The following is a 72,089-nucleotide window of genomic DNA, read 5'->3' on the forward strand; positions in this document are numbered from 1 at the left end:
TCTCAGTTTTAGGGCAAGTGAGGCGCTTCCCTCCATCTCTCAGCAGGTGAAGCTGTTGTGCAATAATTAAGTAAGCTGTAAACATGGCATCCGTAATGTAACAAAGTGTTAGTTGAGCAAATAATTTAGTCTTCATAATTGTTTTTTTTTTTCAATTTTTCATGATATTTTCTATGTAACTTCTTTCGAAAACTTCTCATACTCCAAAAATAAATACCTTTTTTTCTTTATGCCTGGTACTGCTAAGCTGTTTCCAGGTTGCTTGGGACAGACCCTCTCCATTGTGGTGTTCCAGGCATAGCTTTACTCAGGTATGAGTTTGTTCAGCATGAACATTTCAGTTCCACCTTGGGCTTTGAAGGCTAGAGGCACATATGTTATGTGTAGAATGCTTTAACACTTTTTCCACTGAACAAAAATTCAAAGTTATGAATGTTGATGTTGAGATATTTTTTAATCCTATCTTTTGGTGGTTGTACTGTATGTTGATAGGTCTTCATTTAGTGGTGAATTATTTATTCATTTATTTATTTTTTATGGCATCATTCAGCTGACATTGTATTATTACCAGTACAGGTAGCCTAGAACATTGTGATCTTGTATGCAGGTTCCCTCCCTTGCTCCCTCACACAAGGTTTACTGAAAGCTGTCTCCTCTTCCTGCTGCCATACCACACAGCTTGTTGCTACTCTGATCTACCATAGCTGCAGGACTTCCATACAGCTCTAATGACCTTGTCTCTGCTATGTCCCTTCCCTGCACATTCCACCTCACACTGCCCATTTGTGGTCCAAGGTAATACCAAACGTACTCACTTTCCCTAACTCCTTTACATTTCCAAGCCAGGATCCTTCCCAAGACTGCCACTTACTCGGGTCCCACCAGACAAAAATGCCAGTGACTAGAAGTGTATTATGCCAACGTCAAAAACTACATTTTTCTTTATTATAATTTCTCAATAATTCAATGCCTGGTAAGCCTCTCTTTTTAAGATTAAGATTCATACCATTACTGATCGCAAAAATCCCCAATTATGATGTAATGTGACATTCTTAAGCACTATAAATTAAGATTTGAGCAGGTCTGTTGCCTTTTTAAATTAACTCTGTTTCAGAAACTGTTGGTGTAATACTATCAAGAATCTGATTATCTTGAAATCCTCAGGATTTGTTACAGGCGTACATGAAACTTAAAGCTGGGTGCAGCCATTGCCAGTAACAGCAGGGTATTATATTAAATATGATTGTAAGCTGTGTTGATACATAGATTGCATTAAGGATTTGGGGTGGTAGAATAACACAGAGAATTGACAGAAATGTTTAGAGCTGTTATCTCTTATAGTCTCAGTGTGCTAAAATAAATATGCTAGACATAATCTGTGGAGCTTATTCTAAACCCACTCCATTGGTGAGCAGGCCTATTGAGTGACCTAATATCACTCGGCGGAGGACATCTGGTTTTCAGCATTCTGTACCCATACTGCACATGCTGAGCAGCCTAAATGCTTTTTGTGAAGAAGAAAGTGAGCCTTGGCCTCTCGACTTACTGTCTTGATGAAACAGATGCTCCTCTATGTATGCAGAGTGTTTTGAACAAAATTACTATCCTATTGATAGATTTTATCTTACAATTTAATTTTTTGACATTGGATATATGGCTATCAGCACTGCTACACATTCTGGAAATCCTGCAGCTGTGAAAAACCAGGATTAACAGCAGGCCCATTCTGAGTTCAAATGAGCTTGAATGTAGGCCTTGTTGCCTGGTGTGATAGTCAGTTTGCACTGGACAATCAGCTAAGACATATACAGTATCTGAGAAGAAGTGTCCCAGTGAGCAAAACGTCCTGTTGGCCAGTTTGTAATATGGCAGTCAAGGCAGAATTTAAGAACTGGCAAAGTACAGCATACATCTAATAGAAGAGAACTCCATTTTGTGGATGCTTCCCTCTCTCTAGGGCTTATCTTCACCACACAATGACTTCTAATACTGCCAGCATTCTGGAAAGAGTACAGGCTAGTTGAATCAGTAAATTCTATCATTAGTGAACATTTAAGGAGGCTACATATCAGCATGTGGTGGGTGCAGCAAGCTCCCAACATCACTCTCTCTACAAGCCCGTCAGTCTTTTAACAGTTTACTTGACTCCTAGTTCTCCTGTTTGGCAATGTACTTAGTGGATTTTCCAAAGCCATATCTGTAACCAATATGCTTTACATTTTCTTTTCCAAAAATCAACTCTACTCAATCAACAAGCAACATTACATTTGAACTCTCAAGAGCCCAACAATTCAGTTGCAGTGGTGTAGTTAGTGCTGATCCAGGGTCCTTCTTTTCCAAATCTATCCTTGTGTGTGGTTTGTATGTTGGCATATGTATGCCTTGTTAAAGTTGGTTGTGGTGTATTTGCAAGTGTTCCCTGTGGCACACTGGCCAGGTTCTTCTGGTGTATGTGTGAGTAGATCCACTTTCCTCCTACAAACCAACATTTGTAGGTGTGTTAGATGATTTGACAACTCTGTACTGACCCAGTATGGACTGGCACTCCATCAAGGGTGTGCTTCTTGTGCCCAGTAATGCCCTGAGTTGCATTAGGCTGGTTATCAATGGTGACTTCGCTGGTGGTGGCTCATAGATGGACAAAGCAGTCCAGCCAGGGGGTAGCTCAGTAAAGTAAGACAGTTTTAGCTCCTTTATACAGTATATATGCAAACTTCACTTATTCATTCACTTCTTAACTCACTCATTGACAAATACACTATTTCCTGTTTAGTTAAAAACCTGAAATTTGGAAGAATGCTAAATCTATTGCACTATGCATCTTCCAAGAAAAGACTTTTTGATATAACAATATTTAAAAGTAAACCCCACAACAGAAAAACTAAATACCCAAGATCTCAAAAACTCTTTTACAGATTTGATTAAAGTTTGGTGACATTATAGAAAATGGAATATTAGCCAAACAAGTTTTTGTTATTTGTTGATTATTTTTTTATTTATCAGTATTTATTAATATTATGCTAATGTACTGTACATGCACTGCTCTGACAGAGTTTTATGCAAGCAATGCATGACCAGTCATGCAAAAAACAGCACTAACCAATAGGGGTTAGGCTTAGGGCGGACAGACAACTGGAGACAGGCCGGTGCCTGGGACAGGAAAAAAGAGATGTTATCACATTGTGAAATTGAAAAAAGAAAGTTTGGTGAAGCCCAAGGAAAATGCAGAGCTCAATGCCTTGGTTAACCATTTTACTCTGTCGGCCTCCAGCCCTCGATCATGGCGCTGAAAACTATAAGGGGGGCTTAAATTATGCAATAGCCCAGCGTTGGTCTTAGATTGTGGCAGCGGCGGTGTGTAATGTCCCCCAAATATTTTAAAAACTCTACTCAAATTAATTAGGTAAGGTGAAATAATCAAGAAATAAATGTATTTGCACAACGTGCCTAGTGTCGGCGAATGTCAACATCCATTAAAAATTGGCTCCGACTTGTATTTGTTTAATCTCAGTGTGAATTGAAAAAAAAAAATCTGAGTACCTATACTTCCGGAATTAAGGATGCTGGTCAAATGAGAGTCTGCAAGACTTTGATCTTTTGGCAGGCAGGTGACCTGAGGCTTTCCCTTTAATTGGTTGCCTTCAAATTTTTCCGGGGATGCAGCTCTCTGCACCCCCCGCACACTCGCACATTTATTGGCAGCAAATTCGTTTTTTTTGTTTTAATCTGATGTGATTGGACAATCGTCAGCAAGCTATGTCATGTTGATGTCAATGGTTCACAGTTCAAACCTTCCCTTAACATTACGTAACTACAGATGAGTGAGCGTGACATTGATGGGGAACTTCAAGCAGAATTTCAGAAATTAAAGAAAATTTGTTTATTTTTTTAACGAAACACCCCTTCATGAATCATTCACTTGACGGAGAAATCGGGAGTGGTCTCCCTAGACTTTCTCGTACACTCAGATATGGGGATGGATTTTTGAGGAGTAAACCGCAAGTCAATGATTATATTATGTACATTAAAGAACCATCAACATCAAATCAAATTAATAAAATATTGAAAAATTATTATAAAAGTAAAGCTGAATAAAACCGACTCTGCAGCTGCATGAATAAAAGGTAAAATACCACTTCCAGTTAACGGAAATAGCTCAAAGGTTGATAGAAATCTAGATTTTGTACCTAATACTTGCATGCAAAATTTGTTTGGACTAAGTGAAAGCGTACTCAAGTTATCATGCAATTTCATATCACCTATATGCTGACGACTGCCAAATTTATTTCTCCCTCAAGCCAACTGACTCCACCAAACCTCTCCTCGACTGCCTATCTGACATTAAGGACTGGCTGGCTGTAAACTTCCTTCACCTGAACGATTCAAAAACCGAGGTCATTGTTTTTAGTCCCGACTGCAAACAGGCTCCACCCCTTGGCCTCGTTTCTCTTCCCATTCCAGTAACTTCGTCTGTCTCCAATCTTGGAATCAAAATGGATACGTTCCTGAAAATGGATGCTCAAGTCAACAGCACAGTAAAATGCTGCTTTTTCCATCTAAGGCGAATCGCCAAACTCAAGCCTATTCTGTCTAACCACCTCCTGGAATCAGTAATCCATGCATTCATTACGTCCCGGCTTGACTACTCTAATTCCTGCCTTTTTGGTATCAGTAAAGCCACTCTTTCTAGACTCCAACTGGCTCAAAATGCGGCTGCAAGGCTTCTAACTGGAAGTAGCAGAATCCAACACATTTCACCGATTTTGAAAACCCTACACTGGCTGCCGGTTAGATTCAGAATCGATTTTAAGATTCTCCTCCTAACCTATAAGGCATTAAACGGTCTAGTACCCGACTATTTGAGTGTCTTGCTCCATTGTCACAATCCCCCTCGTGTTCTTAGATCCGCAGATCAGCTGCTCCTAACCGTTCCCAAGGCACGTTTTAAAGCTCGTGGTGAAAGGGCTTTCTCCGTCTGTGCACCCAGGCTCTGGAACTCCCTGCCCTTAGTGGTTAGGCAAGCCGCCTCAGTCGCCACATTCAAATCTCCTAAAACGCACTTCTTCACATTGGCTTTTAATTCTTAACCTGTTTCATTTTCCACTTGCCTTTTGCTATTTTCTCTATTTTATTTGGTCCTTTGACCTGTTTTTAGTATCTCTGTTTTAATTCTCTCTTAATGTTTGTTTTTAATATTTTGCTTTTAGTCCTGCTTGTTGTAACTGTACAGCGCTTTGGTCAGTTGTAATGCTGTGTTTTTAAGCGCTCAACAAATAAATATGGTATGGTATGGTATGGTATGTTTATACACATACACAATTCCAAAAATGGTATTTTCAGACTTGGAGAGGTCTAAAAAACAGAGACTCATCAGAATCTCGACATCAAATTTTTGTACGAGTACAATACTTTCCCTATACTTTGTATACGAGAAAGTAAAAAGAAGATAAAGGAGCTTGGACTGGACAGACCTGACTTAAGAATTTGAGGATGAGCCTACACTCAGATTTTTTCCAGCTCTTGTTATGACAAATGGAGTTGGCTAACTGGATGTACTGTAGTGTAAGTAATGCCTTCTTTTCCTTTCCCTATTTGCTGTTTCAAAGTGTTGGTACCGAATCATTGTGGACGATGACGGGGGTACGAGATCTAAAACATCTTTCTGAAGAATGCAAGTGGCTTGAAAGTAGCTTCAGTCATCTAAGACAATATTTTTTTGGGCAGGCTTAGTATGGCTGAACAGCTAGATGAAGGCTACAGGATTGGCATTAGAAGGTACAAAAAAGAGGTGACCAAATATCGACACATCCTGTCCAGAATAATAGATGAGATATAGTGTGTTTGTGGCTAGTTGAATAGTGGTGTGCCTAGGGGTGATTTTGGTTACAAAAAGTGTGCCATTACAGAAAGAAAGTTTGGGAAACAGGCAGGCTTAGTGAAATGACTCAATTTAATCAGAAAGTAATTGAGAACTTTTCTGACCTGAAGGAAAGGAGGGCAAAATTTATGTTCAAGGAAATATGGACACCCTGATTGTAAAGGCAGAATAAGATTTAGGTTGGAGTTGTCCTGTGGGTGTAGTACAAGACAGATTGTGGGGTGAGTTATGTTTTAAGATGTGGGGGGTCTGTGGATCTTACAATATGAATTTGTGCCCAGGTGAGGTAAGCCTGGTAGACTTGCATAGGACTGAGCTGACTGGCAGCAAGTGTAGAATAAAATTAAGGTGGGTATCACCCGGGCAGCATGGTGGCACAGTGGTAGCGCTGCTGCCTCACAGTAAGGAGACCTGGGTTTGCTTCCCAGGTCTTCCCTGCGTGGAGTTTGCATGTTATCCCAGTGTCTGCGTGGGTTTCCTCCGGGTACTCCAGTTTCCTCCCACAGTCCAAAGACATGCAGGTTAGGTGGATTGGCGATGCTAAATTGTCCCTAGTATGTGTGTGTGTGCGCGCCCTGCGGTGGGCTGACACTCTGCCTGGGGTTTGTTTCCTGCCTTACACCTTGTGTTGGCTGGGATTGGCTCCAGCAGACCCCCCATGACCCTGTGGTTAGGATACAGCAGGTTGGATAATGGATGGATGAGTGGTATGACCCTGTGGGTGTGATAAATGATAAACTGGGATGCAAAACCTGAGGAAAATCGAAGGACTGCTGATGGTATGATGTGGATTTATGGAATACAGGACTGAGAACTCAGGATTTGGATTGGACTTATGCCATGGAATATTGATAGGACAGAAAGAAGTCCACGTTATTGGACGATTATGGAGGTGGGCGTGCAGACATGGTGTGGGTTTTTCGAAGAATGGAGAACTGGGCAAATTGGCAGCAGATTTGACAATTTAGACACAGGTGCAGTATAAAATTTGGGGAGCAGGAGCACCTGTTTCTTTCCACATCATTAGGGCACGTTATGAGAAGAAGAAGAAGGTGACTGTGGATGTCACAGAGTGGAGTTTTAGAGCACAGTAGAAATGAAAAAGCTGCCATCAGATTGGGTAGTATGGTGGAAAGGGTATAATACATTTTAGCCTGGATTTGTCCTATGGGTCTGGTACTGGACAGGCCAAGATGTGCATTGACACTATGATGAGGACCACGAGAGCATGTGGAATAACCAGATCAATATCAAAGGCACAATATTATAGATCAATAGATAGATACATAGATATGAAAGGTACTATATTACAGATAGATAGATAGATGGATGTAAAAGGCACTATATAATAGATAAGTGCTGCTTCAGTTTGTCTTCCCCAAAACCTGTGCCCCTACCCAATTTTTTTTCACCAGCCACCACTGGATCCTGGTGCTTGAATTTCTAGTGAAGAGCTACTGCTCTGTGCTCCTCGGTCTTCACATTAATAAATCAGTATACCAAATAGTGTATTCTGAGGTGGGCTGGCGCCCTGCCCAGGGTTTGTTTCCCGCCTTGTGCCCTTTGTTGGCTGGGATTGGCTCCAGCAGACCCCCGTGACCCTGTAGTTTGGATATAGCAGGACATAGTATATTGTATATCCACTTCAAGCACTGCTTTGTATATATATTCACATCAATTTAAGGGGGAAACTGCATTACAACTGATGAAAAACATGTAAAGAAATACTGCATTTGAGTGAATGACATAAACAAATGAAAATTGTAAACATATACAGTTGTGCTTGAAAGTTTGTAAACCCTTTAGAATTTTCTATATTTCTGCATAAATATAACCTAAAACATCATCAGATTTTCACTCAAGTCCTAAAAGTAGATAAAGAGAAACCAGTTAAACAAATGAGACAACAATATTATACTTGGTCATTTATTTATTAAGGAAAATGATCGAATATTACATATTTGTGAGTGGCAAAAGTATGTGAACCTCTAGGATTAGCAGTTAGTTTGAAGGTGAAATTAGAGTCAGGTGTTTTCAATCAATGGGATGACAATCAGGTGTGAGTGGGCACCCTGTGTTATTTAAAGAACAGGGATCTATCAAAGTCTGCTCTTCACAACACATGTTTGTGGAAGTGTATCATGGCACGAACAAAGGAGATTTCTGAGGACCTCAGAAAAAGAGTTGTTGATGCTCATCAGGCTGGAAAAGGTTATAAAACCATCTCTAAAGAGTTTGGACTCCACCAATCCACAGTCAGACAGATTGTGTACAAATGGAGGAAATTCAAGACCATTGTTACCCTCCCCAGGAGTGGTCGACCAACAAAGATCACTCCAAGAGCAAGGTGTGTAATAGTCAGTGAGGTCACAAAGGACCCCAGGGTAACTTCTAAGCAACTGAAGGCCTCTCTCACATTGGCTAATGTTCATGTTCATGAGTCCACCATCAGGAGAACACTGAACAACAATGGTGTGCATGGCAGGGTTGCAAGGAGAAAGCCATTGCTCTCCAAAAAACATTGCTGCTCGTCTGCAGTTTGCTAAAGATCATGTGGACAAACCAGAAGGCTATTGGAAGAATGTTTTGTGGACAGGATGAGACCAAAATAGAACTTTTGGTTTAAATGAAAAGCGTTATGTTTGGAGAAAGGAAAACACTGCATTCCAGCATAAGAACCTTATCCCGTCTTTGAAACATGGTTGTTGGTAGTATCATGGTTTGGGCCTGTTTTGCTGCATCTGAGCCAGAACGGCTTGCCTTCATTGATGGAACAATGAATTCTGAATTATATCAGAGAATTCTAAAGGAAAATGTCAGGACATCTGTCCATGAACTGAATCTCAAGAGAAGGTGGGTCATGCAGCAAGACAACGACCCTAAGCACACAAGTCGTTCTACCAAAGAATGGTTAAAAAGAATAAAGTTAATGTTTTGGAATGGCCAAGTCAAAGTCCTGACCTTAATCCAATCGAAATGTTGTGGAAGGATCTGAAGCGAACAGTTAATGTGAGGAAACCCACCAACATCCCAGAGTTGAAGCTGTTCTGTATGGAGGAATGGGCTAAAATTCCTCCAAGCCGGTGTGCAGGAATGATCAAAAGTTACGGAAACGTTTAGTTGCAGTTATTGCTACAAAGGGGGGTCACACCAGATACTGAAAGCAAAAGTTCACATACTTTTGCCACTCACAAATATGTAATATTCGATCAATTTCCTTAATAAATAAATGACCAAGTATAATATTGTTGTCTCATTTGTTTAACTGGTTTCTCTTTATCTACTTTTAGGACTTGAGTGAAAATCTGATGATGGTTTAGGTCATATTTATGCAGAAATACAGAAAATTCTAAAGGGTTCACAAACTTTCAAGCACAACTGTACATTTCATGGACAATTCTATATAGCTTGTTCAAGAGTAAGCAGCTCCATTGACCTAATAATTTTATTATCACTTATTATTTGACTGATGACTTTATCTAAGCAGCTGGCAGATACAACTAGTTAGGCCTACATTTCTTTGGCTTTTCCACTTGGGGCACAGGCAGGGGAAGTGACATGCTAATGGTCAAACAGCGTCAGTAGAAGGATTTGAACACACAGCCATAGGGTTTGAAGACCTAGGACCAAACACTTAACTGTGACAACACACTGCTTGCCAATAATATTAGAACTTGGCCAAAAAAATAAAAACTGCAAATATTTTATACAGAAAACTACGCAGTTATGTTGTACTTCTGATACATCTGATTGGCCAACAGCGCCATAACTGAGCCCCTTTGTTTTAGGACATTTCATGAGCAAAGTTAACACAGCCAGTAATCACTAATAAGGATTTCTCAAGTTCTCTTAGTGCTTTAAATTTTATTGCAAAGGACCTCATCAGTTGAAGAGTTAATAAAGAAGAAAGCAAGTGAGCTGCACTGATACAGCGATAACAGCAAGTAACCTTTTTTTGACATACTTTATTAATCCCTGAGGAGAAATTGTCTTTTTGCATGACCTTTTGGAGGTTAAAGATCTAACAGAGTAGGATCCCTCCTGGCAGTAACAGGATCTGAACTGGCAACCTTACAGATACAAATGCAAACCCTTAGCCACAGAACCACCACTCCACCATCTCATACTGACTTGTAGGAGTTGATAGCGCAGCAGAGTGGTGGGTAGCACTGCTACCTGTCAGGTCCATAATCCGGGGTCCAAATCCCATGCCTTGTCCCTGCCTGTATAGAATTTACACAATCTTCTCAATGGATGCAGTACTCATTATGTGTTCTATATGTAAATATTTTCAGGCCCTATCTTTGATCCCTGGAGATGAGGCCATAGGTCTCGAAAATACAGGGGTGACCACTGCCCCACACTGTTCTATCCTCTTCACAACTTCGTACAGTTTTAATTGTCATTTAAATTGACTTATGTTATTTAATCAGACATTTTTGTGTGTATTACTTGCCAGTACATATACTGAATCTACAAAAATATTCACCTTCTTGTAAGTTTTCACATTTTATTGTTATATAATACAGTGGATTTAATTTGTTTTGTTTTTTGACACTGAAAAAGACTATTTAATATCAAAGTGAAAAACGATCTCTGCAAAGTGATCAAAATTAATTACAAATATAAAACACAAAATAATTGATCACATAAGAATTGATTCACCTAAATCATCACTGGTGCAGCCAATTGGTTTTGGAAGTCACGTGATTGGTTAAATGGAGATCAGCTGTCTGGGGTTTTGAAGCTGATTGTAAGTGTAAGTGCACCTTATCTGAAAGGTTCAGTTTGTGAGGAGTCACTACTATGGCCTAACCTATACAATGAAGACAAAGGAACACTCCTGGCATCTCCATCTAAGTGTGATTGAAAAGCACAAGTTAGGGGATGGAGACAAGAAAATATTCAAGTCGCTGAAGGAGTCCAGTTAACTCCTGGAGGGCTGAATATTTTTTCCAGTTTTCTGAAAAGCACACAAAGCAGTGGTTTCACACACAAATCAATGTAAAATTTCTTTTGATGCATGTCGGGGCTGCTATCAGCACCCGTTTGGTGACTCTAACAGCAGCGGCTGCACAGGGGCAGCTCAATGACCAGCAGGAATACGCGATGGGCCGACTGCCTGGCAGTAGCAGTCACAGTGTGACGCAATCTGGTTTGTACCTCTTGTCATCGGTAAGAGGCAGTCCTCCCAGGTGAGGTGCGTAGGTACATTAGCTATACGGACATGTTCAGCACCACGATCAGCTGACGCAGGCACCTCACTTTCGTTTTCAATCTCCAGATCACTTACACCATCCGACAATTCGGAGTCTGACTCGGCAATATGATATGCAATATGTCATCCACAGAGTATTTTGCTTTGCGCATTCGCTTTGATCTTTCGCCAGATGTCGATGCCATTTGAGGGATTGTTTGCTGTTCACTACTCATGCACGTGCAGGAAATCTCAGTCAAATCAACGAAGCTAACTTTAAAGAGAGTCGAACTAAAACATAATGGTTTTGTCACAGTTTACAGCTGATTACAGTCCTCTAACCCTGAATTTTAGACAAAAGTCGACATCCGCCCTGAAAGAGTTACTGTATATAAATCATTAGGAAATGGAAATAGTATGGCACAGTGGTATATCTGCCATGAACCACCTGTGGACTTCATTGTGCAAGAAGACGACTAGTGAGTGACGAAACATATACTAACCCAAAAGGAATTACAAGCTACAGTGACTGAAGAGACCGTGCAGACAACAACACGTGCTCCACCAGTCGCTGCTTTATGAAGAGTTGCACAGAAAAAAAACACTTCTAAAAAAACCAAAAAATGACACCTTGGCTAGAGTTTGCCAAAAAGTACATAGGAGACTCTGAAGTCAGCTGAAAGAAGGTTCTGTGGTCTGATGAGGCCAAAATGGAGTTGCACATTATCAATAACATATGCCAACTGTGAATAATGGTGGGGCCAGCATCATGCTGAGGTTGCTTCTCTGCAGCAAGTGCTGAAAATCTTGTGAGGGTGGAAGTGAACAGTAATGCAGTAAAATACAGGGGCGTACTGAAGGAAAACCTGATGCAGTCTGCAAGAAACCTACACCAAAGGAGAAGATTTGTTTCCCAGCAAGACAACAACTCCAAAAATAAGGCCAACTCTACACAGGAATGACTTAAAAACAGCAATATTACTGTTCTGGAGTGAAAGAGTGACAGAGTCGGATTCTAGATCTCAATCCAATTGAGAATTTGTGGTTGGACTTGAAAATGGCTGTTGACTCACAAGCCCAGTGCAACCTGGCAGAGCTTGAGCAGTTTTACAAAGAAGAATGGCGGAAAAACTGTCCAGGTTAACACAGCTGATAGAGACCTGTGCAAACAGACTCCGGACTGTCACATCCATTAAAATACCCGACTACCTGAATATGTATGCAGAGATGTAGTTTCTGGTTTATGTTTTTAATTCATTTAGACCATGTTGCAGAGATCTGTTTTCACCTTTTCTGTTGATCAGTGTCAAAATCCAAGATAATTCCAGTGTGGTTCTATGTTGGTTGACTATTTATGTGTGAACATTCGAGCGGGTGTATACTTTTTATAAACAGTATAAGTACAGTTAGGTGTATTGAAGGCATATGTAGGCGTAAAAGTGTAACAAACTATTTAAAGTCTATTTAAACTGGAGTGGTGGCTCTGAGATAGGGCTCTGCACTGGTAATCGGAAGGTTGCCGGTTCAAATCCTGTAAATTCCAGAAGTGACTCTACTCCATTGGGTCCCTGAGCAATGACCTTAACCTGCAATTGCTCCATCTTGGTATGACATTAACCTGCATCATTCCCTGTAAGTAGGCCCTGGGGGTGGCAGAATTGACATTCCGGCCACCATTTTAAAAAAAAAAAAACAACCTCACATGGTTCCATTCCACCTAAAACTAGTGTGGTGCTGAGGTGTCACCCTCAGGTCCTAATCTGGGATCCTGAGTTCATTTGTCATGTGGTGAGTACAACAATGAGCTGTATCAACAGCGCCTGCTCCTAACCTCCACACAGTGAAATCTGATCAACTCTCCTGTGCCTCTTCTCTCATTCACTGTCTGAACTCACTAACTGTGAGTGGCTGGAGCTGCAAGACAAGAACCAAGTCTGGATGGGAAATCCATTCCAATACAGGGCTCACATCCGCAATACTCATTCGCACTGGGGAAATAAGCTAAATCTGTACATCTTTAGGGGGAAACAAGAAAAACAAACATGCATAAAGAAATCATGCAAACCTCACACACACTGAACAGGCTAGAATTTGATCCCATTTTCAACAAAGTACCATTAAATGGAATACTTGTTAAATTCCAAAACATCACCTATTGTGCAGACTCATTCTTACTAAATGAAAAATCCATTTTACACTGTACGTGTTTTCATATTTTTCTTCATTAGAATCTAATAAGGCAATGAGTAATCAATGATTTTTTCTGAGCTTCAGGAAGACTTTCACACAACACTGTAGACCAGTGGTGCCCAAACTCGGCCCTGGGGTTGCAGGTTTTTGTTCCAACCAGCTTCAGTTTTTAATTGGACTGCTCACCTAAGTAAGTGAGCTGTTATTTCCCAGTTACTGTGTTTTGGGACAATAAAGAAATTACAAAAGTACGTGTGTTGATACATTTTAAAATTAAAATTAAGCAGTTATATGTAGATTTTATTTTTTATTTTTTATTTATGCCTGTCCTAATTTTCCTTTCTGCCTTTCCATTATTGACTAATTGGTGAGTCTGATGCTGATGCAGCTGCTGCCTTTCATCATTTACTGTTGTTCTCCCGGGTGTCTGCTTTGCTTGTTTTTACTTGTCAATATTAGGACAGACTACACAGAATACAAGGGACTGTATCCAGCAGGGGGCACTAGCTCCCTTGTTGGAATATGTTTTTTTGTAATTGCAGCATGTTACGTAACCCAAAACTATAAAGATGTGATATTAAAAGGTGATACCCCTCCCTTAGTGATATGGCAGTAAGAAATCACATAGGAGAAATAACTTAGCTTTCTTTAATCACAGATTATGCTGCATAACAGACGAGGAAGCCATGACAAGACATTTCAGGTTGTGGGAGCCCGATGTACAGAGTCTGCCATTTTCTCCGCTGAGCTGGAAGGATTTTCAGGGTTGGATGATGTTATCTCCCATTCAGAGGCGTAGCTAGGGTTTTCAGACCCGGGGACAACTGAAGATTTCGCGCACCCTCCTGTTAGCCAAAATGCAATGAGGAAGGGAAAGAAAATTTTTAAAAGTTTTTTTTTAAATAATAGTATTTTAAGAAAAAAAATCATATTTTTTATTTTAAATAGTTTCAAATTTTTAAATATTTAAATTTTTTAAAGCACTTTTATTTGTATATTTTCAAGGTTTCGCTAAATTTCTAAAGATAGAATGAAGTAAAATAATTAAGACAACAATGGTAGTTCGAAAATATAATTATTCTAAAATATTTTTCAAATATAACATTGCAAAAATTTAAACATTACATTGGATATAATAATATAATAACCTGAAAATGAAGTTAGTATGAAGTAAAAAAAATAGTTTGATGTATAATGCTTTAAATGTAATTATTAACTTCAAAGATAAATTTTCCTAGCCTTTGCTGATGCAAATTTATTGATTACTAATCTTAAATCCTGATTATTTTATTGTAATTAAAAAGTCAAATGTTTGTATGTTTGTATAATTTAATAAATAAAAAGTCTCCAAAAATGATAACACCGCCTCGTGCTCTTTAAAATCTAAATCCGTCATTAGTTTTTGTAAGAAAAAATTCATTTTCCGCATTTAAAAATGATTTTACAGAAAGCATATAGCAAATTATAAAGCAAAATAATTATATATTTATAAAAACTGCATTACTTACAATTTATTCTCACGAAAATATGATGGGAAAACGTCTAGACTTTTGCAGCCATCTACTAGAATACTTCACCACAGCCCAGTCAATTTTCTATCAGACACAAATCACTTGGCACACAGAAATGGCATTTGCAACAACTTAAACAATGATACACTAATGCCTCATGTCAGTCTGTTTAATAACGTCAAAAATGTTTCTGGGTGGGAGTCAAGCATGTTAGAGTAGTGGAGGGGATAAATTATTGTCTGTTGGGTATATAGAACTAATACGTGCTTCGAAATCAGAAAGAGACAAAAAACATTGGAAAAATCCTCATACTGATGGTGTGATGGACTGAGTATGCAAATGTTTTTTATTTACTTTTTAGTGCATTTAAGAATGGAAAACATTTCATTCTAAAATTTTGTGACATCAATTTGGCGCCGACAGATATCCTCCTTTGCCCACCCCTAGATACGCCACTGCTCCCATTCGTCCGTCGGTTTCCAAGGTGTGCTGGGCAAACTTCCAAGGCTTTATACTCTTTCTCCATGTGCAGGCCCCCACTTAGGTAAATCATGCCATTCCAAACAAGAAAAACAAGATCAAATGTCATGCTGACTCTGACACACAGAAATAGTACAATGCCCATTTCGCAGTTGTCCCTGTCTTGTCTTATAATGCTTGCCTAGCAGTTCTGAATGATGAGCCCCTGTGTGCTTAATCTGGCTTTGAGTTAGCTGTACATGTGAGAAGAAAAGAAAAGCAGATTTAAAATATTTGAACAGAGCACAGTGACATATTAAACTCATATTCTGATTACAGGGACATAATAGGAAAATGACAAAAAAAAAACAGTTAAGTATTTAAAGCTATAGCAAAAAATAGAAATATTTCTAAATTATACTGCTGTGCCTTTCTGGGTGCAGAATAAGAGAAGAAAATAAAAAAGACCAGCCAACTAAATAGAATCAATTATTATTGGGAATCTGATTGGAAGAAAAACCTGCAGCCACATGGAGATTCCCCAGGACCAAATTTGGGAATCACTGCTATTGACTGATTATACAAAGATCTGACCAGGCTAGTAGTTAAATGAATGGGAGTTTAAGAGAACACACATCTGGCTACTTTTCATGTATCTCTCCTTACACTTCTCACCATTGTCTACCTGCTTACTGGTCTCATCTTGAGTAAGCTTTTCTCTCATTCCCAGTCTGTAACGCTAGCTCTAACCCTCCCATATGTCTCGACTGGTCCTGTACAAAGTGCAGGGCATCTGCGCCTAAAGCTGTGTGTCTCTCTCTCTGTGTCCTTCCATCTGGGAAGATCATCTGCTCAGCAGCTTACAGCAGATAATGTCATTGTGAAAGCCACATTCATCAACACCAGTGGGCTTTAAGACCAAAGTGTCACGTGGCCCATGAGCAGCACACTCCAGGATGTTATGCCTGTCGCTGCATTTCTTGACTCCTCCAGTGCAGTGCAACATTATGAACTTTTGAATTGATTTTGACTGCCTGCAGTGTTTAATGCCAGTGTACAGTAGATAAGACAATGAGCGTTGCAGCACGAGGCTGCTGGTTCAATTTCCGGCTCTGCCTTGCTGTGTGTCTCTGAATAAATTACTTATTCTGTGCCTCTGTACACAAAAAAAGCAACTTAGATAGGTGTTCTCTACTGTACAGAAGAGTGCAATATAAACTAGGAGTATGTGAGGAGTATGCCTCGCTGCTCTCCAGTCCCAGTTGTCTGTTCACTGTCAGTGTGTGGAGTTGGCACTTTCTTCCCATGTCTATGCGTTAGTTGTTTTTGTTTTTCCCTCGAGGGACTTTATGATGTGAGAAGAAAATCAAAGACATGTACGTTAATTGGTGCCACTAAATCGACCCCAATGACTGTCCCATGCAGTGGACTGCCACCTTGTACCCAGTGCTGACAGGATAAGTACTGGTCCTCCTGTGATGTAGAACTGGAAAATGAGGTTGAACACTGGTTGGGTGAATTAATGTACTTGTAAAATTCCTTGGGATGGTGATCACTACAGAAAGGTGCTATACTAAACTCAATTCATTTTAATGTTTGTATCGCGCTCTTCAAGGACTACAAACTCGGATTACTGTAACAAGCTGACAGATAAAATTCAAATTATATAATTGCATAATTTATACACATATGACTACAGATCAGTAGCAGCTGGTGGTCTTTCAAACAGGGAGCAAATGTTTCCCCGCCAACAAGGAACTTCGCCCTCATGGCGACAGAGCATGGTGAGGAATTTTGGGGGCCATCTGAAGTTATGGAGCACTTCCCAAAGCATCTCACAGTTGATGGTGCTGAATGTTTTCTGCAGATTGCTGAAGGCAAACGTGATGTCTCTCTGGTGTTCCCTAGCCTTTTCCAGGAGTTGGTGGGAGCCAAAGATCATATCGATTGTGCTGTGTTTGGGACGAAAATCAACTTGCGAATCTGGAAGTACTCTGTCTGCAACGTGACGGAATAGCATGACACAGCCAAGAACTTTCCCATCCTTATCCAGCAGTGAAATACCATGGCTGTTGCCAGTCCCATCTGTCCCACTTCTTCTTGTAGATGGCGATGATGGTGTCATGTTTCCACTGGTCAGTAATCTTGCTGAGCCTCCAGCACAGAGTGAAGAAGTAGATCAGCTTGACAAGAAGATTTCAACAGGTATAGTATCTTTTCAGGAAGACTTCTCATTCTTTAGGGCTTGGGCAGCAGTTTGGACTTCCTGAAGATTTGGACAATCATCTAGTTCAGGATCCTAGAGGAGCCTGGGGATCTCCCTAAATACTAAAAGATCCGCTGGGCTTATTTGGTTCAAGAGATTCCCAAAAGTGGTGCCCAATGATCCAACATTTGCTGCTTCTCTTTGACTAATGTGGTGCCATCTGCACACCAGACCAGAGCCTTGTTGCATCGAGAAAGACCATAAATTCCTTTAATGGCATTAAACAATTCATAGGTGTTCTCATTGGTACAGCATTGGATCCCAGCAGCCTTGTATTTTGTGTAATTTTTTTCCACTTCTGCAAAAGGGAAACTGAGGATAGATTCACAAGGTGAGCTTGAAATGCTGCATTCTTGACCCCCCAAAGGAGAATCTCGTCTTTGGCCTCATCAGTCCAGTCTGATGCTTCCTATTGGAGAATCCAAGGACTCTGTTAAAAGAGGATTATAGGTCTGTGAGCAGTGAGGTTCATAAACCATCAACATTAGTATAGGTAGCCTTGGTATCACCATCTGTGGTTTGGGTAGGGATGTGTTAAAGCTGGGTGAGACACTGGGGTCAATGGTCACAACATTGAGGCGTGCTACAGCACAGAGGATGTACCAGACAAGTCTATAGTTTGTCCAACAATCTGCTCCTTCTATCACTCATGTAATCAGGGCATTCTGGAGATCAGATCATGCCAGTGGACAATGTTATTAGTCCAGAATGTCCTAATTCTTTGATCAAGGAAGTGTCCATGTTGTCTTGAGTTTGTCAGGGAGATGAAACTTTGTTTTGGTAATGGGCAGTTGGTGCTCTGTGCAAAACAACAAGAGACGGAGCCTGCTAGCATTCATGTTTTCAGTTCTGTGTTTTCCGGTCACATTATTCTGTCCATCCAACTTGTGTGCTGAAGTCTCCAAGTATGGCAATCTTGTCTGAGGCAGGAACATTCTGGACTGCTTTGTCAGCCTAAACATAGAAGTCATCTTTTACTTCCTCTGTAGAGCCCAGTGTGGGAGCATATACTCTGATGATTGTCACATGGGAGCCTTTTGCCAGTGGAACAGGCAGGGTCATTAAGCATGAGCTGATTACGACAGGGGACTTCAGGGTTTTCATTCTTGACAGTAAGGCCATTTTTATGGATTCGGATCTCTGATTGGGGGTGGCCATTCCAAAAGAATGTATATCTGGCACTAGTTTTAGTGATGGATCTATCATCAGGGAGAGATAAGGGTACAGATGTACACTCTGTACTACTGGAGCTCTGATGTTACAACAGCTGTTCTCTGAGGTGGTCGGATAGTGGTGGTCAAATCCATGAATGTATGGACATTCCAAGTAGGAAGGATGAGAGATTTTGAAGTTTCTCGACTGCATGTAGATGGATGGCTGAGTCATTCTTAGTCAGAACCTCACCTATGACTTTGCCGCCATGGGTGGATCTACCAGGAGTACATGACTTCTAAAGGCATCACTCAGGGGATCATTGATCACGTAGATCACTCTGCCACATTAAGATGCTGACCAGTGGAGGGTCAATACAGAAAGTGTTTATATAAAATTAAAGTTTGTTACACAGCCCCTTTTTATTTTTCATACTATGGTATTGTTTAAGAAAACATGGCATGGTGTTCACTACAGAAAGGCAGCACATACAATTCAAACCTGCTTAATCCAGTTTTATGTTGTGGAATGCTGGAATATATCCCTGCAGTATTTGATACAAGGCAGGAATCCACCATGGGTAGGGCATCAGTCCATCACTGGGCCCACTCATACACACACAAACAAATTACAAATAAATGTATGCAAATTGAAAGCTTGTATGTGGTACGGCTTTTATTTATTTGTTTGCAATATATTTTCACTAATAGTGCTATAATTCTGTACTTATAAAGTGCCTTGTATTAGTTGCTTACAACAGGAATACGCTACATAATATTAGCACGTATGACAGCTCTGTTTTATACATTTCATATTTTTTTAGTAAAATGGCCAGTATACTCATAGCATATTATTAAATAAAGCAGCAGTTTCTTGATAGCTTCCTCTTTTTCTCTTGTGTCTCCTGAGAGAAAAGCGTTTAGGCAGCAATTCTGAGCGTCTGCCATCAGTGCTAACATCACCTGCATGCAGACTAAGCCGGATTTAACAGACTCCTCTTCATTTAGCGATGTATTCAGAGGCTGAACAAAGGTTTGGAAGACACAGCAAATAGTGCCGCTCACTGCTGTGCAGTCCTTGAAATGCTACATCAAAAGCTGCCGCTGCCAGCGGAACAGAAAACAGATTTCAAAGTGTGCTGTATTTGTCTCAGAACACCCACTGCAAGTTGCTTACTTGGAGAGTTGAAGGATATAAATAACTTAAAAGGACATATTTCACTTCTTCCTTGTAAGCAGGAGCCAAGTTTAGAGCCAGGAATTATTCAATGTTTGTAGAAAAACACAGATTATTTATTATTTTACGTGCCAAAAAAAAAAATCTGTATATTTAACTAATACTGCAAACACACCTGATATTGCCCAGGATTCACCTGTTTTTTGTCAGCTTGTGTCTTCTTGGAAGGCTCCAATGACCTCCTCATTCCACTTGCAGGGCCTCTGAATGCTATGAATAAAGAAGTAAAATAAATTCTGGTCCTTCTTCCGTCCTTCTGTTTTCCAGTTCTGCTTTTTCCATTACAGGACTTTGATCACCGGCGTTGAAACCAACCCAGTTTATTGCATGGTAAAGGCCTACCAGTCTAATTTAGAGCTGCCACTCAATCTAATTTGCTCATTTTCAAAATATATCTGAAAATATTGTGAAGAAATAAATGCGAGAGATGCAGATTTAGGGCTGGGGAGCTGACCCCATATACTGCCGGTGATCCAAAATACTTCAGTATGCATTGATACAGCAGTCAATTTCATGAAAACAGTTGACAATCGAGCAAGGACAGACGGAGGAATACAGTATATGTAATCCGGACAGGAAGTAGGCGGCAGAACTGAGGTGATGTCATCAGAGAGCGGACAGGTGAAAATACAGAAGCGGTTCAGGTATCGGGATGTTTTTTTTTTCGCGTAGAATTCAAGGTGCATGATGTGTTTATTCATCCTTTTTTTCTGGTGAGGAAAAGCATTAATACGCCGTCTTAAACTCCCATCTGGTGTGTTTTCGTGCTCCATCGGGCCCTTTGTCTGTCCCCTAATCACGCATTTGTGTGACAATATACACCAAAAAACTGATGTGGCAAGACTAAGCCACTGTGCATGAATTTTTTTTTAGTCCAAAGTTTTTTGGATTAAGATTAATGTACACTTTAAATTTAGTCTTTTCATTTTTTTTGCTCTTAGTTTAAAAAGTGTAAAAAAGGGTTAATCTTATTTGCTCCTGGACCTGATGTTCGAGTCAAATAAACTGAAGGAACCTTTGCTGTTGTAACAGAATTTTGTTCATTTTTAACTAGCAGACCTGGCGCGCTTCTGCACGTTTAACCGGCTAGTTTCGGCAGCGGATCGTGGTTTTTCCAATCTAGACGTCATGTCTTTTTCAGATTATTTTAACCGCCTGGTTTCAGCAGCCAGTCGTCCATTTGAAAATCTTGAAATCCTGTCTTCTTTAGATTCGTTTAACTGCCTGATTTTGTCAGCGAATCGTTTTCTTTCTAACGTAGAAGTCGTTTCTTGTTGCACTGGTTTTGGCAGCCAAGCGCTTTTTTTCCAACCTAGAAGACCTCTCTTGGGATCCGTTTAATGGCCTCATTGATTGCATGTCTTTCAAAGTAGTTTCAATATCCATTTCTTGCATGGAGATTTCTCCCTTTTTATAAGTGACTGTGTAAGTACCGCATGTACTAAACAGCAAATTAGTAAAGGAGAAAGGACTAAACACTAAGGAAAAAGAACGGCAAGACCACGTCAGCTACAGAGCTCAGCTCGGAGCGAAATGATTTGAGGGGAGATGATCACGTGACTCCCCTACCCGCCTTAGCTCTTCATCCCTCCACAAACACACAAACACAGTCTCTCGGATCCCAACTCTCCTTTATATATACAGATAAGAATTACTAATTACTGGAAGAAATTTGTGCTTCTAAGAGTTTCTGATTGGGTTTTTTTATAGGCAAGAAATTCAATTTGTTCATTATTTTCTTGCTTTTCTTTGGATTTTATCATTTATTTGAACCATTTCTTCTGCTATTCCTATTATGACAAACACCTTTAAACTAAGTACTCGATAGAAGGAGGCTGTGCCCATAGTTAGAGGCGGAGTCACGGGGTTCATGACCCTGACAGTAACAGCATGACAAGTTTAAAGGTCATCCTCGAAGTGTGTGGACCAAAAAAAAAAATGTTTTCAATTCATTATGTTGATTCTTTGTTATTTCTGATCTACTGATATTAGACTTTTGCCTTTCTTTTGATTGTGACTTTTGCTCTCATGTGTTTGTATGTGCTCTTGATCTCCTGGTTTTGATTCTTACTTTCATTAGACTACACCTGTCACATTTACAGTAAGTCAAGGTTCCTCCCTTGGCTGGGGTTTACATTTTTGTGTCATCTCTTTTTTGTTTAATTTTGAGTCTTTTATTTTCATTATGTCACTGTTACTTTTTCTTAATTATTTGCTTTATTCCCTCTGCCTGTGTTATGTGTTATGTTTCTGGTGTTTTGTGGATGGTTCCCCAGGAGGCAGGGCCACCTACCCATCACCAAAAGGGACTGGCGACAACCCTGTATAAGCAGGGAAACCCACAATCCCTTGCAATTCATTCTAATATGCTTGGGGATTAGTCAGTTATTCTTGTGCTATGTTGTGTTTTTGAGAGTCTCTGAATTGTTTGTTTTTCAACCATTCTTTAGGAGTTGTTTGACTTTCATTTGCAGGCTTTATCTGTTGTGCCTTTGTGCTCTTCAGAGTTTCACTGATTAACACAGATTTTTGATGACAAATATTGTATTGTATTTATAAAGATTCCACATTACCCTCTGTTACTTGTTGGGGTTTTTGACAGTAGTAGTAATAATAATAATAATAATACATTTTATTTATACAAGGTGCCTTTCTGAGAACTCAAGGACACCGAACAAACCATAAATAAATAAATAAACAGACACATTATAAACAACTTAAAACATCAGAAAAAAACAGAAGAGATAAAATTAAAACCAAACAAAGCCACTGTAATCATAAAGAAAAAGTCATTTTAAACAGATGCGTTTTAAGTTTACATTTGAAGGTTGAAAATGATTTGATATTTCTAATCTCAGTAGGTAATTAACTCCAGAGCTTGGGAACAGAACAGCTGAATGCTCTGCTCCCCATGGAGGTTAGACAGGCGAGAGGGACGGTCAGGTGGATGGAGGAAGAGGATCTAAGGTTACGGGAGGGAATGGCAACATGAAGAAGGTCAGACAGATATGGAGGGGCGAGGTTAGGAATGGCCTTAAATGTTATTAAAAGAATTTTAAAATCAATTTGAAACTTTAGAACCGGAGTAATATGGTGAATAGATGATGTTCAAGTAATGATGCGAGCTGCAGAATTCTGGACTAGCTGACGCTTATGAAGAGATTTATTAGAGAGACCAAAGGGGAGTGAATTGCAATAGTCCAGACGAGAAGTAACAAGACTGTGAACAAGAATGGCAGTGGTATGGGGAGTGAGTGAGGGATGGGAGGATGCGATTAATATTACTTACAGTAGGTGGAAGTAAGCAGACTGGGTGATATTATTAATGTGAGATTGGAAAGATTGAGCACTGTCAAGGCTGACACCCAGACTCTTAACTTGAGGTGATGGGAAAACAACAGTGTTATCAGTCACAAGAGAAGGCTTTGGATAATGATGATTTTGAGCCAATGAGGAGAACCTCAGTTTTGTCATTCAAAGAAAACCAGGATTTAATTTCAGCAATACAGTCAATAAGCAAAGATGGTGGAAAGGAAGAGGTAGGTTTACTAGCAAGGTAGAGCTGGGTGTTATCAGCATAACAGTGAAAATTAATGTTATGTTTACAAAAGATATTGCCAAGGGGAAGAATGTAAATAATAAAAAGATGAGGCCCCAGGACAGAGCCCTGGGTCAAACCTGAAGTAACAGCGGTGGGTTGGGATGTGAAGGTTTTAAGCTGAATGAACTGAGCGTGGCCTGAGAGGTAGGATCTGAACCAATCAAGTGGAGTGTGGGTAATTCCAATCAAAGATAATCTAGTAAGGAGAGTGGTCTGACAAACAGTATCAAAGGCCGCGCTCAGATCAAGAAGGATGAGAACAGTAATTAAACCGGAGTCAGCAGCTATAAGAAGGTCATTGGTAATTTTAACAAGTGCCGTTTCTATATTGTGAAGGGGGCGAAAACCAGACTGGAACTTTTCATACAGATTATTATAAGATAAGTGGGAGTGAAGTTGGACATACTGACATACAGACAGACATTGGATTCAAGTCAATGTGTGTATGTATGTAAGTTCCAGCATCACTTCCAAATGGCTGGAGCGATTTTCATGAAACTTGGTACATGTTTCTCATTGGTTGACTAAAAATACTGTAGGGTGAAATCAACCCTAACTCACTCCCTTCTGGGTAGAGTGGGAGTGATCTTGCGGTCTTATATGCATGTTAGCATCCAGTTGACACTCAGAACGACCACCAGAGGGTGAACTGTGGGTGACTGCCAACATTCTTTATGTTTGAGCGCCACTGCGCCCCTGCTGCTTTTGAAATTAGAGTTGGCCAGTTCTGAGCGTCAACTGGATGATAACATACAAACAAGACCGCAAAACAAATACACATTAGTGAGTCTTCATTGTTTGTTAATTTATTTTTATTTTTAAAGTTGTGTGTTTTTTTTAATTAGTTTTCTCAAACAAACAATAAAATAAAACACTATTTTCCTCCCGGGCAATGCTGGGTATTTCAGCTAGTATATATATAGATTTGTAGAAGTAAAAAAAAAACTGAAAAAAATATCAAGTTCAGATCATGATGGATTGTATTTTGATTGTGTCTTCTTTTCTAGGCAATTCTAATTTAAATCTGTCTCTCCAGTCTTGGGACAGTATACTTATGACAAAGAAATACAAAAATAATTTACAAGAAAGTAAGGTCAAATAATACAAAAACAAAGTCTTCAATACTCAGAATACCTAGAAACTCCAAAAAATGGCTAAATGCACAAAAAAGGCAAAATCATTTCCAGAAAATGAGGCCCAGTAAGTATAAAATATACAAATAGAAAATGTCCAATAAATTGAAGCAAATAAAGCGATCAAAAAAGGCCTTAAACAGTGAAAAGCTCAAAGAAAATTCTAAGCACCCAAAAATCACAAAAAACAAAATCTACCAGGAACAGAAGGAACAAAAAGCAAAAAAAAAATAATTAAAAAATAAAGGAAGCCAACAACAGAAAAGCATTCTCAGTACCTCAGTGTGTCACACAGGACTTGTAGTATTTAAAGATGGGGAGCAATGGCGGCTCCTTAACCTGCTTAGCTACATCACAAGGAAGTCTCTCCCTCTTGTAGAGGATGCATCACAGAATTAGTATGAGGTTGTATCACTATTTATATCTGTTTGTTTTTAGTAAAAATATTTCTGGTACACTTACTTTAGCAATGTGAAGTAATGTGGAGTAGTTCTCCAGTAAGAAATGACTAGACGGCTGCACAGGGATGCGTGGGTCATGGAAGCCTACAGGGCATGCACACGCTGCAAGAAAACTCTGTTGCTGCAGATAAAAGGTGCTGGATTACTTTGTCAGCAATGTCATTTGTCTCTGAAGCTTTAAGGAAGTATGTTAAGGGCCCAGGAGAAATTCAGGAATATTTACCAAAGGAAGGATATGTGTGCCCACTTGAATGAACGCACGTCTACGTCTGAACTTTAAGATACAAAGAGTTCCACTAGACTGGAGTACGTGGCAAAGTGAGCATGGTGGCATGTCATCTCATTGGTGGGGACTACAGAAGCATCAGCATGGACTGGCTATGGAAATCATTTTGTCTTTTTCTCTTGTGACCTCCTGATCGCTGTGTTGGAGAGAAGGGGAGTGCAGTATGTGCAGCTAAGATCTCCGAATAAACCATACAGCGTGGAGGTAGATTATGGGGTTGGTTAGGTGAATTAGCTGTCGGCTTATTTATTTATTTTTTTTTTACTTCAATAACATTTTCAAAGAAAAGAAACTAGGACTATATTTTTTCCATTTTGTGTTATTTTTTATTTTACACTTTATTTTAGCTATGTACACGACAACTATTTTTGATGGTAAAGAACATTGGTTATATACCGCAATTTTTTGTCTCGTCTCTTACTTCCACCCTGGTTTATCTCAGCCATAAACTACAAAATGCCCAGAGATTAGGTCTGTGCAAGAGTTTAAAAGCACGGGCATCACAGCCCTGGACACAACATAAAGGGAAAGGAAGAACAAAAATTAATCTAATTACAAAATAAGAATATCATTACAAAATAATTGATAGAGAAGGAAAAGATCACACTTTAGGTACTGCAGAAATGCACGATTACTTATTTACTGTTATGTAGCAAGACTTTAAAAGGGCTTCTTTTGGTGTTCAAAATAGTTATAGAGCATCAGTAAAGTGATTATTCATCTGTGTGGCCTATTAAAAGAAGTTCACTTTGAACGGACAGTGAGACATATGTCTCTTGATGCTGTAAAAGAAAGAGGCAACGAACATAAAAGTTTGGGGCTTCGGACCCGTATACTATAAAACAGTAGAAAATATGACACAATTGTCATCGATGGTCGTTAGTACCCGCCATTCCCTTCTGGCATATGATTTTACGATATCATTTAGGTCTGTCCCCTACTGCGCGTGCGTGACAATGCATACTTCAATATAAGACTTGCGAATCCTTCATATTCCTAAGTTTTTTTTTTCTAGCAGCATATCAAATACCACACAACACAGAGATGAATAAACACTTTACTGATGCTTTGTTCATGTCATTAACACCAAAGGAAGGCTTTGGTAAGATCTTGTTGTGTAACAGTAAATGATATTAGATGTATTTTTGTAGTACCTAAACTAAAGTGTTACCGAGGGAAAAAAATTCAATGAAGAGTGAGATAAAGAAAAAAAAAATAGCATCATAGATAGAAATAACAAAGCATGTTCCAAAAAGTAACAAAATAAACAGAGAAACTAAGACAAAAGTCACATTCAAATTAAACCAAACTGTAACAAGCAGTAATCAGTACAGGACTTCATCCAAAAACTTCATCATGACTTGAATATCGGAGAAAACATGCTGGCTGTAATGCTTGCACATAGCAAATATCTGAAGGTCCAAAGCATACTGATTATAAACAAGGAAAGTGTTACAACACATAAAACAGACTTATGATGAATTAGTCTAAAACAGTCTTTGTACCATTTGTTGAATAAAACATCCCACATTTAGAACCAGGGTGTGAAGAGTTTATTACAACAAGAAACTTGTAAACCTTTAAAAGGAATGTATAAGTGCAGATTAGGTATCAGCTACAGTGTGTGGCCTATCGCTTGTAATGTACTGTAACAGTTTATTAGGTTGTTATTGTTATGTGTACAATTTTGTCTTCCTTACTGTAAAAATCTCTTTTGTCATAATCTAGTAGCAACACATTGTGCGTTGAACATACCTGTTTGAAAACGCTTAGGACCAGAACCATTTTTGAGTTTGAATATTTTCAGATTTTGGAATATTTGCATATACATAATGGTATATCTTGGGGATAGGACCCAAGTCTAAATACAGCATTTATTTATTACACCTATACACCTTATAAGCACAGCCTGAAGGAGATGTTATACATTTTTTAATAAATTTGTGCATGAATCAAAGCGTGTGCATTGTAGCATCATGCAGGATACCTGTAGCTGTTAAATAGTGGCAACAACAAACAATGGCAGGCTTTCTGTCTCCACCTATGATGCTATATTTTGACTAAAAGTTCACTGTACAAAGAGAATAAGCAAAAACACAATTGCTTTCGGATTTAGTGGTGATTATGGTTAACAACAAACCGGTGCCCCACAGACATTCAGAGCTTCTAAGCTGCCCACCAATAACTCCCCCCAATCCCACAAAAAACCAGTGTCCTGTATGGAAGTGCCATGCAGTATTTATCACACCTTACACCCTTCGATAATGCACCTGTGGCTCCCGAAACTCAGCCGGGAAACATACCCCCAACCATTCTTCATTTATGTTGGTAGGCCACTTGCAATTCAAAGGGAGATTGAAGAAATTGCTTGTGTACATTAAGCACCACCTTGTGTTACTCACACCCACTCATAAGTAATAGGAAAAAAAAAATAGAAGTCCCAATGGGCAAGTGAGGTCAGGTCTTTGCTCAAAAAGTGTCAGATTTTGGATTAGGAATACTCAATCTGCTGTGGTCAGGTGGTGGAAGGACAGACTGGAATCAGTCAGAAATCTGGGACGCTACCCTAACCGGGCTGTTCCTTTTATTCGTCATGAGACGAAATGAACAAAATAAAAGAAAAAAACGTGCAAATGCGCTCCTCCCCAGATCCAGGGTTCCCCTTCTTTGGAGTTTTAATCTGGTGTGTGGCTTATTCTGGTCTTCTGGCAAAAGACATCTCTCTTTAAGCTGTGCGTCTTTTATGGCAAAACTCCTGGAAACGGTGGGGCTATGCACACAACACAAACAAGTGATATAGTCAACACACAAAACTATGAAACAGCAGCTTTACTTGGTTGAATGACTTTCCTGTTGAATTGCTCAAGTAATGTTTCATCGTAGATATAACAGCACTTGAGAAAGTCCACGGACACACTAGTAGACTGTGAATTTGAGGTATGAGGAAAGATCGTAGATGAAAATTTTCAGCAATAGGAGGCTAGAAGAAGACAAAATAGTAGTGCTCAAAATTATAATTATAATTGGGATCATTGAGGTTGATCCCAGCTGTTACTTTAAAATGGTTTCTTCAACAAGAACAAAGTAGCAGAGATGGTAGCTGATTTAGGGTAACTTCAAACAAACACAATTCATGGAATAATGTACCAAGCAGTTTGGTAGATAGTAGTACTCTTGGGATCTTCAAATTTTGACCAGATGACAGTTTACAAAAATTAGCCCCTCATGTGAATTTACCTCAAGGATGACTATCTTCTTCTTCTTTCGGCTGCTCCTGTTAGGGGTTGGCACAGCAGATCATCTTCTTCCATATCTTTCTGTCCTTTACATCTTGTTCTGTTACACCCATCACCTGCATTTCCTCTCTCACCACATCCATAAACCTTCTCTTAGTCCTTGCTCTTGCCTGGCAACTCTATCTTTAACATCATTTTTCCAATATATCCAGCATCTCTCCTCTGCACATGTCCAAACCAAAACAATCTCGTCTTTATGACTTTGTCTCCCAACCGTCCAACTTGAGCTGACCCTCTGATGTAATCATTTCTAATCCTATCCATCCTCGTCACAGCCAATGCAAATCTTAGCATCTTTAACTCTGCCACCTCCATCTCTGTCTCCTGCTTTCTGGTCAGTGCCACCGTCTCCAACCCATATAACATAGCTGATCTCACTACCGTCCTGTAGACCTTCCCTTTCACTCTTGGGATGACTAAAGTTTATCTAATCTAATCTAATATTTATACAACTATGTTCGACTGAATGTCCAGTTCCCACCCAAATAATTCTTATGTTCTGCACTCTGTGTTTAGATCAATGAAGAGGACTAACTTTACATAACAATTGTGGAAAACTGTGACATCTCTCATGACTGATAAGACAAGCAGGGTGAAGTCAGATTTGTTTTTCCTTTCAGCAACATCACAAGAAATGTAAGTAAACAGATACCATTTTCTGGGCTATACAAACTTGTCCAGAAAGCTGCAAAAAGCCAGATTGCCTTCATTCTTCAGTCTTTATTCAGTGTTGAAAGCTCTCCCTCTGGATAATTTTATTGAAATGTCACATTAAGTGTGCATGTGAGACATAACTCTTTATCTGGTTTACAGAGTAAAATCCAAGTAATCAGGGATCTGATGCAACAATTTGCCATGCTGGATACAAATTGAAAAAATACTTGGAAAAAACAAAGACATGATTACAGTACTGCTCACAGGCTTATCTTTAACAAATTAACACAAAAGATTTTAAAAAAATACAGGAGACAGTTAAAATGAAAGAGTATTTTTTATTATAATGTCACAAGATTTTAAATTTCTATTTTTTAACAAAATTACTAAGTCTCCTTTACCCGATTTTCTTATTCTTTTACCTTTTTATATTTAAATTCTTCAAAAACTCTTCTCCTTGAAAAGCATTGTGCATGTCTGCTCACTAAGTCAATGCCACATGTAATCATTTGCTGAGTTCATTGTTCCCCCTGATGGTTTGTCTTTTATTAGCTTGTTGCTAGGGGTAACAACAGGAATCCTCTAAAAATTTCAGCTCTATGCATAGACATTTTTCCACAAGATTTTCTGGGAGCACTTAAATTTCCAGCCTGTTCAGGTTGGTTTATCCACCAGGCGTGAGGCTGACACAATTTAAATCACATAATGTTCTCACTACTTTTGTGTTTAAAATATCTACAGTCATTATGAAAATATTCACCCACGTGGGTTTTTTTATATTTTATTATGCTATTACAAGAAATCTTAATGTGTTTAAATGTGGTGTTTTGCCCCCGGATAACATGAAAAACTATAATAGCAAAGAAATACTATACTTCACATCCTTAAAAATAAATGAGAAATAAAATATACAAAATACCTGTCAGGATGGCACAATGGTCCGTGCTGCTGCCTCACAACTCCTAAGTGTCATGGGTCTGAATTCCAGGCTGAGCACTATAGGACAAAGTGGGCATTGCTCATTTTGCTAGGCATTAGTGGCACACCAGGCTTGTTAAGAAAACTGATATAGCAGACATCCAACTGTGCCATCCAAACTAAGTGACTGAACTCCAGCTTGTACCTGGATCTGCCTATGTTTCATCTGATAACAAAGGTGTAAATTACAGTTGAACTTTCCAGGGGCCCTTCTGCAGACTCTTTCAGGCAACAAGGCCCCAAATAGACTCAAGCAAGACTAAAGACCTAGGAATAACAACTGGGATGGACAGAATAACTCACTTATGAGAAGACCCTGAGTTTTGTAATTGGAAGTGACTTTAATCCAATCACGAGACGTTAGAATATCTTCTTAAAGACTAGCTCCACCCATTTTCGGAATACACACTTACGAGATTCTATGGGAATTCTGTGTGAACTCTGAGCATTCCCTGGGACACTGTGCTTCAAGGTTACTCCTGAGAAAATTCTCCAAATTGACTGAAAATCTCTGAAACTTCTCTGTGAAACTAAAAGCTGATGAGCCACTCTCTTTCTCTTTGGGGAGCTGAACGCTGACAATATCTTCTCTTTGTGGACCAGAAAGGTAAAATCCAGTCTGCCAAGCCAAAGCTGTGTGCCAGTAGTCTGAAAAGGCTGGGAAGCCGCCATTGCCTCCAGAAGGGAATTTCGGCATCTAAACTCTTTATCTAAATGCTTTATCTTATGAAGTTGCAGACAACACAACATAGAGCCTAAATGAGAAAAGCACTGCACACCACAGACAAAGTATCATGCAGCAAAAAGAAAGATTGCATTCTGATAAAAGAAGAGTCCTCCACTTGAACCTGGAGCAGAAACTTTACACAACATTGGACATCATCTTTGAAGAATTCGTATCGTAACACTATTTATCTGTTCCAGTATAAATTAGTAATCTAAATATCAAGTAAACAGACAGCCCAATCTATGTTAGCCTTTCTGTTTCCTCTCTTGTATATCAGTATATAAATACAGTTATCATGTTTCTATAATCCTTGTGATTATCAATAAATTGTATTATTCAGTTTTTTAAAATGAGTGTGCTTAGTTACCTTGATATAAGTCTAATGGCCATTGTCTGCCTTTTACAACAGAGAAAGTTAAGATAAATCAAGTAGAAGCCTTACCAAATTATTTGATTGACAGCATTGTTGAAGTGATAATTAATTAACCAAGTTAAATCTCTCCTCACTTCCTATGGCACTGTCTTCATGTTCACTTGTGGTTTTCTCCTGACACACCAGCTTTCATCTTCTGTCCCCAAGATGTGTGTATTATGTTAACTGGTTACTCTAATTGGCCTCTTACTGTTGTAGTGTGTTATGTTCAGGGTTGGTTTAATGTTGTCTGAGGTAGGCTTTGATCTGTAGCACCCTGATTTGTATAAAATACAGAAAATGACTGAGTCCATGAGTATCAAGCCCTTAGAGTAGAAGTGACTGCCTATGACAGAAGTTACAGTTTGGAATCTTTGCGCGTTCAGGTAATGCATTATTCTTTGGTAAATTACGATTTTTTTCAGGTTGTACAGGAAATAGTAGCAATTTTCAGCTCATCAGACATATTCTTAGATAGAAAGATAGATTTGTTTGTATTTTACATTCTGAAATTTTCTACGATGCTACAACCAGGGTTTGTTCCCTGGCGCATGTCTATGTTTTTCTTTATTGTTTTTAAATTATGTGTTATTTTGCATTTTTAAAAATATATTTATGTTGATTTATTATTTAGTATTTGGGTATTGTCAATTACAGTTTTTTGAATATGTTACTTGTATTCTGTGACTGGTGCCACAAGAGTTAGGGTCATCTTGATGTGACTGCTGAAGGGCTGCCCTCCATTCTTATATTTGGGAGGAGAGATCGATTCCCTCACACCTTTCATTGTAGTTCATAATGTAGTGCTCTTTATTGTACTAGATTGATTATTCTGGTATTGTTTATTGGAATTTACTATTTGATTGTGGATTTGTACCAACCAAATCCAAATCCAAACACAGGGTCATGGGGGTCTGCTGGAGCCAATCCTAGCCAGCTCAGGGCACAAACCAGTCCTGGGTAGGATGCCAACCCACCACAGGACACACACAAACACACCCAGCACACACTAGGGCCAATTTAGAATCGCCAATCCACCTAACCGGCATGTCTCTGGACTGTGGGAGGAAACCGGAGCACCCGGAGGAAACCCACACAGACACGGAGAGAACATGCAAACTCCACGCAGGGAGGACCCGGGAAGTGAACCCAGGTCTCCTAACTGCGAGGGAGCAGCGCTACCACTGTGCCACCGTGCCACCGTGCCACCCCGGATTTGTACCAGTTTGCCGTATTTTTCCATATTATGTTCTTCTTTTGCTTATTTAATACATTTAATAGTTTAGTTTTTGTCTTTTAAGCCTGGAGGTTTCAGGGTTTTCATCACCCTTATAAGATATTTTTGTGTTTTTGAGACATTTACAAGTATTTTTAAACTGTTTAAAGCAAGTGCCCCTTTTTGGGTCTCTGCAAGCCTTGAAGCGTACTGGTTAAGTTTGGGGTCTGGCTGCCTGAAATGAGTCCTGTCTGTAGGCAGACCAATGAAGGTCCTGGTTTGGTTTTACTCCTTTTTTGTGACCTAAAACCCTTTCACCTTTTTCTGTTGCTGCTACCACTACAGTATCATTGTATGCTATGTAAAGTGTATTGTGTACTCGAATGTAAAATGGCACTTGGTACACAATTGTACAACTTGTATTCTCACCATTCTTTACAATGAGCTTTACCGACTGTTGACATTTATTCAACACATTTCAAATTTTGTTTTATGCTTCCCATGATTAGAGAATTTCAGTAACTTTAGCCTGGATTTATTCTGATAGTTACTTTGTCTTCATGATACAGTTTTTGTTAGCTCTATTAACCTACTGAGAGTGCACATTCATCACTAAAGTTGCACCTGACAACACTTTAGGGCCACTACATACAGCTGTGCTCTACTAAAATAGATTTCTCATGTGCAGGTGCTCCTGTATTTGTTGCATCCAAAACAAATCTGTTAAAATGTTACCTGATTTAAAATGAATACTTACTAATTTCCAGACTTTTGTGTTTTGGTCATGGTCACAAGAAACCAGAGTGTAACCTGGTATTAATGGGAGAAATTGAATGTGCATCAGGACAATTTACATATAGCCTACAAAATGGAATGTATAAATAGAAATAGGAGTGTTTAGAAGACCCTTCACCCACGCCCAATCTTTAGCTGGACATTTGGATTTCTGTGAGCAGGCACCAGTCAGTACTTCCAATATAAAATTCAATTACAGTGGACCTTTGACTTACAAACTCAATTCGTTCGTGGGAGCTGGTTGTAACTCAAGTAGGTTGCAAGTCAAGACTATTTTTCCAATAAGAAATAATGGAAATACCCATAATGCGTTCCGAACCTCCCACAGCAACACTTACTGAACATTTTCATAATAAAAAAGGGTTGTATACTGTGCATAAGTTACCAAAAACACCAATTATTTTTCTAATGTACTAACCAAAAAGTTATAAAAAGTGCCTAGCCTACCAGAAACAACAATTTCATACTGTACTCACCATTTAAGTTGACTTCTTCGGCTTGCAGGAAGGGAGGAGGAGAAGAATGAAATGGAAGGTCATTATTGTTTGGAAGGAGCTTTCTTATACAAAAAGTTGTCGAGATGGTGGATTTTGACATGCTGTTCATATTAGCGAGATCGGTCACACGAACACCACTCTTATATTTCAGCACAGTTTCCTTCTTTGTTTCGATTGTGATCGCGTTCTTTACCTTTGTTACCTTCTCTTTCTTCCTTAGCTTTTTTTCTAGTTTTTTTGGGGCCATTTTGATAGCAATTATCAAAATAAATTATACAAATCACTGCACTGACCGAAATTACGTCCACAAACACACGTATTTGGGCTCTGACTGACTCTTAAGAACTCTCTCGTCTGTTTGTTTACAGTCGCACAAGCAGATACATGTAACTGCATTAGGGTCGTAACTCAAGACGTTAGTCGTAATTCAAAACAAAAATTTTGGTCATAAACCAAGTTGTTCGCATGTCAGGCTGGTTGTATATCGAGGGTTGACTGTAAACTCTGTGTTGGTTTTGAGAAATACTGTATTTTAATACAAAGCAGACTTCAGCAGATTAACACCTACAGAGCTGATATCTTACTTAAAAGCCAAATTAGAGTCAACCAAAGGACAGCATTAAAAGAATACTTCACCCAAACAGGATATTTTTTATATGTTACTTACCCTATGGGGTTTGTAAATTTTAATATAATGTTTTCATGCAGAATGGAGATAGCAAAGTTTTTGATACAGTAGGAGTCTATGGTGGCAAATGCTGGACAAACACAAACAATATTACAATGTCAATGAAAAAATCTCACATTACTCCACATTTGAAGTTATCCAGTCTTATGCTCACAACATTCCAAACACATTGTGACGGTGTGGGTCGGCCCCATGCTCCCAGGTCCTTCCGGAGAGCCTCTTGAACCCACTACCACCAATAACATACCCGAGGGATGAGCCAGCAGATGAGAGCACAACACACAAAGCAAAGGGGTGGGTGCAAAAGTGCTTCAGTGCTTTTATTCAAACATATCAGTGTCCAAAAGTGCACTGCAAATCTTCAATAAATAAATAAATATTCCATATTAATGAATGATGGTGGAGGGCAAAAACAGTTCCAATAAATAAATCCATTAAAAACAACAAAGTTAAAAGCCAGAGACAGTACACAAAACTTTGAGCCCCAAATACTGCCCTTTTAAGCCTGGCACCTCCTCCCCTTTATCCCGTTTGGACCTTGCAGGAGAAGAAGAAGATGCCAACTGCCAGCTGCAATCAACCTTTATATCCTGGCTCTGTTCCCTGTCGCCCTTCCATCAACATGCACAGGGCAACCTGTCAAGCAATACATGCCTCTCCTGGCATTCACACTTGGCCCCTGCTGGAGACTCCGCCAATCAGGCCATTCCTACTCCCTGGCAATCATTCAGTAGTGCCCTTTCTTCAGATTCAGGCTCCTGCATCAATGCCAATGACCATCTGCCTCTCACACCCTGCAGTACGGGTGCTCTCACTTTCTCTCTTCATGTCTGTCTTTAACTTCCCACTGTTGTTCATTTTTTCTTTTGAGAAATTGAGACCGACTGAACACACATGTGCAGGTGCGTCTCACCTCGGATACCTCACCAACCTCCTGCAGCTGCTCCAGCACGCACACCCATGGAGATCAAGTCGGCCAATTAATTATTTATTTATTAAAAATCTGCCACCTTTTTCTCAGTCGCAGAACCATTATACCACACACATGTATTTTGACTAAAATATTGTTAAATAAACCTCTTCCAGAAAACTGCCTTTTGAATAAAAATGGAATGCACTCAGATGTGAATGAGTGTTGGAATTATAGATCCGTCTTCCATCATTTATATTAATAGCGTTGACCCGTACCTTGAGTACCTCAGGACTATTTAGCAGGAGTCTGTGACTCTACGCAGGTGAATTGACCTTTGGCTTGTTACGGCATCTCAGATTTACAAAAGTACAAGGCCTATTCTGTTCCTGATAATGTTTTCACTTGCTTTTCTTTAACATTTCTCCGTTCTGATTGAAAACATGAGGTTAAAAAATGTTCTCATCTATCACTACAATTGAAATGGGGTAACATAAAAAAATAATAATTTTTGGGTAAAGTTTTCCTTTAAGCCCAAGCCACCAAAGTAAAAATACAATCAGCCAATAAAGAATTAACACCTCAATAGATATGGAAGGCATAATATAATATTATCAAATATATTAATTAAATACTACAGTTGATATTAATGACAGAATCGAGCAACACCAAAACAGACAACACATGTATGTACACTTTAAGCAGTACAAACACTGGAGCAGGACATGCAACAAAACAGAAAAACAAGAGTATTAAACTTATCCAGTGCGCTGCAGTGAAAATAAATAAAGCATCTTTTTCATTGTTGAACTTTCTCATTATAACATCCCTTCCATAACTTCCTTTCCCCCTGTTATCTGCATTCTGTCACAATCAATATGGAGCTCTTTTACTGCAATATCAGACTGAGAGATGGAGTCTTTTTCAGTGTCTTCTGTAGTTAAAGTAGCAGGGGTTTGATTCCATTAATTTCTTAAGATTCTTGATGTAATTGTTCAAAAATGATGCTGTCTTCTAGGTAATTATTGCCGAATTTGAATATGCATGCAATCATCTGCCTAAGGCCATGTAGAGTTACTGCCAGCACTGGCTAAGCTATCTGAGTATAAATTGTAATTATATTCATAATAAAATACAAGGGTTTCACAAAATTATCAAGTATGTCGGACTTTTCAAGAAATGCCTGATATTATTGAAATATAGCTAGTGATTTCAACCATCGTCTGCATCCATTACATGTTAATAGTTCAGTTTGTGAAAATGGCTAATAAGCAGAAATTATGTCTGAAATGTGTAGCAATAGAATCTCTTGAGACTATTCCAATCTCCCCAGCAATTTTTCTTATTGTCATGCGTCAGTCATCTACTGTATGCTGTGCTTTGCTATTTTTATCTTTGTTACATTAGCTAGAGACAGTTAATAGGTGCCTACTATGGGAGGGATCAGTGATGTTTTTGTTTCCATCTTTAAAGGGTTTTATTAAACAAGTGATGCCGCTAGTTCAAGTTTGTGCACGGAGGTCATGTGTGAATGCTAGTTGCAGAGATTTCATCCTTCAAAGGAAACGTAATTAATGTATGTTATTATAACATGTTCTTTCCAGGCATTTTCTCACGTTGAGCTGGGAACATCTGATTAAGGTAAGTGACATTATTTCTGTTATTACGACTGCTTTAATGCTGGGACTCTATGCCTGGTTCTTCTCGTGCTTTATTTCCCCTTTGTTAATTGTTTCTTTTATATCTAATGGTGTTAATTACCTTCTATCAGTATTTGTTAATTGATCTAATTCAGTTAATTGCTTTTTATGACCTATTTCATTGTGTTAATTGAACCTAAGGGGGCAAGTTAGTGTTCTGGAGTCAACAGCGTAGAGATTGCCATATTTAAAAAGAAGTTCAATATCAGTCTTGCTAGGACATTCTGACTGAGTCTTCCATTTGCTTTTGGTGGCTACCCTACTTTAATTTGGAGTTTGAGTTTAGGTTTCCTTTTACTTTTGTGAATATTTAGGATTTCTTCTGTATTTTGTTAAAGAAAGTTTGAATGTTTTTTGCATTTACATTGGGAAAGAATTTGTACCCTCCTGATTTCCATAGTTTAGGGATTTACCCTTAGTGTTTGCCATGATCTGCCTTTTGTTTTTATTTTTTTCAAACAAGTTCCTTGTTCTCTTAAAAAAAAAAAAAAACTGAAACATTGTTTTGGGGGTTTTAGAGGACAGGAAATCTAGTAGTTAGTTTTTTTTGTTTGTTTCAATGTGTTTTTAACAACATCATGTTTTTAGATCTTTCTGTTTACTGTTGTCATGCTGTTGCTTTAGGTCAGCCAGAAGTGGTGGTGCATGGCATCACTGGGTCCAAGTGGACAGAGTCTAAAACCCATGCATGATTTTCTTTGAAATGGATCATTGATTTCTGATTATTTGCACTTTGTCCCATTTCGGTTTACGTCTTTGCTCTGAGTGCCCCTTAACTATGATCTTGATGTCTCACTCTGAGCTTGTCTCTTCGAATTTTGTTTTTCTGGTTTTGACCTTGACTAGTTTATATTACCAACTCCCTTCTCATTTCCGACTGCTGTTATTTAGTGCTGTCAATACACAGTTAAGTATTAATTTCTAAATATAGGTAAATTTGAAAATTTGGCTTTAAGTCTGATAAAAGGCTCTGTTCCTCATTTTTGTAATTCTTTCTTGCTTGAATGTTTACTTTCAATTAATGTCAATTCAGTTTAGCCTTCTGATCGTCATGTATTTTTTGTTGTTTCTACTGCTGATTTGTCTAATGTGTTTGGTTTTGTTTTTGATTCTGTTGCCATTTCAAAAATGTATTTTAGTAAAACATTTGGCACTAGTGAGTGTTAGCCTACATGGTTTCCTTTTAGCTAGATCATACCATCTGTATTATAAGCCATTTCTTGAAAATTTCCATGCACTCATTAATTTGGTATGGACTTTATAAATTTCTGGCGTGAGCCCTGGCAGACTCTTCTCCTATTCTGTACCACCCTAGTGCTATTACTACATCTGGCACTCCTTCCCAACTAGATGACCTTGCACAACTTCACAAAAATACAGGCACATTAAAGGGTAGATATTATTGCCGAAATTCAAACAACAGTGTAAACCTTTATCTTTAGCCAGGATCTGAATTTTGACACAAAATGGGTTTGAGTGAATAAGCAGAACACAGCTAAATGATCATTGGTTGAGAATAAAACAATTCAAAGACCATGAAAATCCTCACAGCGTGACAAAATGTTACTGGCCTAAAATGTTACGGTCTCAGAGACGATACCATGCCCTTCCATAGTCCCCTACACAAGCAGAAGCTGAAGATGGCTGACTGAGCTTCCCCAGAGAAGGTCCTCAGCACCTGGTCATGTCTATGAATCGTAGACTTCAAGCAGTCATTGCATGCAAGGGATATGCAGCAAAGTCCTAAATATGGATGCTTTAATAGACCTGCCATGGCCATGTCCCAAACATTATGGTGCCCTGAAATGGGGGCAAAATGTAAAAAAACTGTTTCTACATGGTGTGACCGACATGTATGCAAATACCTTTCAATTACAATCTGCAATGCTCACTTTAATGATGTATGAATTGTCGGATTTGTAATTTTAAACTGTGAAGCAGAGGGGTAAATCAAGGAAAGATACGTGTTGTGGACTATGGCCAGCCATTCATCCCGGCCAATACCCCCAGGCCACCAGTGGGAGGGAGCCCTCCCTGCGACATGGAGATGCCCCGAATTCCAGCAGGGCATCATGGACTATGTAGTTGTAGTACACAACCCTGCTGGATAACATCGGGGCTGCCAGGAGACGCTACAGGGAGGCTCAGAGATGTTTATTTTGCCTATAACCCGGGAGTATGTCTTAGTCACTGCGATAGAGGAAATGATGTACTTCCGGGATGAAAAAAGAAGAGTTTTGATCTGACCTGGAAGTGCTAGGAAGTCACATGGACTGAGAGCTCAGAAGCACTTCTGGGTCAAGGACTATAAGAGACTGTGAGAGATCCCAGACAGGTGAGCTGAGTTGGGTGGCAGGGGGCAACGCGCCTGGGAGAGTGGAGGATTATTCATTGATTGGTTATTGTATAAGTATTGTGGAGTGTAGGGTGCTTTGTACACTGTATAGTCTAAATAAAACAAATTATTGGACTTTTATCTGGTGTCTGGCGTCTGGTCTGAGGGTTCAAGGGGACGACAGTGCCCCCTATCTGTCACAGTGTCTTTGTCCCAAACATTTTGGAGGGCACCATAATTAGGAGCAGATGACATGGTTCCCCATTTTGAAACTCTATGCTGGACACTGGTAACATTTCATGTGTGTATGTTTTCTAGTGGAATTTTCTATTCACCCAATTACTGAAACCACTTAATCCAGTCATTTAACTAAAGTGTTTACATTCTATAAAGTCTTTGTATTCCATTTTTCTTGGTAAACAAATAGCTACTGGAATGAGAGATTAACACGTAGAAAGGTCTTTCTTCACTATTGCTATTAATTAATTTGGGGAAGCACTGTAAAAGTCAATATATCTAGGATGACCTTTGACCTAAGGATACTGCCAACAAGACGTGATAAGTCAGCATCAAAAAGACACAGCCTGATAAAAAGTATGTCTCAGAACCTTTTGATGTTTCAAATAACTGATGTTATTGAAGAGATTTAGTGAAAATCACCAAAACAATTAGTTTTATCGAGTTTTTACATTGTCATATACAGTATTTACTTTTTAACTAGCTTTTGCAATGCAGGCTCTTCCAAACTGAATGGGTGCTTTCCGATACAGTAGCGACAGTGGCTACAGATTTTCATTCCAACCCAGTTGCTTAATTAGAAACCAACCCTTGCCAATCTCAAACCTTATTTAATTTTATGGCTGGTTAGTCTGTGTAATGTAAGGCTCTTATAGCGTAGATTTTTTCCTTTCCAAGGATATCATCCAAATGATTTGAAGCCTAAAACAGATCATTTTCAGTCAGTAACATTTTTCTATTAAGTGTTTTATTAAATCAAACAGTGCATGATGAACACACACAGATGTAATTGGAAAAAAGCTAGATGGAGAACTGCTGGCTGCTTTGTCATTTGCATCTTATTGCTAATAAGGAGCCATTAAAACAGTGAATGCAGCAGTTTAAGATTGAAATAAGCAATTAAGGGTGGGGAACCTTAACAAGAGAGACCACTAAAATGAAGCAGAAAAATGTCACTTGAGCAATAAGTGCTTCATCAGCAATAATTGACTTCTCATTAAGAAACTGGGCTGTAACAAAAACCTGCAGCCACTGCGGCTCTCCAGGACCGACACTGCCCACCCACCTAGAGGGTCATTTCAGGTGGGTGGGACTGGACTGCGTGTCTGCCTGGGGGGTTTCCAACCAGGATCCAGGAGCTGTTTCGTTGTGTGCTGGGTGTGGCAATGTGCTGTACCAGTGAATGAGCCCCAATCTGACTTAACCTGACCTGACCTGGGATAATCGGGAAGCACGTGGCTCCTAACCTTTATACCCTCAATTCAGTGACATCACGGGCTGTGACCTTGAGTTGTCCTGCATCACAACATGACTAGCAACTCTATACAAAACACTAAAAAACAAAATGGCATTATGATAAGATATTACATTTAAACAAACATCTTTAAAAAAGTATTAAATATTTTTTAAACAGCATAATCAGATTCAGCACATGTTGAAACCTTTATGACAAAAAACTAATTACAAAAAAGGTGCATAATAAACCAGGAAAACCAAAACCAAACCAAATCATAACCAATTCACTTGAACACAAGGTGAAGTGTGGTAGCAAGACAGGGTGAATTCTTATGAAATCGGAACATTTCCATTTTTCTAGCTGCAGTATTTTTATTCTTTTTTAACAGATTCAGATCCCACATAAAATTTTAATTGAATTTGTGCTTACAATATTAGCAAAATGTGACAAAATCAAAAGGGTGAACTTGTTTCATAAGCCACTGCCATTAGTCATTTCAACTCATTCTACACTGGCCACTCAGAGAATAGCAGATTAACCTCAAAAGCCCTTTACTGAGAACTTCCTCGATCGGATTGTGACATTTACCCTATTTGATTATATCATTAGCAAGCACCTCAGAAGAACTGATAAGAAAAAAAAGATGGCACAAGTTAAGCTGTGCAAAATAAACTGAGTTTTAGGCCAGATGATACCTAAAATATGCTCTGATCGTAATTTGAATCTCAGATGCTGTTATTTCAAAGCTTTTGATCCATTCTCATTGATCATGAAGTGGGAACAAGGCAGGGGGCAGATGGGGCACACCCTCACACTCACTAATACAAAACCAACCTAGAGGCAGTAATCAACCTAACTTGCATATCTGTTGGTTATGGGAGTAGCCAGAGGAAACCCAGGCATTCACTGGGTGAGAATATGCACATATTATTCAGATAAGGTATGCTGCCTGGTGTACAGAGAATATTCGCAGTATAGATGTACAGAGTATGTACTGTGTGCTGATACCATCTTTGCTGGAGGATTGCATTGAGAGAGCTGGATTCTGCAAACTGGCAATGCGTGAAAGTTGATTAACATACTGTGCTCCTAAACCTTCAGTTTTGGTTGTCCCAAAGGGGCTTGTCAGTATATTTTACAGCCATTTTTTTTATATTTAGAAGGTTTTTTTGCTGTTTTTCTCAGCTGTCCAGGAGCAAGGGCTTGTTGTGAGTTAAGCTTGTGTGTGCATACCGGCAGCACAAGCAGTGACAGTAGTAGACATATCTCCGCAGAAGGACAGTAAGTAAATAATTAGCCAGCTTTGTAAGTAAAAGTAAATAAGCAAGAGGCTTTCCCAGTAAAAAAAGTAAATAAAGGATACCTAGTTACTTCAGGTACATCATGTGTAAGCCAACAAGCACTGACACTAGAAAGAAGGCGAGGGCAACGGGCACATTTAGAAAGTAGCACATTCAAACAGTTATAGTATTGGTAGTTGCATTGAATTAGAAAGAAAGTAGTAAAGAGACAGATTCTAAGGGAAACAGACAGGATTAAGAGAAAGTCTAGTAAATGATAAAACAGCTTAAAAGTGCATCGTAGCAGAAAACAGAAAGTGTGTAATAGTGAGATCATCTTAAACCATTCATACAGGGGCTTAGAGAAGACTAATAGATATTAAACGTGCTGTGGATAGTTGAACATATAATTAATTTATACTTTAATTTCAAAAGGTCTTAACTATCACCCAATTGAACGGTAATCATGAGGTCAATACAGAGCAAGTCATCGTTAGTGCTGGACTTTATGGAAGAGACCTACATCTGAGGGAGATGACAGGAGATCCAGTACTTCGAGGTCAATGTCCCTTCACTCAAGAGGAGGTTGTTAGCCTGCATTGTAGTAAAGAATTGGTAAATCTCACCAAGTTGTTCTTTAGGGAGATAGTGTGCACCTCTAATGAGCCCCAACATGTCACCTCATAATCAGTCCCCAGCAAGACAAAAATAGTGATAGAGGGGGGCTCAATTATTAAGGGAATTTAGACACAGGTTTGCTCCAGAGATGGAGAGTCCTTTATGTTGTGTTGCCTTCTGGGTGCATAAGTAGAAGACCACCCTAGCAGGATGGTTAGGTTAATTAGAAGACTTAACAGATGGGATTGATTCTGCTGTCATGCGTTACATTTGAAGAGAGTGGCACCAGTGTATTGGGGAGACATATAAGTAAGTTACTTTAGGGTTGCTTAACTCTTTGGGGGCTGAATATTTTTTCCGAAAACTCAGTTTTCTGAAAAGCACCCAATGCACTGGTTTCATACATAAATCAACATAAAACGCCTGTTGCTGCGTGCTGTGGTTGCTGTTAGCACTTGTTTGGCATCTATGGCAGCAGTGGCTGTGGGCTGGCTACTTCTTTGTGTTCACACAGCAGGTGGGCGATGGTAGCAGTCGCAGCGTGATGCAATATGGTTTGTACCTCTTGTCATCATAAGTGGTGGTCCTTCTAGGCGAATGCTGCTGTAGGCGTATCAGCTACACGAACACGTTCAGCAACACGATCGACTGAGAACCGATAGGCTGGTCGGTGCTGGTCCCTCACTTTCATTTTCGATATCTATCTCGAGAACTCTTGCATCAAACTCAGAGTCTGAAAAGTCAGAGACCGATTCAGTGATAATATGTAAAACGTCCATGGAGTATTTTGCTTTAAAATGTTTGTTATAGTCTCTCGCTAGATGTCGATGCCATTTTAGAGGCTGTTTGCTCTGCACGGGGAATTGAGATTAAATTAACAAAGCTACATAACTTTCCTTGAACCAAAGAGAGTTGAACTAAAACATAAGGGCGAGTTTTGTCACAGTTTATAGCCCATTACGGTTCTCTACCCCTGAATCTTGACAAAAGTCAACATCAGCCCTGAAAGTTAATCTAGGGAGTGTTATGGGTTCAGGCAGTTTAGGCCAGGGCAGGTTTATAACTTCACATGATGGGGTATGCAGTAGCATAAGTACAAATATACAAAATAACATTGAACATTTTTGTTCACTTTTAAAAAGACAAAATAAAGTAATTAAAACTTTAAAAATTGCTGTCTTAATGCCAAGGTTATCAAGGACAAAATTAGTAAATTGGTTTTATAAGTAGCTCTAAGTAACTATCATATAGGGGGGATAACAGAAACCTTGCTAAAAAATAGAGATAACATTATTTATTAAACATTTGCAGAAATGAAAAGTCAGAGGATTCACAATTTCTGTAAAACAGAATATGAATTCAAGTCTTCTTAAATCAGATGGAGAGCCAGAGCTGATAGAGAATGTTTGGATTCAGGATCGACGAAATGTAGACCCCCTTAATGCAAACAATTGTTTCAATTTACCTCTTTTTATTAATATTAGAAAGACACGTTTAGACAGTGATATTATAGTAATGGGAGACTTTAATTATCCAAATAATAATTGGGCTAGCCTTAAAAATAACAAAGTACAGGAGCAGGTTTTCTAGCTGTAATCAGTGGCTGTTTTTTAACACAGTATATTAAAGCGTCAACCAGGGAGGAGGCCTCTCTAGATTTAGTATTCTGTAATGGCTGCCACGCGTTCCCAGCATTCATTTGACACATCCTCTGAGCAGGTCCTCACAAATTAATGCAACGCATGTGGGAGTTGCAGTACCATCCAAAAATGAGGGGGGTATAGTGTGTTCAAGTTGGAATGTGACATCAGAGTCTCTATTTACTATCAACGTGTGACAGCAAGATGCTTTGCAGATCCTACAAGATCAATGTGTGTGCTTCGATGTTTGATGAATGGTTTGATGTGGTGAAGCAAAATGCTGACATACAAATGTTTTCTTTTCATGTGTCACATATTCCCCATCATGATGCGATACATTTTAAAGGCCTCACATAGCATCTTCTGTGAACCTTCACAATAGCATCAGAATGTACAGCAGCGTATTTGGGCCACAGAGGAAAAAAAATCAGGGACACAGTGAAAAAGTCTATTTTGTGATTAAAGTGGAAATTTCAGCTTTAATCTCGTGGCAGGCAGTAATTGCCATATAGAACACATTAAATTTATGATATTCCAGCTCTCTGCACACTGAGTTATACTTGATATCACTTTCATGATGAAATGCATTACAGTATGTATATTACATTTTACAGATAAATCGCTAACTTAATTTAAATATTGAATACTATTAATAATTACACATGTGGGGGCAGCACGGTGGCAGAGCAGTAGTGCAGCAGCCTCGCAGGGAGTCGCGTCCCTGGTGTTCGCTGCCTGGAATTTGCTTGTTTTCATGATGGGTTTCCACATGCGTGCTTTGTTTTCCTTTCAAGATCATGCAGGTTTGGGGATTTGGTGATGCTAAAACAATACTAGTGTATGTGTGTGCTTGTATTTACTTTGCGATGAGCTGATGCCCCATCCAGGGATTATTTGTGCCCAATGCTTGATGAAATGGGCATGCCCCTGGATTGATGGATAATCATTAAACATCCATTCTTTCCAGAGATATTATGGCAAGGTGTCCTCTGGAATTTAATGAATATTTCAGGCAATTCATAACACAGTGAAGCTGAACGTTGTTATCTCACAGTGATGATATCTCACACAGCCACCTAGTGAACTCTTCCAGATTTATGTAAAGTACGTCCTCAGGTATAAACAGTACAGTGGTTGTGTAGCATTGCGTCACGTGAAGTATAAACCCGGCCTAGGGAAGAATATGTAGCAATGCTTTGAATTTCTGAAATGTATTTGTGTGAAGAAGATGATATCCACCCCAAAGTAACAGAGACTACTAATGAAGACTTAGTGATTTTGAAATTGTAGCAGGAAAAGTACTGCTTAGATTAAATACGCTAAAATGGAATAAATCACCAGGACAAGATAACATTTGTCCTTAAGTGCTTAAGGAAGATAGTGAGTATATACGTAAACCCCTGACGCATGTTTTTCAAAAATATTTGCACACTAGGAAAATTCCTAAAAACCAGAAGTTAACACATACTGTTAGGTAAAAAAGAGAGATCAGCCTGATCTAAGTAATTACAGGCCAGTAAGCTTAGCATGCATCACAACTAAATGAATGTAGCCTATTAATAAGGGAAATATCCAGCAGCACATGTCTAGTACAGGAGGGTTAACAAACAGTCAGGATGTGTTGAGACTGAAAAGGTGGTGTTTTACTAATATAATGAAATTTATGAGGAAGCAACAAAAGCATATTATAGAAGAGGTGCATATGATACTATTTCTCTGGATTTTCAGAAGGCTTTTGATAAGGAACTACATGAAAAGTTAGTGATCAAGCTAATATTAATAGAAATTTAGTGTGCAGTCTTTGGGTACAAAATTGTCTTAAACAAAGATAGCAAAGGGTTATGGTGAGGGGAAAATTTTCAGAATTATGATGTTAAAAGAGATGAGCCTCTGGGATCAATACTGGGGCCTCTGCTCCTTTTGATATGTACTGTATTAACGACATGGACAAGAATATAATCTTAATGCTGGTCTAGTTTTCAGGTGATAACAAATTAGGTGGGAGGGCAGAATTGCCAGAATTAGCTAAATTTTGTAAGAGACGTAGACAGCATACAGGCTTGGGCAGGTTAGTGGCAGATATAAGTAAATGTAAGGAATCACACAAAAGAAGAAGAAATGTTACATTTGAATAACCAATGGAAGGTTTAAAACTCAAACATACACCTTATGAGGAGGATCCAGGAGTCATATTGGACTTCTACTTAAAGACTATAAAGTAGCAATTAAGAAGGCTAGTAGGATTTTAGGTTATGCAGCGCAATGTGTGGAGTACAATTTATTGGAAGTTATGTGTAAGCTATGTAGAGCAATAAGACGGCCTCACATGGAGAACTGTGTCCAGCTTTGATATCCATATTACAAAAAAAGATGTAGCAGGACTACCCAAAAAAGACATAAATCATTTGCAACTAGTGCAGAATGCAGCTGCTAGAATCCTAACTAGGAAAAGAAAATCTGAACACATCTCTCCAGTTTTGATGTCATTACACTGGTTACCTGTGTCATTCAGGATTGACTTAAATAATCTCGCCCCATCTTATATATCAGAATGTCTGACACCTTATATTCCAAATCGTAACCTCAGATCCTCAAATGAGTGTCTCCTTAGAATTCCAAGAACAAAACTTAAAAGAAGTGGTGAGGCAGCCTTCTGCTGCAATGCACCTAAAATCTGGAATAGCCTGCCAATAGGAATTTGACAGGCTAGTACAGTAGAGCACTTTAAAACACTGCTGAAAACACATTACTTTAACATGGCCTTTTTATAACTTCACTTTAACTTAATCCTGATACTCTACAGTATATGTTCAATTCTTCATAATAACTATTCATGGTGGCTCTAAAATCCGTACTGACCCCTACTCTCTCTTCTGTTTCTTTTTCCGATTTCTTTGTGGTGGTGGCCTGCGCCACCACCACCTACTCAAAGCTTCATGATGCTCCAACAATGATGGATGGATTAAAAGGCAGAAATCTACATGACCATCATCATCATCAAGTCCTTCCGTGAGAGCCCTAAATCCAAAGAGGACTGTTTCATTAATGTTACGTAGAATGTCCAGAGGGGACTGGGCGGTCTCATGGTCTGGAATCCCAACAGATTTTATTTTTTTCTCCAGCCGCCCCCTGGCCATTGGACCTTACTCTTATTCGATGTTAATTAATGTTGATTTATTTTGTTTTCTTATTGTGTCTTTTATTTTTCTATTCTTTATTATGTAAAGCACTTTGAGCTACTGTGTGTATGAAAATGTGCTATATAAATAAATGTTGTTGTTGTTGTTGTTGTTGTAGCAGCAGTAGGGAATATCCTGAGAAGAGTAACTCTGGAAGGTTGCTGGTTCAAATCCTATTACTGCCAAAAAGGACCCTACTCTGTTTGACCCTTGAGCCAAGGCCTTTAAATTGAAAATTACTCCGGGGCATGGTGCAATGGCTGACCCTGCGCTCAGATCTGCAAAGGTCATGCACTTAATAAAGTGTATCAAAATCCAAATCAAATCAAAAAATCAAACTAAGCTGAATCTTCAATAACAGCACTGGGACTCAGCTGGAAACTTGTTAAGGGCAGATTGTGCTTCACACAATGAACCAGAGACACATGGAACAATTTACCAGGTGATGGACAGCAGGACTTTAGAGACTTTCAGATCTCAACTTAGTGTTATTTTGGATAATCAAAGCGAATAGGATGATCAAACTTGTTGGGCTGAATAGTCTGTTCTTGTCAAAATTGTTTTAATGTTCTAAAGTGCCCAGGCTGGTTATTTGAATCCAAAAGTCTTGTAGTGTGAGGCAGCTGAGCTCCATCACATCACTACTGTGCCGCATGTTCACAAAGCCTAGATATCAGTTATTCTACAGATTCTTTCATTCTGGTACGGGGGGATCTCAAACTCGGCCTCCCACTGTGGCTGCAGGTTTTTGTTCCAAACAGCTTCTGTTTTTAATTGGACTCCTGGGCTAATTAAGTGATTTGTTATTTCCCAGATACTGTGCTTTGGGAACAATATAGAAATTAGAAAAATGGGTTTAAAAAAAAATATATTAAAATGTACTAAGCAGTTATATGGGAATAATGTATGTTTTCATTTTAACAATATTTTCATCTTGATTTTCATTCTACTTTTCCAGGCGTTCTAATTGTTTAATTAATCCATTATTTACTAATTAGTGGGTCTGATGCTAAAGTAGTTGCAGCCTTTCTTGATTCAGTGTTGTTTGCCTGGGTGTCTGCTCTGCTCGCTTTTAATTGTCATTATTAAGATACAATGAACGGAGCAAACTGCACAGAAAAAGGGCAAAATATAATGAAATCAACAAAGAGAGTTAAGCATTAAAATCTATAGCAAAGACAGAAATATCTCTAAATGTCTTAAAGTAAAAATTATGCTGCTGTGCTTTTCTGAATGAAGCTAATTAAATGAGATCAGTGTTATCAGTTATTGTCACTGATTATGAATCTGGCTGGAACAAAAACCTGAAGCCACAGTGGGCCCCAAGGACTGACTTTGAGGACCCCTGTTCTAGTACACAACTAATATGGCATTTTGTAATAATTTTATAGCTCAGCAACAGAGCCTGGAATTCTTTATCACTGACTACTGAAAACAGGTCTTAGAATGTGTAAATAGCAGATGCCTTTAACATCATTGAATTGTAAAGAACTGGTGTGTTTTACCCAAATATGGATTAGCTAAGCTCGATATGATCGCGTGACTGATGGCATCATTGTGGTAAGTGTTATAGTATGTACATGCTAAGAACTCATGAAAAATTAAACAAAACAAGATTTTCCTTTTAGACAATACTGCCACTGTTGGCTTTGCAGTTTGAATTGTGTAAAGCTGGGCAGAGAATTGTTGTTCTTGTGATCATTCAGTATGCAGATGGAAATGTAAAATGGGACATTTGTTATGTTAGACACGCAAATATGTCATTCCACTGTTAAAAAACGTGTTCTGCATCTCATTGGCAATTTTCAGGAGAAAGACCTTTCTCAGTGCACTCACAAGATCATTAACTGAAATGTCTGAAGACATATTTCTGGAACAAGATGGTTACCCTGTTTATTAAGCTGCAGTGTAAGGCCACTCCAGTTATTGCTGGTTCAGTTTTGCGTGACACAGTAAGGAAAAAGGCAATGATGTCCAAAAAAAACAAGGACTTGCAGAAGAGTGTACTTGACATCAACAAGAAAATGTCAAGAAGATTACTGTCAAACACAGAGAGAGATAACTGTCAACTTTTAAACCCAGCATTCCTGGGCCATCTCATGATGGATGGCTTGAGCATCAACGATGAGGCAGCCCTATCAGTATCTTTTTAGATTTTAAAGGTAGTTTTTTTTCCCCCCCGTGCTGACCCTGTAGTACAGATAGTGGTGTCCCCCAAGCGGTGTAGCAGCACTTACTCATCTGGAGAGTCGCCTTTGGCTTGGGATGCAACATGTCCTAATGTGCAGCAAAACAATATGTTTAGCTCTTCCACTGCCGTTACTACTGTAATGAAATATACAAGATAACTGTTATTTTGAAATTCTGTGAATGCCAAAATGAATCCAGTTCAGAGAGGTGAGGGAGAGGAAAAAAAAAGGCAAACATTATTTTAAAATGTTGTGGGTGCATGACATGCTAATAGAATTGTGTGTATTCTTTAACTTAAGTGCCTGTCACACTAAATGACTTTTCCAACAATTTTCATGCATGGCCTTAATTTATAATTTTGACAGTTGTGCAAATGCCTGTGACAGCTAGTTGTGTAGTGTGCCATCCTCAGCGACTCAGTGATAGCACTTTGTAAGTAGCCGCAACAAAATTGTCAGGTTTTATTTAATGCTCAGCTAGAAGTACAGTATGTACAAACACAAAGGGATCAAGTCAAATCCACAAGAATAAGAAGAACAGAGGAGAGGCTTGTGCGACTTTGGAACTCGGTGGAAAAAAAAGTATGCTGTGTTATTTGGCTGCTCAAATTTGCCATCCTTCCCACACTTTCAAAGCAGAATAGCAAATTTAAAACTGTGCTTAGAAGTCATGAGGAAGTCATGTAATCCATCATCCTCTATAGACCTTAGTCATGTAATTTGACATCTTCAACAGAATAATGTCGAACATATGTAGTTGTTAAGAAAGACATGCTGTGCAACTCAAAAGTGTATAATGTGACACCAGCCAATGTAGTTTGTGAGGCAATCTGTTAAAGATGGACTCCTTGACATCTTTTGTTCATGGCTGCCTCCCTGAATGTGGTGACTGCAATTGTGTCATTCTCTTTTTAAAATGTTGTGACACCCAGGACATAATACTTGGAACACCTGGAACACCTGGACCAGCACCTAGAATGTCCCTAGCAACTCTGCCGTTCAGTTTCAAAGAACCACACGCCTGCGCGCCACCACCAAATATCAGTTCCAATACATGTCTGTCCCAGAATAGTTTACATTGGAAGAAAAAAGACAATTTGGACAATGCTATATTTGTCCTAATACAATTTTTTTTATATTATTATTAGTACTTGCTGGCTAGCTGCTGATATGTTTTTGCAAGGTGCATATTACTTTGCATCCACTCCTAACAATTTGCACACAAAAGAAGAAAATAATGGGCATGAATGTTTTTTGTAATAATGGTACATATTCAAAAACAACAGTAATAACAGAATGTAATTAGATGTATTAGTAGAGGACATAAAGCATGTTTTTAATGTCATTTTACAATATCATGTATTAACCGAGTTAAAGTAAGCTTGTAGTGGCAGAAATAGCTTTTATAAAGCAACAACAATAATAACATTTATTTCTATAAGATATTTTCTTATAAACAATGTAGTTCAAAGTGCTTTACACAATGTCAAACAGAAAGTTACAATAAAAGAAAAACAAATAAGATTAGGCAATGATATTAAAGAATAACAAAGAAAACAAATATATCTATACGATCTTAAAAAACAGACACATATCAAATAGAAGAGTACCTTATATATAGTATCATGACGCAAGTCTCTAAAGATGAGGTCATGTGGCTGGGACGATGGAAAAAAAAAAAAAAACTCCAGTCAAGCTGGGGAAAAAAAACAAAATCTGCAGGGGTTTCAGGGCCAAAACACCGCCCAGCTCCCAGTGGGCATTCTGCCTGACATAAATGTTTGTAATTCATTCCTCTTTGTTTCCAGGCTTCATATGAGAGGATTCTATGAGGTCAGTCTTGTGGACGGCTGAGGCACCCGCTATCAATCCAGCATCACAGGTGGCTTCATAGTGCCTTGATCAGGTGGTGGTGCCGCAAATCACCACCACAGGAGAACCAGAAAAGACAGCAGAGAAAAGCAGAGCTTATTAAACATTGAAAACCCTATAATTCGATGCCTGTATAGTATTTTTGGAGTACAACTAAAACGTAGCTACAAAAAGGGTAAATTAAAATAGTGGGTTTTTAGCAGTTTTGTTTTTTTTAAATGTTCCACAGTATTAGCCTGCCGAATTTCTATTGGTAAAGTTTTCCAGATTTTAGGTGCAAAACAGCAAAAGGCTACCTCACCACTTCTTTTAAGCTTGGCTCTTGGAAATATAAGCAGATCACCATTAGAAGATCTAAGGTTACAACTTAGAGTCTAGGGGCACAGGCATTTCAATTTATAGGATGGAGCAAGATTATTTAAGGCTTTATAAACCATTAGTAGTATTTTTAAAGACAATTCTGAATGACACGGCTAACCAATGTAGCAATGTTAAAACTGCTGAGATGTGCTCAGATTTTCTTTTCCTAGTTAAGATTCTGGCTGCTGCATTCTGCACTAATTGCAGCCAATTGATGTCTTCTTAGGTGGTCCTGTTAGGAGTGCATTACAGTAAACTAGTAGACTAAAAACAAAAGTGTGAATTAGATTTTTCAGTGTCTTGTAATGTTATAAGTGGTTTAACTTTTGCTATATTCATGAAGTGAAAAAAATGCAGTCCCAGTAATTTGGTTAATATGCAATTTAAAGGTTTGGCCAAAATCAGTGATTACACCTAAATACTTTATCTGTACTTTGACTTTTAAACCTAAGGGATAAAGTACACAACAGATCAGAACTCAAGTGATGTAAAAAATGTACCAGCTTACTGTACTTTGGCTAACTACAGTTCATAATTCTTAAAAATACAATTTTTTAAAGAAATACCTGATGGAGAAATTATCCAGTAAGTGTTAGGGTAACTATTATTTAATTCATTTTTTGGGGGAATTAATATTTGTTTCTTTGTTCTCATGTCATTTTTTTATTTAGGTTTTGAAATGTGGGGAATGTAAGGATACCTTCATTGTATATAATCCTACATTTAGTGTTATTGTTTTATTTTAATGTGATGTTTTCGGATTTTTGTGAAACCATTTTGTTTTTTCTATTTAAGTTGGCATCTCTGTAGTATCTTTGATCAAAGGTGCATTTTTATAGAATCTCTGGTTTATGAATATCACAACCTGTTTTCTGATTTTGACTCTGGTTTAGTGTTTTGGCTTAGATGCACATCAGATTCAATTTCTTGGCTTTGGCCCTCACATAATTTTTTGACTACTGTATATCTTTTTCTCCTGATCCATTTTTATCTCTACTCTCCTCACTAGAGCAGTACAATAAGTTACCTGATGTGATCTGAAGCAGTAGGAGAAGTGAGCTGGTGTGACAGAGGTTCATGCTAGCTTCTGCCACTGCTTATACAGGCAGCACATCAGGCACAAGCCACTACTGCGTATGTGATCTGGCAACCATTTTGCTGTTTTCTCTCAGGGATGGCAGTCAGATGAGTAAAAGAGGAAAAGACAGTAAATCTGAAACATTAAACAACAGCAAAGTGTGCCACATTTCAACAAAATTGGTCCACTGGGAGCAGATTTGTATATGCAAACAGACAGACAAAGAGACATGACAATAATAGGATAGTGTTACCAAATTAGAAAATTAGAAATACGGGACTCTCTTAAAATCTCTCTCTATATTACTATATATATAAATTTATACATGCCCCCTACACACCCAGACCAATATAGTATATAAAAGTAGAGACATGAGTTAAAAACATAAAGCAAGGATATTAATGGGTTATGAGGAAAACAAAAGTAAAATCATCCGTCCATCCATTTTCCAACCCGTTGAATCCGAACACAGGGTCACGGGGGTCTGCTGAAGCCAATTCCAGCCAACACAGGGCGCAAGGCAGGAACCAGTCCCGGGCAGGGCACCAACCCACCGCAGAAGTAAAATCATTTGAAAATTATTTAATGCAATTTATTAAAAATTCTGTAAAAGTGAAGTCATTTGAAAATATTTAATACAGAGAAATATTATTTAATACAGGCAGTTAGAAAAAAAGTGGGCCAAGGCAAGTAGTAACAACACACTTTGTTGACACTGTATGTTGCAATACTGATATAGAACTGCACAGCAGCGTGGCTGGAGAGCAAAATGGCAACAGTGTCGCTGTCCTCAGCCAACCATAGCAACTGAACAAGTTGCAAACAGGCAGCAAATACTAGTTTCTTTGTTACATTTGGGTATTTTTCATCAAGAGAATCTGAGAAAAGAAAGTATAATTACTTATAAAGTTGCAACTAAGTACCATAAGAAGGTAGTAAAAATATATTTTTATTACAAAATTTGAAAATTAACTAAATATGGGATATTTGGGTGTCCCTGAAAGGGCAGTAGGGGACAAAATGATCAAATATGGGACATGTCCTGTATATAAGGGACATCTGGCAACCCTACAATAGGAGGCACTTTCTGCATTATACAGAATATGAATTAATCTTGAAAAAGAAAATGAAAGCCAATATAAAGTGTTCATTTTTAAATTCCATTACCTTTTTCTTTAAGCCTTTTTTTCTCTCCTTCATCTGCCGGGACAAGATTAAATAGCACATCTTGTAGTAGCCAACCAATCTAAACTGGTCAACTTTCTAGTCACAATAAATGAGGTGAAATAAAATATCCGATGTATGCTGCAGACAAACCCCACCAACCAAGACTCCTCAACCTGTTCTGCTCCTCGCTGCTCAGAACACCAAAAGCACAACAAGTTAAGGTTTCTTGTGCAACTTTCAACTTAAACGTAATGGAGATGTGAAACCCCAAAACACATTTTACTGCAGAGATCTCTTTCTCCCCCCATCCTAAAGCTTTGTTTGATAGACACGGTGCCCCATCTAGCCTTGTGTTTAATGCTGCCAGAATAACTCTGGCTCTATGCTGGGTCGAGCTGCTTTAAAACTCAGTGACTGGTTTATATTCCTTCTAGGTATTAACCTGAGACTCTGCGTGTAACACTACCCAGTTTACATGAAGTCCCACCAATCTGATATATGTACATTTACACCAGTAGGCACACTCATGTTTATTTCAGATCTCTGATGTGCTGAAGCTTAGTTTTGAGGTGTTATTTGGTAAATCGGATTCCTGTTATCTGTTGCCAGTCCTGGGTGAGGAATGGGTAAAGGTTAAATACAGTGGTGTGAAAAACTATTTGCCCCTTCCTGATTTCTTATTCTTTTGCATGTTTGTCACACAAAATGTTTCTGATCATCGAACACATTTAACCATTAGTCAAATATAACACAAGTAAACACAAAATGCAGTTTTTAAATGATGGTTTTTATTATTTAGGAGAAAAAATCCAAACCTACATGGCCCTGTGTGAAAAAGTAATTGCCCCCTGAACCTAATAACTGGTTGGGCCACCCTTAGCAGCAATAACTGCAATCAAGCGTTTGCGATAACTTGCAATGAGTCTTTTACAGCGCTCTGGAGGAATTTTGGCCCACTCATCTTTGCAGAAGTGTTGTAATTCAGCTTTATTTGAGGGTTTTCTAGCATGAACCGCCTTTTTAAGGTCATGCCATAGCATCTCAATTGGATTCAGGTCAGGACTTTGACTAGGCCACTCCAAAGTCTTCATTTTGTTTTTCTTCAGCTATTCAGAGGTGGATTTGCTGGTGTGTTTTGGGTCATTGTCCTGTTGCAGCACCCAAGATCGCTTCAGCTTGAGTTGACAAACAGATGGCTGGACATTCTCCTTCAGGATTTTTTGGTAGACAGTAGAATTCATGGTTCCATCTATCACAGCAAGCCTTCCAGGTCCTGAAGCAGCAAAACAACCCCAGACCATCACACTACCACCACCATATTTTACTGTTGGTATGATGTTCTTTTTCTGAAATGCTGTGTTCCTTTTACGCCAGATGTAACGGGACATTTGCCTTCCAAAAAGTTCAACTTTTGTCTCATCAGTCCACAAGGTATTTTCCCAAAAGTCTTGGCTATCATTGAGATGTTTCTTAGCAAAATTGAGATGAGCCCTAATGTTCTTTTGCTTAACAGTGGTTTGCGTCTTGAAATCTGCCATGCAGGCCGTTTTTGCCCAGCCTCTTTCTTATGGTGGAGTCATGAACACTGACCTTAATTGAGGCAAGTGAGGCCTGCAGTTCTTTAGACGTTGTCCTGGGGTCTTTTGTGACCTCTCGGATGAGTCGCCTCTGCGCCTTGGGGTAATTTTGGTCGGCCGCCACTCCTGGGAAGGTTCACCACTGTTCCATGTTTTTGCCATTTGTGGATAATGGCTCTCACTGTGGTTCGCTGGAGTCCCAAAGCTTTAGAAATGGCTTTATAACCTTTACCAGACTGATAGATCTCAATTACTTCTGTTCTCATTTGTTCCTGAATTTCTTTGGATCTTGGCATGAGGTCTAGCTTTTGAGGTGCTTTTGGTCTACTTCTCTGTGTCAGGCAGCTCCTATTTAAGTGATTTCTTGATTGAAACAAGTGTGGCAGTAATCAGGAAATTGAACTCAGGTGTGATACACCACACTTAGGTTATTTTTTAACAAGGGGGCAATTACTTTTTCACACAGGGCCATGTAGGTTTGGATTTTTTTTCTCCCTAAATAATAAAAACCAATCTTTTAAAAACTGCATTTTGTGTTTACTTGTGTTATATTTGACTAATGGTTAAATGTGTTTGATGATCAGAAACATTTTGTGTGACAAACATGCAAAAGAATAAGAAATCAGGAAGGGGGCAAATAGTTTTTCACACCACTGTATGTCTAAATACCAGTCTTTTTTATAGAGATTTTATAGAATCTTATTCTGTGGCTTTTAATTTACTGGTACTACTTTCAAATACTCTGCTGTGCCTGTTTTGAACAAAGATTTATCCCAGGATCCTTATTTCATGACACTGGTCTAGGATGAAGTATAGCTGTCAGATGATCACCTAAAAGTAGCTTCTAATGCCTTTTTACCAAGTGATGTTTAAAGCAGATGTCCGAAGACAGTAATTCATTATTGCACTAACCTCCATTTATGCTGATCTCTGAGAAAGCATATGGATGATGAGAAGCATGAGACACTGTGAATTTACACGTCAACATGTGATTCATAATGTGAGCTCTATCATTTCCAGAATATCACACTGACGTGATACTGCAGCAGAAAATAAAGGCTGGCCAATTATAGATATAAAAAAGGCTGACAAATCAGTATTCTGTACACAAGAAGTCATAATCACACAAGAATTATCTCTGGAGGTAAAATTACAAATTTTTTTTTAGCATGGCTTTTCTTACAGCTGTAGAATGAAAGTTCAGATCCTGGCCTGAGTTTTGTGTCTATGTTCTCTTTGTGCCACAGACGGTTATCTCCAGGTACTCCAGTTTTATTTCAAAGATAATTTTTTCAGTATTTTCCAAATGTTCTATGGTTATGATTTTGGAAATGTGATCAATATAAAGTTAAACTGCAAAGCATGATTAATGTAGCAAGCATAGTCCCTGGTGTTGATTAGACATCCTTGGAATACTTACTGTATGTGCAGACTTTGTCCTAAAAAAACCTCATTAAATCCTTAATTATTCTGCACATCTGCTGTACTATAAATTCTGTTTTGTAGTTTGATACCAGGAAGAACACTGCAACACAGAATAAAACCATTGTGATACAACAAATAAAAAAACTAAAATAAAGAGTAGTTTAACAAGAACTAACACATAGTACTTGTGTAATAATACAGTATAAGTGAGTCTCTTTATGATATTTTACCATTTTTTGCCTTACTTTTTTTTATTTAATTTCAATGGCAATGGACAAATCAATTTTCCAGTCAGGTGTCTTGATTCCGACCTGTCCTAATCTTAAGGCTGATACGTGAAACTAAATTAGTTATGTATGAGTGGGTTTGGGAGTACAAGTCTGTGTTCTCCATCCAGTGTCTGTTTCTGAGCTGAAGTTGTTGCTGGTGGGATACACTTCCACTCTGTAAAAGTCTTTGCTGCTCAGGTGCACAATTAAAAGTCTGTATTTCTGCTCGGGCTCATTAATCTTTTGACAGAAGAGTAGCAGGAAATCCCAGCCCATTTAATGCAAATTCCCATCTTCTGTCAGCTACATTGAATTTGGTAATGCCATTAATTACGCACCCATTTTCTTCACAGAACTCTGAAGGAGGAAGAACCCCAGCCACCACCACCACAGGTGCATAAAAGAAGCTGGAAAACAAACAAAATGTTGTGTTCCCCTACTGCATTAGAATGAGTAAGATCAGAATGTTAGGTAATAAACATTTTGAAGTGCTCCAATAAAGCTAATTTAATTCCACTGCAAGTGGCACCTCTGCAATAACTTCTTTGGTGTTAACCCCAAGAGTAACTGTGGCTCGATATTTTATGCAATTACAGTTAACCACCAGTTTCACTTGGGGAGACACGTAATGATGTCATTTATATTTATAAGCCTTAATAATGCTTGGGACATTATTCTGCTACCATCTAGTGGATAAAATAAAATCCTGCAAAAAATCATGACTATTTCTATGTGTTTGGCCACTATAAGTAACCTCATCAATATTCATAAGTGGGGTGGAGCCTTCATGGCAAAGGAAAAGCTGTAAAGGCAGTTTTAGAACAAAATGAAACTGTTGCTCAAAACAAGCGATAGTGTTGACAATGTGAACTGGGGTCGTCAGATGTTGACATGGAAAGTGAAACTGATGCTTGATACGGCACTGTATGACTAAACGGCCCAGTGAATTTGGTCAAGTGAAGCTTCAGCATGATATAATAGTAGCAACTGTCAATGTTTGTGTCAAGGGGAATGTGGAAGCCACTAAGCCTTGTACTGAGATAGCCTGCAATAACACATGATGTGTTGATTGTGTAGAGTGCTCAAAGAAACATGCTTATATTGTCCCGATTGCAACATCGGGCTGTGCATTAGTGACAGTCTCAAAATGCATCACACAAAGGATATGTACTAAATATACATCAGTACAGTAGCAGACACTTGACATACCCTTTCTACTGTATTTTTGTTACATTTTGGTATTTACATATTTCTTTCACACAACATAACATTTTTTCTTGTTGAAAAAAAATTATGTTTTTTTTGGCTCATTTTTCAAGATACCGCTAGTGAGGCCACAGGCCAGTGTTACACTGTCCACTCATCTCACAGCAGATGGCACTCTTTATCAAAAATGAAATAAGCAGTAAACTAACATATATTGTTGAAATGTCATAGGCTCATTGTTGTCACGTATGCAGTTTATGGCAGAAGTGACTTACTGTAGTTATGATAATAATATTTTTCCAGTGTTCCGTAATATGCTGAATGCAGTTTCACATCTAGAGAAATATTTCTTTAGGAGTATGTGAAATTTTCTTTGTGCCTGGTGCTGTTATCTTGTTTCTGGGTTGCTAGAGTAGACTCTTTGACCCTTCAGTGCTCTAGTCATGTTTTCTCATGGTTGTGTAAGTGCAGCCTCAACTTGTCAGTTCCATCTTGAGACTTGAAGTCTAGAGCCCTTTCATGTGACCCGTTGGTCTATTTTTTTGTTAAGCCATTTAAAGGGTGTATCAGCTTGTACTTCTTACTATTTTGGAGTAGTCATCATCATTATCATCACCAATACTGTGAAGTACATTGATTATCTTTGTACCATCTTCGATTTAGCAGTTTGGCCACTGAATAAAAACTGGAAATTTATTAATATACTTATGCATTTCTGCTTTTAGTGTTGAGCATTTGATGTTGATGTTGATATACCTTTTAATATTCTGTTTTGGTGGTTGCCCTGAATGTGTGTGACCTTTTTATGGTATTATTCAGCTGACATTTTATTAACACTGGTGCTGGTTGCCTAAAACATTGTGAAACATGATGCCTTCGTGTGAGCTTCACTCAGAGCTGTCTCCTTCCTCGAAGGCCCACCAACACTACTGCCACTGCTCCCATCATCCAAGACTCAATCAATATGGTTCCAGTGATTTGTTTTTTTTCTGCACAATTATGTAGCAGACTACACCTCACAACACTCACTTTGGGTCAGATGCAACACAATCTGTATTAACGTTCCCCAACTACTTGAGCCAATCGAAGGAAGAAAATGTCCAGAGACTGTCCTGTGACCATGTACTCAGGCCACTAGATTTAAGCAAGAGTGGGTTTTGTAAGTACTGCACTTTAAGCACTTGATCAATTTTCTCTCTCTCTCATTTACAGACATAATTTGTCAGGATAGCCCTGGCTCTTCTAATAGCATCTCTCTCTCCACCAGGTTAATGTGGCTCCTTCAGAAACCGTCACTGCCTACTGCAGGATTCCATCTTATATATTAATTATTCTCCAATTCCATGACACACCAGTCCTTCTTTGTGTTTATCCTTTAAGGTATCTAACAGTTTATACTCACTGTAACTATATCATCATCATCATTTTTGGTCACTTGAAACAAGAATGACATTTGTTATTACTATTTGTGTGACCTTAGATAACCAAGGAATCCATTTTCATGTCACAGATCATAGGAGAGGAGAAACCATTTGGTTATGGCATCAGCAAATCTGGGTTGTCCTCCCACCACTTCAATCAACAGGAAAGTGATCTGTCAAATTGTAAACTGCTGCTTTGTCAATTATTTAGTGACATAACTAAAAAAAATGAAATTAATAAATAGAATAAATTAATATTTTAGAATTTGGTACACACTGGAAAGTCAAACACAATAAAAATCTCAAAGGTCAATGTCCACAGTATATTGAGAATAGCCCTTATAAGTCCATAGTGTTTGTTAATGCAGGCCTGTAGGTATGATGATCACTGGAAAGAGCCACAAGCATTACTTCTAAGGAGCTCCAAATTTCGTTATCATGACCGTGAATTTGATTAAGCAGATTTTAGAATGTTATGTTTTGTGTTTGAGTAGGGGTCTATGGGATCTAAAGGTTTTAAGGTAGTGTCATTCTGCTACTAAGCAACTGCGTGTCAATACCTATGACTTCATCTTCACAGTGTGTATAATAATATTTTGAAAACAGGATAGTATAAGACATTACAAAGTATACAGATCACTGACGTAGATATTTAATGGGCACAATACAGAAAAAAAAACAAATCAATGTACTATAAGCTACAGCTAATCATCATGCCAGCCATGGAAATTGTCCTATACAACAACAGTCAAAGAGAACAGGAGGTATGTCTTTAAAGCTGGGCTACTGAGAATTTAAGAAGCATAAGGGGTCATTTACAGAAGCTCATTCATTCCCAGTCTAAGAATAGATTTTTTAATTTCTTTATGCCATGACAACCAATAAATCTTTACTTAAAGACAGAAATTATTTCATTACTATAAAGAACACTGATGAGATGACTCTCTAATTTTTTCATTCATGATGCCAGAAAACAGTACTTACATTGAAATAAACCATAGAAAAGAATCCAGATAATAGCAAGTGCAGAAGGGCTCAGAAGAAGACAGTTTCAAGAAATGTTACGCAGTGCCATTGAGGGATGTGCAGTCTTATCAGATTTACTGCTGAGCTTTCTAAGAATATTTACCTGATTCAAATTATTTTTAAAACATATTTTAAGGTGTTGATATCCCCTGCTCCGACAAACTAGACCAATGAATTCAGCTCTTACAAGGCTGTGACATTTGTGATTTACGCAGAATCCCACAGAATTCCAAACTTTTGACAGCTCAGCAGTTAAAACATACACAAGAAGATTTCCATTTTGGTGTTCGAGTTGCACCATGCTGGGCTAAACATAAATTAAAGAGTGTAAGCCTGCTTGATTACAGTTTCCAAAAGTTGGTTCTTTCCTACTCTGCACAGGTTTGAATGAAGCAGATACAAAGTGTTTTTTAAAACAAGCATATAAATGGTGCTACTTGGCAATTTGAAAGATCCATTTCTGTTAGAACTAAACAGTAAAATTCCCCTTCCTACATTCAGGCATCCATCAGAAACTATACACTATATAATTCACTCTTCCTTGCTGTTTCATAAACCCACATATTATTTTACTTGGAGTATAAGACTATTTGATTACATCTAATTATATAATTTAATCAAAACAGAAGCATCCATTGTTTCATTTTTCCATCTATCTTTAATATCAACTTCTTCCCATCTAGTAATACTCAATATGCATTTACAGCACAGTAAACAGCACTGAGTTTGGGCCTCTGTTATGTCAAGCTATGTGATGTTATCCTGCTTTATCAGTATTAGCATGCATCTCATCTGGTAACTCCACATTCTTCACGTACATCATGGAGCAGCACTTTTATAACAATAATATATATTTCTGTTTGTAAAAAAATTACAAAAAAGGAACCTCAGAAACTCCATATTCTCTCTATAACCCAAAGATATACAGTTAGCAAATTAGTGACAGTAAATGGCCCCCATATACTTGGGTGTATGCTGCATGACTGGTATTTTATTCAGCATATAAGTCTGCCTGCCCTTAATTTCTGTTGGAAAAGATTTTTGTCCCATCACCCTGAATTGAATAAGGACCTAAAGAAATGAATGTACAGAATTTTAGCCTCTCACACAGGTGCTAAGCATAAACTGTAGTGGTTTATCAAGTGTGCACAAAAACAGATTGAATCATATGATGGTGTGGGTTGGCTCCATGCTCCCACTCTTGTTTGGGAGCCACTTGAACCCGCCACCATCAATAATGTTACCGAGATGAGCCGGGCAAATGAGGACACGTACACACAGCAAGGGGTAGGTATAAAAGTGAACAGTGCTTTTATTAAAATGAATCCAGTAACAGTGTACAAAAGTTCAGTTCTCGACAGTCTGCAATAAATAAGTAATCCGATAAAAATGAAGTATTCTTTGGAGGTTAAAATCAATCCAATAAATAATCCATAAAAATAAGATTAAAACACAGCAGGAATCTCCTCTTTAAAAATCACAGTCCCTGGTGCTTTCCTTTAAAATGGACGTCTCCTCAGCTTACCACCAAACAGGACCTTGAATCCATGGAGATGCCTAACCGACAGACCAGCCAACCAGGTTCGGGTCCCTACTGTTCCATGGCTCCCAGTGGGGCACCCCATCTGACCCTCCTTGCTTCAAGGCTTGGGTACCTGCAGCCATCTGTGGCCCAATGCAGGATGCCTCCCTGAGTCATGTTACCTTCCCAAATCTAAGCAGAAGCGATCCACTTGTCACTCCCCATTGTACCAAAACAGTCTATGGGAGGGACTGACTCTCTTCTCTTCACTTCTCTCTATACCCTAACCTGAGGGGCTCTCCTCCCGGCTGTCTGCCTTCTCTCCCACTCTCTTGCACCAGCTCTCTCTTGCTTCTGCCTGCTTCATTCCATCTTTTAACCTCCATCTTCCTCTCCTTTTGTTTTCTTCGCCTTTTTTCATTTGCCATGCTGGCTCCCACTTACATGCCACCATGGGCGCAGCGCCGCAATCGTGAACCCCAGAAAGCCAATGGAGCAATCAAGATAGACCACACACCCTCATGTGTTCCATCTCAACTACCCCACCTAACCTCCCACAGTCATGCAAACACGTACACTCATAGAGTTCTAGCTGGCCATTTAATTATTTATTTAAAAATGGGCCCGTGCTGCTTAGCTGTGGACCTACTATTCCACTGATGGTTGAAGGAAAATACATCTCTCTGATCACAGACAGTAAACTGTTTTTAGCATATGGCTGTATTAATATACATATATTAAGTTCACAGTGCCAATCAACATTTAGCATTACACTGTCCATGGTGTGTCATGCGCATGCACGATAAAAAAGTAATGTGAACATGATAAAGGCAGATTATGTGATAGAGGCCAACCACAGATTAAAGCTCCACAAACCAATTATTGAATTTTATACCGCATGCTGAGTGATCATTAAGTGTGACATTTTTTTCAGTGATTATTGTCTAGTTGTCTAAAGAAGAAAGACAACAGTTCACATCTGGCCAATGCCAATTGTAGCAGCACACTGAGACAATTTTTCATAGTGAAACTACTCCTTAGGGGCTGAAAGATTGCCGTAGAAGATAAACAGCATGGTGAAGCATAAAGCCAGTTTCCTTTCAAAATGTCTGAACTGCAAAAAATGTTTTGCTTCTTTTCCTGCCCAGAGCAACATGGACAAACAATTTTACTGCATTTGTGCTGTCTCAAGACACAGATCAATAAAGGATAATACTCTTGGATTGAAAAAAAGACATATTCTGTTCTCTTTAAGATTTCTGTTTTCACATTTGGACCTCTAGCTCATTATCTCCATTTTAAAACATAAGAACATGCTAGGAATTTTTTAAAATGTATAAAAAATGTTACGCTTTAGGAAAAAAATATGTATGATAAATTAATATATAACATGATGTGAAGAAATAACTTAGACTTGAAAAATACAAAACTTATCTTTTGATCAAGATTTTTTGATAGAATTAGTATAACAGGATACGCAAAAAATAAAGACAGATTGAAATTCAATATTTGTTATCCTCCCATCCACCCATTTCATTAAAATGCACTTTAATATGTCCTTAACGACATCCAAACTTAATTCCTTTGAGCAAAAATGCTATCATTTAATTGGTGAATCTAAATTGTCCTGGTGTACAGGGGTGTGCCCTTTGATGCACTGGCACCTCAAAATAGGATTTGGCTTTTACTGACCATTTATTACTGTGATGGACTGGCACCTGCCCGGGGTTTGTTTCCTGCCTTGCGCCCTGTGTTGGCTGGGATTGGCTCCATCAGACACCTGTGACCCTGTAGTTAGGATATAGCGGGTTGGATAATTGATGGATGACCCTTTATTAATTCACAAAAAATGAATGAATAGACAGTGAAAAAATGGAAAAGACATATAAAAAAGGGTCGGTGAACCCAAGGGAACACCCATTCAATAGCCTAATTTTATAGGCATTTTGAAGTTTCTAATAACATTTGTTATCCAGAGCATGGGTTGCCAACTCCGGTCCTGGAGGACCACGGTGGCTGCAAGTTTTCACTCTAACCGTTTATTTAATGAGTGCTCTGTTTGTGCTAATTAACTTCTTGTGAATTCAATTTAATTGAATTGCTTCTTTAAGATTTGCTCCCATGAATTTCTTTACCATTCCTCTGAATTGCTTCATTTCTTTCAGTCAACAGAAGACCAGCTAAGTCAGGGCCTCAAACTCCAACCAATTTCACTTTAACCAGTTGCTTAATGAGGTGTCAGTTCCTATCATTAATTAAACAAGTTCTTTAATTCCATGGCTTTTTGCTGCTCTCATTGTGTATTAGCAGACATTCTGAAGTTGTTGATTTTCTTTTTTCTAACAGCACTGTTCAAATGTTTTGTGGACCTGAGCAGATCAACATTCCTGAGACCTTCATCTTTCTTTATTTTCTGATATCGTATGATGGACACCAGTTGTTTTGGCTCATTTTGTATCTCATTATAGTTTGGCTGTTAATTAAGGAAAAAGAAACAATTAAGTGATCTAAGTCTTTAAGAGCAGGTCAATTAAAATGAAATCAAAAAAGTTAATTAGCAGCAAAAACAGTTCACTCATTAAGAAAAGGGTTAGAATGAAAACTTGCCGCCACGGTGGTCCTCCAGGAGCGGAGTTGGCAACCCCAATGTAGAGTTTTTGACAAGCACCATCTTTAGCACTTATCCAAAAATGAATGGCAATTTTCTGGGTCTTCGTATGCTGGAGAACTATGTAGAAGGGGTAGAATCAGAGGCAGACCTAAAAGCATGGCTATGGATGGTCATCCTGGACTTTTTCCTTCAGATCTAGACCATGAGTGGAAGATATGTAAGCAGCCAAATATAAAAATAACTAAACCTGCAAGACTTATAGCAGTAGTAGTTGAACTTTCATGTGTAACAAGTATAGTGAAATTCTTATTTGCAAGTCTAATCAACATTCAATGTGGCACTACTTTCCAGTGCCATGATATATAAGAATATATTAAATAACTCCGTTTTATTTAACAGAAAATACAAATCACCTTACCTGATGCACTCCTTACTCTCATTTCCATACCACTTGTTCAGTAGCACTCACAGAACCCGAAAACTTGGGGCAAAAACTCTGGGTACAAGAATACAAAAAGTCTAAAAGTAAGATCTAGTGGTTTAAAAATCATGATTACAGTTCAAATATTTTTTAACCTGTCATTTTATTCTTCACTCATTTTCTTAAGAAGGGGATAGAAATGGATTTGTCAGTCAGTCAGTCATTAGCCAACCCACTATATCCTAACACAGACCACTGCAGGGCACACACACACACTAAGGGCAATTTAGGATCGCCAATACACCTAACCTGCATATCTTTGGACTGTGGGAGGAAACCGGAGCACCCGGAGGAAACTCATGCAGACACGGGAGAACCTGCAAACTCCACGCAGGGAGGACCCGGGAAGTGAACCCGGGTCTCCTTACTGTGAGGCAGCAGCACTACCACTGCAACACCGGATTTGTTTGTTCAAGTCTAAAACATCTAACAGGACAAAAGGAAATCTTGGTTGAATCGACAATGTAGACTTGCTATCAGGTAACAATTCTTTGTAAGGACAAAGTGTAAACTATTATCAAGTCAACATAGCTGTGGGGTATTCATGGGGTATTCAAAGAATTACAGGAACTATAATTAATTGGATGGACTTCAGTCAGTGACATCAAAACTACACAGTATCTATCATGCATGTCCTCAATTAATAACTAAAACCCATAATTCATAGGAGAATCAATCATTATTAGGTCACTTCACACAAGGACAATGTGAACATTTTAATTTTGTGTTGGCCACTGTTTGCATAAATGTGTACACAACATCCATCCAGCTTAAAGGTTCTTCAGATTGCATTTATTTCTATTTATTCTCATTAAAGACATGTCCAGTCATCAGCCCATTGCACTACATGGCATTCCCAAATACAATATATGAAAAAATGCAACATAAATACAAAACACAATTTTGAAATATAAATAAAGAAATATCATGGTGGTTTTACATTGAGGTTAAATTCCAGCTTTTCTAGGGCAACTGCATTCTAAAAAGGATCATTCTTTAGACAGACACTAACAATTTCATTTTGATAGAAACATTTTTTAAAACAACTCCATCATATGTGACGACAAATAATTTAAAGGCAGAGCAAATGTTGTCACAGACTTTACAAGTGAAAGAAAATAGAAAAGATTCCAGTCCTTATGGACTTCCAGACAGCCAAAGCATCTTTAGCGTTTTTCTGACTTGGAGTTGTTTTCTCACTGTTTTTACTACTTAGTTATTTTCTGTAAGATTTTAAGATCCAGTTCTTCAGTACCTGTGTTTCAGCATCTGCAATTAGATGACACTAGTGACCACCTCCATAATCAAATTGATTTTAAAATTGAACACATAAGTAGTAAGATTCTTCTTCAATACACCTATCATTATCACTTTTGTAAATAAGCACTTTTACTTTCAGGCTGTTTGGTAGCTTTTTAGCATCTTTGGCCATGGAGACCTGTTTGCCTCCTTTCAAATGAGCACTCCACTAGCAACAATAATATGAAAACAACCACCCAACCTACTTGAGCGACTTGGTATTTTTGTCTCTTTGTGACATTTTCAGATTTGACTCCTCAAGTAGCTTCACGTTTACTCTAAAAAAAAGGTGCTGTATATTAATATTGTCCAGTTTACAAGGGAATGTCATGGTGTATAATGTTGACACATCATGGCATTTGATTCTGCTTCTGTTCCATGCTGGTGTTCCTACTCTGTAGTGTTTATTTTTTTGCTCCTGTCTTAATCATTCTTCTTTCTTCAGTTTAAATCCCTGATGTTAGGCTTATTACATAGCTACTAATATCCTACACATAAAATGATTAGTTTAAAATTTAGGGACAGCGTTTCATATCATGGAACACACCATTTTATTACGCAGGCTTAAAAAATAACTTGGTCTGTCCAGCATGGGTTGTAGTTATTATTTTGGAACCTCTTACTCTAAATTTTGGACTTTGTTTATACTTGTATGTATACCATATACCAGGGGTCTGCTGGAGCCAATCCCAGCCAACACAGGGCGCAAGGTATGAAACAAACCCCAGGCAGGGCGCCAGCCCACCGCAGCTTGTATATATACTTGTTCTTCTAATACTTTCATTATTTTGTTGTTATTCTGACAAAGCCATTTTGTGGTTCTCTTTTGATAGATGACTTTAGCCATATTGTTTACATCAAGGGTGCCCACACTTTTTCGGCTTGCGAGCTACTTTTAAAATGACCAGGTCAAAATGATCTACCCACATTAAAAATGCTGCATATATACTATATATATATAAATTGAGTATCAGAGGTGGGTAGTAATGAGTTACATTTACTTGAGTAACTTTTTAAAAAAAAAAATTTCTAAGAGTAGTTTTACTGCACCATACTTTTTACTTTTACTTGAGTACATTTGTGAAGAAGAAACGCTACTCTTACTCTGCTACATTGGGCAACACTTGAATCGTTACTTTTTTTCCATTAGAAGTTTGACAGGCAATTTTCAATCTGCTCTGTGTAGCGTATGCTGTCAAGTTGTGCACACGACTTCCATTGCGTCTCCAGCTCTGATGCGAGGTTTTGTTCCCCAAATCAAGGCACTGTAGTTTTGAGGACAGATGTTGCATTTTTGGTTTGATAGCATTAACAGAGCTAATCATATTGACCATGGAGTTCTCTTTTCCTTGCAGCTGTAAATTAAGCTCATTCAACATGTTTGTCAGATCAGGAAAAAAATGCCAAGTCTAGCTGCCATTGATCGTTATTAAGTTGCTTATATTCTGTATGTTTAACGACAAGGAGAAACTCCTTTTTCTCCGGCCAGGGGTCTTGAAATCTCAGCTGGAATTTCTCCCTAGCTATCTGCCTCAATGAAGGCATCTTTTATCATCTCTCCATCTTGGAAGGACTTTTTATGCTTAATGATCAAGCGACTCACCTGGAACAATGCTTCAGTGTGTCTGCCTTGCTTTTGAATTCAGCCGAGTGAAAAATGACGGCTGTCCGATTAACTTTGATTTTAGTCCCCTCTCCTTTCTCTTTCTCAGATTACTTTTCGGAAAGGAAATCAGTTTCGTAGTTTTTATGAACAGTTCAAAAGTGCCTTTCCACATTTTCCTTCTTTGCAATAGCAATGATAGATTGACAGATCAGACAAATGCACTTCAATTGTGACATTGTAAGAGAAAAAAATCCTTTTCCAATTCCACATCCAGCCCATAAACAACAATTTTTTTTTAAATCCCTTCTTTAGTCGATATAAATTGGAAGGATTACTTAGATAGCCGGAGTTTTGCAGTAGCTTGCGCGTTTGATCGTGCGTGCGGGATGACCAGTGTGTTAGGAGAAAACAGATCTCAGACTGGCCGCCCTGTATGTCAATCAAGTGGCAAATGCCATAGGGAGGATATATGATAGATTAACATTTAAAAAAAATTTTTTTTGAATGCAACGCGATCTACCTGCAGTTCCTTTCCGATCTACTGGTCGATTGCAATCGACGCCTTGGGCACCCCTGGTTTACATTCTCTATGCTCATTGCCAGTCAGGCAACATACTCTGTCATTTGTCCCACATATAAAACATGGCAGCACACAGCTTCTACCATCTGCATACTGGAACTGTATACCTTTTTGTCATTAGTGTTAGTAGAAGTGAAAAGATGCTTCCAAGTAGACTTTAATGTTACTACCTCTTAGTTTGACCTCTAGTTAACTTCTAGTTAATGTTTCTAGTTTTAACTTGTCTCTTTTGTGGTTTCTGACCTCTTACCTGTTCCTGACCACTTCTCTTCTAGACCCTTTTGGGTCTGAGAATCTCCTTCTCCTAGAAGAAGCTAAAAGGTGCTTCGAAGAGCACTTGGACCCTCTTGCCTGTTTCTGTAACCCCATGTTTGTTTTCCATCTGATTTTGTTGACACAGCTCCTTTTCTTCTGATTCTTGGACTCTTGTTGGTTTCCTAGTCCTCCAGACTGCCTGGTCTTATTTACTGATTTTCATCTCCTACCCACTTTCTTTTGACAATCAAAACAAAATTGTTTTTCAGGTGATTTTTCTTATAGATAGATAGTGTGGAATATGGCCGGCCAGTCATCCCAGCCAATACCCCCAGGCCGCCAGGTGGAGCTCTCCCTGCAGCATGGAGGTGCCCTGAATACCAGCAGGGAATCATGGACAGTGGAGTTTTCCTTTACAGCTCTGCTGGATACCTTGGGGGCCAACAGAGGATGCTGCAGGGAAGCCCAGAGACTCGTACGTGCCCTATAACTCGGGAGTATGTCTTAGTCACAGTGACAGGAGGAATGACGTACTTCCGGGATGAAGAAGAGGACTTTTTGATCTGACCCAGAAGTGACGAAAAGGGTACGAAAACACTTCCGGGTCAGGGAATATAAAAGACTGTGGGAGATCCCAGACAAGTGAGCTGAGCTGGGTGGCAGGGTGGCAACGCATCTGGGAGTGGAGGATTATTGTGTATTATTGATTAGTGATTGGTTAATGATTATTGTGGAGAGGAGGGTACTTTGTGCACATTATTTTGTTAATAAAGCAAATTATTGGACTTTTACCTGGTGTCTGGTGTCAAGTCTGAGGGTTCAAGGGGATGACAGCGCCCCCAATCTGTCACAATAAATAGATAGATAGATACTTTATTAATCCCAATGGGAAATTCACATACTCTAGCAGCAGCATACTGATAAAAAAACAATATTAAATTAAAGAGTGATAAAAATGCAGGTGAAACAGACAATAACTTTGTATAATGTTTACCCCCCTGGGTGGAAGTGAAGAGTCGCATAGTGTGGGGGAGGAACAATCTCCTCAGTCTGTCAGTGGAGCAGGACAATGACAGCAGTCTGTCGCTGAAACTACCCCTCTGTCTGGAGATGATACTGTTCAGTGGATGCAGTGGATTCTCCATGACTGACAGGAGCCTGCTCAGCGCACATCGCTCTGCCACGGATGTCAAACTGTCCAGGTCCGTGCCTACAATAGAGCCTGTCTTCCTCACTAGTTTGTCCAGGTGTGAGGTATCCTTCTTCTTTATGCTGCCTCCCCAGCACACCACTGCATAGAAGAGGGCACTCGCCACAACCGTCTGATAGATTGTTGCAGATGTTGAAGGACGCCAGTCTTCTAAGGAAGTATAGTCGGCTCTGTCCTTTCTTGCACAGAGCATCAGTATTGGCAGTCCAGTCCAATTTATCATCCAGCTGGACTACTAGGTATTTATAGGTCTGCACCCTCTGCACACAGTTGCCTCTGATAATCATGGGGTCCAGGAGGGGCCTGGGTCTCCTAAAATCCACCACCACCTCCTTGGTTTTGCTGGTGTTCAGGTGTAAGTGGTTTGAATCGCACCATATAACAAAGTCCTTGATTAGGTTCCTATACTCCTCCTCCTGCCCACTCCTGATGCAGCCCACGATAGCAGTGTTGTCAGCAAACTTTTGCACGTGGCAGGACTCCAAGTTGTATTGGAAGTCCGATGTATATAGGCTGAACAGGACCGGAGAATGTACAGTTCCCTGCGGTGCTCTGGTGTTGCTGACCACAATGTCAGACCTGCAGTTCCAAAGACACACATACTGAGGTCTGTCTGTAAGATAGTCCACGATCCATGCTACCAGGTATGAATCTACTCCCATCTCTGATAGCTTGTCCCTAAGGAGCAGAGGTTGGATGGTGCTGAAGGCACTAGAGAAGACCAGAAACATAACTCTTAGAGCACTACTGCCTCTGTCCAAATGGCATCCTCCGATCCCACCTTCTCCTTGTATGCGAACTGCAGAGGGTTGAGGGCGTGGTGGACCTGTGGCCTCAGGTGGTGAAGCAGCAGCCACTCCATGGTCTTCATTACATGTAACGTCAGAGTGACAGGCTGGAAATCATTCAGCTCACTAGGACGTGATACCTTTGGGACTGCGGTCATGCAGTGTTGTTGATGATGTTGCAGATGATGTTTTCCAAAGCCTTGGGACTCTCCTCTGTTCCAGGCTCAGGCTGAAAATGCGCTGTAGAGACTCCCCAGCTCCAGTGCACAGACCTTCAACAGTTGAGGCGATACTCCATCTGGACCCACTGCTTTGCTGGCACGAAGTCTCCTCAGCTCTCTGCTCACCTGGGCTACTGTAATTGTGGGTGGGGATGTC

General features: G+C 38.9%; 1 long non-coding RNA gene and 1 pseudogene across 1 annotated transcript; one reads left to right on the forward strand and one right to left on the reverse strand.

Annotated features, from left to right (window-relative positions):
- The window catches only part of LOC120529876, a 3,893-nt pseudogene extending 2,684 nt beyond the window's left edge, over positions 1–1,209 (reverse strand).
- Positions 1,210–29,223: 28,014 nt separating this feature from the next.
- LOC120530364 lies at positions 29,224–58,083 on the forward strand. Its single transcript, XR_005633951.1, has 3 exons — positions 29,224–29,302; positions 37,148–37,184; positions 58,060–58,083. It is a non-coding gene; the product is annotated as an uncharacterized LOC120530364 (long non-coding RNA).
- The last annotated feature ends 14,006 nt before the right edge of the window (positions 58,084–72,089 follow it).

The sequence above is a fragment of the Polypterus senegalus genome, chromosome 5, assembly GCF_016835505.1.
Source record: "Polypterus senegalus isolate Bchr_013 chromosome 5, ASM1683550v1, whole genome shotgun sequence".
NCBI lineage: Eukaryota > Metazoa > Chordata > Cladistia > Polypteriformes > Polypteridae > Polypterus > Polypterus senegalus.